We start from the raw sequence: 72,089 nt of genomic DNA, 5'->3' as shown, positions 1-72,089 counted from the left end.
TTTCGCTTCGAACATGTTTTTTTATTTTTAGCAAAGGAATATTGGGTTACACATAGTCCAACCCTTTTTGTTATGTGTGACTTTAAAACGGTTGTTTTTCAAACGGTGAGAGAGTAAACAATAAACAAATAAAAATTAACAGACAGTGTTAAGCGTCAAACAGGATTGTAATTCGAACCTGTAGCGCGTGAACACAAGTGAAAAGATAGCTATTACTCACAAAATGATTTTCGCAAACTCAATAGATTTACATGTGATTAAGGAAAATATAGAAAAGATCTGTCATAATTCATCCATTACCGAACAAATATTGTTTTATTATTATTAGAACGTAATGTCCTACTGGAGCGCAAATACGTTTATAATATTTTCTCCTCATACAATATTTTTTTCTAAATGTATAAAGTTCGTCTCCCAATCTTTTTTGGCATAAACTGTTTTTCCTTTTAGTTCGTAGTCCTTTTTGCTTATGGGTTGTCTGACATGCGTTAAACGTGTTCTAGCTCAGCTGTACTACATGCCCTGGCAATTTTTGGCTATTTGTATTTTGGAACGAATCATATTCTGTACACGTTCTATTTGTTTGAAAGTCAGTGTAGTCCGTTCAATAATACGTTAGAAAAAAAACTGGATTTTGACACATCAAAAGTTTAAAAAACGCGTAAATTTAAACGCGAATTACATCTCACATAACATATTTTAAGGTCTCACTATCGGCATCAGAATTAAAACGTTCGCACTTAACTTCGTTAAATTGAAATTTTTTTTTAGAAATAGTTGTTTTTCTTGGGTTGTGGAATCATATAAAAATTACACAGCGTATCACCTACTACAGCGTATCACCTAAGTTAGTGATAAATATCAAATATTTTAGAATTTCCTTTTATCTTCTTCTGTTGAAAATTAGCAGCAAATTTGACAAACATAATGACAGGCTTGTCAGTTCTTTCAAAAGATTTTTTCTCTTAAGTAGGGAATTTGCTTGTTTTTTATAAAGTAAACAGAAAGACTGATGATGTAATCAGTTTTATTTGGAGCAAATTCAATATCGGTAAGTTTGAGTTTGCTACGTCAGATCACATTTTACAAGTTTTGTGTTATATTATTTTACAACGCTAACCAACCAAAACATATAATATAGATGGCGGCCATCTGCATTCTTGCTAGAAACGATATTAAGAAATAGCATTGTCAAAAATTTATACAAAAAAATAAGAGGAGACTAGAGAAACTTACAGAATTTCAACAAGCGTTTTGTGAAATTGCGTTCTTGAGTTTATCCTATTCCGATGCATTAGTTTCCCTTAAATACGCTCAAATCTATACCCGGCAAACATGGGTATGTAGATGACAACAAGAAGAGAAGCGAAATACGTCTATATTATCGATTGAAAGTTAAAATATTAGCCTCAGTAAAATATAAAACTAGGGTATCCCAACACAACGAAAAAGTGTCAATTGACCGCCAAACGGAGATCCTTTGCATGGATCTTGAGCTCCTAAGTATTATTACTTCATCAATCATCAACTCTAGAAGACCCATCGAGATTAAAGCTTAAGTCGCTGCTAACAAGTTTGGAATCCTTAATAAAGTGAAGTGGTACTTCACACATGAATAGTTTAATCTAAATATGATTAGTACAATAAAATTATAGTGTGTTCTGTGTATGTGTTCAATGTTGAAAACGAGGGAAAAAAACTATCAAAAATCCAAGGATAAAGGGATATTGAAAAGCATCTCATCTCATCTACCAGACACGCGCACACTGACTTGGTATCAGGTGTTATTTTGTTCAAGTGTAAACATTTATTCAATACGAAAAACACCTTAACCTTAACGGCTGATTCCTAATAAATAAGTAATTTAATAGCAATTTTTCCTTCAAAGCTTTTTCTTATTGCTTTGAAATTACGTACGAGTAAAAGGATTAAAAACAAACTATTCTATATAATATGTTTTATTTACGTTATATAACAGCGCTTCAGAGAAATGTGGTATTTTTATAGGATGTGAGCTCGACGATGCATCTTAAAGCTTAGAGTAATGTTATGCTCGCTAGACGTGCAATAACGGTGGAATAAACTGAGAGCTCACGGTTATGATATACCCAACCACTCTGGACGTTTAGCGAGATTATACTTTATATACACAAATTCATAAAATATTTAACGTTATTTCGAATAATATAATAATGCCGATAAAAGCTACACGGGAACTCGTTTGGGTTGATGTTGTAAACAAATTTTGTTAATTCCATAGGAACCTTTTTATTTATATTATATAGCAGAGCGTTGTGCATGTCAGTCTGCGTAGATACTAATCAATCATCACATGTGGTATCGCCAAATAGCATTACATAGTATTATTCTGTTCCGGTTTGAGTGAGGGAGTAAATGTACACGCACAAGGGACAACTTAAAAGGGACACCTTAGTTCCCAAGCTTGGTGGTACACTGGTGATGTAAGGAATGGTCCATATTTTTTACAGTGCCAATATACATTGGTTACTATTGACCTTTTGGTGGCCCATTTGCCCATCTAACCACTTATATAAATACTATTCATATAAGCTAAGGCGCGGTAACGGTGGTTTTATATCCCAGTGCTAAGCCTTCTCTTTTTAAGGAGAAGGTTCGAAGCATATCTCGTCAATAGGAGAATGGGCCTTTAGGCCTAGCACTCTAAAAAACCGAATTAAAAAGGTTAATGCTAATAAAAATAATGTTTTTTTTTTATCTTATTTATTTATTATATTTTTACCTTCTGTCACATATTCGTATGCGTCTATATGTAATTTATTCCGTGTGTGTGTACACTCCCGCGCTTCGGAAAGCACGTAAAGCCGTTGGTTCTGCGCTTGAACTCTTTCCGGTCGTATCGGATTGCCGTTCCATCAGATTATGAGAGTGAGGGAAGAGAGAGTGCACCTGTGCACTATAATATCTCCTACACAGTTGGCAAATCTTTCTTGAGATTGGCCGCCGTGACCGAAATCGGTCTGGAGGACATAATTATTAATTCATTCCATACATTTTATAGGCATTAATAAGATATATTTGTAGAATAGAAAAAATATGAGGCATGCGATATATTACATATAAATATAGCTTATAAGCAATATTTATTGGTCATTTTATTTGAATTGGAATTGCCCAGTGTATTTTACAAATTGGACAATTACATGGCGTTGATTATAATCAAAGATTGTGGTTTCCAATCCGGTCAGGCACTACTGTGTTTTCATGTACTAAATTTGTGTTTATAATTCACCTCGTGCTTGGCGGTAAAGCACAAAAATCGTGAGGAAAATATTTCTTATTTTATTTACGATAACTTTATTAATTTATCGCTTGCATAACATTTTATATACAAAAATTCTCCAACTGAAACTAAAACTAATATCGAAACAAACTACAACAGAAACTCAATTTCAGTACTTCATAAAATAAAATCAAAAAATCATATTTTTCGAAATTAACTTTATTTATAAGTTTGGAATTTTTATTTCGAGTGATGTTACGTAACGTAGCTGTTTCTAATTATTATTGCGAAATATGTCAAACGAATGTGAAGTATATCATTATTATAACGTCGTAGAAACCAAACGCGAAATGACTCATTTCAGCTTGGACTATAAAATATGTTGCATCCAAACCAGGGCCGAGAAACAATAAGATGAAAATGTAGATTCCTACAGCAAGTAATGCGCACTGTTCGCTTTCGTTAATAGCAAACAAACCTCGTCGAAATTTCACTAAATTTAAAACTTTAAGTTAGTTCCCAACGTAATACAGGTATAAAATACTCCATTAATTTAATACGTGCATGCTTATTCACTTGGGTGCTTGTAAATCTCATTCAGTGTCCATTTACTTTAGTGTATGTTCAGTTTTATTTATATGGAATCAAACTTCAATGGAATCCTTTTTTTTGGTTAAATCGCTTTATCAAATTTAAATTAAATATGTGCTTAATAATAATTAATAGCATATATAAATAAATCTAGCAATAGCTAGATTTATTTCTCTGATAATGTCTTTTTTTATAAATGTTTTCTGGTTCTCATTCTATCAATCTCATTGCTTTGCATAAGTAAGTAAGGATGATGATTATGATCCTCTTGACTAATTTCGGTCATGGTTGTTATTTTCAACGGAAACAACCGATTGCGCCATAAAAATTATAATGCTCAACTGTGAGCGCAAGCACAGGAGCACATCTATCACTCATAATGAAAGGGTCGGAAATATGATACGCCCGGAGAAAGTTCTGGTGCAAAATCAACGGTGTTCCGTGCTCTTCGAGGCATTGATGTGTAAGTACTACCATTTTATTTTATTTCGGGCTGCTACTGAGACTTTTATAACATAAAAAATGATAACTGTTTATTGGTCTAATCCGAGATTTATGGATGTTGAGTTTTGAAGGATCTTATGTTCTGCAGTTAGACATAAGCACTAGAACAACGAGGCAGGATGAGAAGGATAAATTTACGTTAGCGCTACCACATTCATAATATTGTCAGTGGTTGCAATAAATGAACTCCACATTTAAAGTTAATAAGGCTATATTTTAAGTGAAGGAAAATGAGGTGTTTTAACAATATAACATAATTAAATATTTACCTTGGCTTGAAAGCGTTCTTCCGGTGAATTTGGATTCAATCGTTGTTCTTGCAACGATCGATTTTTTTAAAATAATTTTATGCATTATTACAATCGAAATTTTGAATCATTTAAATTACACAAAGGAAAGCATAGTTCAATTTAATAAAGTGGATGCCCAAAGGAATGTTCCGCGGCCTCTGGTGTCGAGGACTAATATTAACAAACTTTTCCACGCAATCTACATAAAAAATGAGGCGAGGGTTCGTGGAGACCTGCTGCTAAATGAGAGCCTTTTGAACTGTTAATTTTGTATGCATAAAAACAAAATTTGCCATCAAATTAATTTAACCTTGAACTTATATGACCTGTTAATGAGATTGTCTTTGAACTGACATGGTCTGGATCGGTCACTTACTTATAACTTTCATATATTTTTTTCTTGAGAATTAAGATATTAAGCTAACATTGAAGGTTAACTATTAGAAATGACGGTGAATTACATATTAAAAAAAATTGAGTGCTTAGTATTTAAACCATCATGTTATATGTTACGTTGGAGCAGACGAGTCCTAGAGTGGACACCGCGAATCGGCAAGCGCAGCGTAGGGCGCCCTCCAGCCAGGTGGACCGACGACCTTAAGAAGGTGGCGGGCACAAACTGGATGTGGAAGGCGGAGGACAGGGAGCTTTGGCGCACCTTGGGAGAGGCCTATGTTCAGCAGTGGACAACGATTGGCTGTTGATTGATTGATTGATTGATTTGTTATATACAAATTTAGATATAAATAACAATTAATATATATATATTATAATTATCATTAAAAAAACGCACAGTATAAGTAGAACCATACTACTGGAGCCAGCACTGTGAAAATTTACATTTGCATTGAGGAAGGATTTTTGAAAATTTAACTACTAGTGTAGTAGTATAAAAGTTTAAATGAAACCCTTAGATTTTTCAGAGCTATGTATATTGATATTTAGCAATTCTGAATTATGAAGCAATCCTATAAATAATAAGCACGAATATAGTTACTTCATTGCTTTAAAAAGTAAATGACATTTTATACTGCAAAACTAAATTATATTTTTTTGCAATTAGCATAACAGTTGTTGTTAATTGCTACAAAATAAGTAAATCTGTTATATGAATATAATAATAATAAATTATATACATATATAACGAAACACTTTAAATTACTTATGATAAAAAAAATTGTTCTAATCGAATTTCAAAACGATATAATGTAAAATAAATATTTCTTAACTTTATTTTCGATGCAATATTTGTTATTCTATAATTATAAATTGTTTATACAATACAAAGAAAATAAATAATAAATTTCTACGTTAATTGTATTTCAATTTAAACAACTACGGTTTTTATAGAGATAATATTAAATTGTAGGAGTCACGATTTTCTAAATTAATTTAATTTTAAAATACGATACGAACACGTTTCGCCGAATAAAAGCGCAGCAAAAACTGTTCGTCGCAAACAAACACCCATGCGTCCGATAAAAACTAATTAAGTTGATAAGGCGCATTTAATCCTTTACCATTTACATCAAATATATATATATCGAGGTATATTTTCAAGTTATATTGCGTTTCCTGTACCCTGCACATATTTCATGCGTCATAATCCCAGATTTAGTTTGTGATTGTTATGCTTCTTTGACTGAGCGAAACTAATATTTTTAATGTAAACGATATTCGTAGGGTGTCACTTAAAACTCGGTATATAAAATTCATATCTTATACATATATATCTTCCACGTTACTCTTGGAAGTATTTACACACGAACTTGTAGCTCCTGATTTATTTTGCATAATAGTCGTGTAAAAAGCCGATTCAACTTGCCTTTTGTTTTTTGATTTCATTGGTAGATATTTTTTTATATCTTACATGAAAACGAATCTCTTTGAATTTAATCGGAAAGGGTTTTTTTATTCAAAACTACAACTTTCTACTCGTACATTTGTTCTCGTATACGAGTATAATAATTATAATCAAACGACAATGATAATATCAAAATACTTGTAGTTCCGTTAAAATCACACAGTACAGTTTATGTAAAAAATAGTTTTCGTTTTATAAATTTTAAATATTATTACTAATTTTAACATCTTATAAATTTGAATAAAACACTTTATTAATAAGTATCTCCGAAATAAACAATTATTAGTTCTTAATATTTAAACAAAATATTGTTTTTTTTTTATAAAAATGAGACAAGTTAATCTCAATAAAAAGCTATCATATTTTTGCTGTCTCTATTAATTAAAGCGGCCTTAAATTAATAACATAGAATACAGTAAGTGTACAAAATATGTAATAAATATTTTAAAACTCAGTAATTATAATTAATCTTAATAGAAATCGAGTGAATTAAGTCTCGTTGACAAGCCGCCATTCTGGAGGTTCGCCAGGCGCACGGAACATTGCGGCTTTTTATGTACGCAACAAATTTGCTGTCCAAAGTGTACTCAGTTTTAATTTAGCCATTTTGGCACGTCCCAGCGGAACTGCGGATCATTTGTATCAGGAATACAGATAATATGATTCAAACGACGACGAACAAATTACTCGAAACTCTCTCGGGGGTTCGTCGTTTTCGCAATTCATTTTAAAAGCCTTCGGATGATCAAGAAGTGCGCGTGAATAAATTAATGTTTAATAATTGTAGCTTATTTATTATTTTCTTTCGCTAATCTTTTTGATATCTTTTGATTTGTATATTGTATCTTTGAATAATTAAATAAAGATGACTGGTAAAAATCTATCGAATCATTTATATATTAATGATTCCCTCGCTTTTGTTTTGTACCTTTTTTGATATTTAATTTATTTCGTAATTTTTTTTTTACTTAGGAAAATTGAAGCAAAAAATGGTTAACTATATGGTAAAACTTACATTGTTAAAATATTATGTTTGTCTGTATTGATCAAGCGTGGATATACATAAAATGACTTTATTTCAGTTACATTACATTGATTCTTTTCGGTTCTCGGTAATCGTTATCGACAAAAACTTAAAAAATATATGTTAACCTACATCACATTAAGCATTCCCTCTTCTTTTGAAACAAAATTTAAAAATTATTAGATTTAATAGAAATAAATATGCAAGGTACCCTCTGAATACACAATACTAAGGAGACATTCGGTTTATTTTTAACAACTTTTTACACAATTGATACACGAAAATCCTACCTGATACAGGTTTCGCGTTGCGATCGGGTATGTTCGGTGCAATGGGCTGCGAGGAACGAAGTTTCATTTTGTTTCATGACTTCCTTGCTTGTTTAGTTTCATACCTTTTGATATTTCAGATACAAATATTATTTAATTTGGTGAGAATAAGGCTCGATAACGGTTTTGATTTTGGTTTAATTAGTTTCGGTCGAACATATACTGACAACACATCTACTGACGCACCTTCGGGCTAAGATTAAATCGTATAACGTGAGAGCAAACGGCATTACCCTCACGGCCCTCTCTCCCCGGTCCCACTCTACTCCCTTGTATGTGGAGGGTACATATACTGCATACTTAGTTGCTATATTTTTATTATTATAAGAATTATAAAGATTATTATGCTTGTCATTCAAAAAAATCTGAATTATTTATGGCGTCCATAATGGCCACTTTTTCAGAAGACTGCAATATATTGTTATAAATATCAACATATTTACAAATCCATTAAAGTCGAATTTAATAAAACTGTAATCGAAGCAGAGTCCTCCATTTTTACTTGGCTCAAGGGAGCCCCTCGAAGCAATCTATTACTAAACGTCACCGAAGGCGACGGAACTATCTGAATATGTATGGGCTATGAATGAAAAATCGATTTCAACAGATTATTCAACGGGGAGACTCATTAGACTACAGATTAGACATTGCGCAATTTAGGCTATAAATTTGACAATCGTGTAATTATTCAGTTTAAGAAAATTTACATCTAATTATATTTGTAATAAAGTATATTTTCCTTTTGAAAATAATTTAAAATACTAAGATAAATGGGAGTTTTACTAAAAGATGTTAATAAAATTTGAGATGCATTAAGACAAAAAATACTTCTTGAGTTTTTCGACGTTTGAGTAATTTCATACCGAAATTATCATGTCTGGTTTGTGACTCGACAATTTACTTTACAACGGAATATGAATAAATTCCAATTTGCACGCAACATGTGTTAAATGTATGAATTCGGTCCGTCAAATAATGTTTTTACATTCGAAATATTTAAAAAAGTACCGTCAACATACGAACCATTTTTTAATAAAGTTTATTTTTTTATATCATTTCATCGTAATTCAAATATTTTTAGCGTATACATTGTAATATTTTTTAAAAGTTTAATAGATCTTTTTTTTAAAATCTACTTAAGGTTTTATAATAATATATCGAAATATTATCGTAAAAATGAAATCGCATACAACTCATTACGTATAACAATTTAGTACACATAAAATATAATCTTCTTTTTAGTTTATAAATATCTTAGTTAAGTTTGACTTTAATAAATAAAGATAACGATAAAATTTTATTTAAGAATTTAATAGAATACCGTTTAAGAGAATTGTGCAAACGAAATCGTAACGCAGAAGTTTACACCTATGTAAGTTAAGAGTTGAATGCGTTCGATATTGATATCGTCGGACTTATGCTCAGGATAAAAATTTTAATAGTCATAAACGACCTTACTTATAAAAGTAGCAGCTGTGTAGTTAAAGCGCTGATTCCGCTCTTTCTCTCAATATTGATTTGATATTCGAAAGAAGAAGACACAGCATTGTTTAACTTATCAACCACTGAATAACGCCGATTACTGGTGGTAGAGCTTTGTGCAAGCTCGTCTGGGTAGGTACCACCCACTCATCAGATATTCTACCGCAAAACAGCAGTACTTGTTATTGTTGTGTTCCGGTTTGAAGGGTGAGTGAGCCAGTGTAATTACAGGCATAAGGGACATAAAATCTTAGTTATCAAGGTTGGTAGCGCATTGGCTATATAAGCGATGGTTGACATTTCTTACAATGCCAATGTCTAAGGGCGTTTGGTGACCACTTACCATCAGGTGACCCTTATGCTCGTCCGCCTTCCTATTCTATATATAAAAAAAATACAGTGGGAACAAAAAGATTAACTTAAGTGTCCGTCATCGTTCATCAGTGAGAATTAATTTTACTGGTGGTAGGGCTATGAATGTGCAAGCTCGCCTGGGTAGGTACCACCCACTCATCAGATATTCTACCGCAAAACATCAGTACTTGGTAGTTGGTGTGTTCGGGTTTGAAGGGCTAGTGTAATTACAGGCACAAGGGACATAAGATCTTAGTTCCCAATTCAATGCAGTCATAGGTGGCCCATTTGCTCGTCCGCTTACCTACTTTATAAAAAAAATATAATAAACATAATCATAAATATCATTGTAGGATAATATAATTATTAAATGAATCTCTTGTTCAACCAGTGTGATTGTAATATTATTTTAAATAATTATAAGTATAATCTATATGCGTAAGTAGAAATCAAATTACAGCCTGTAAATATCCACTGGGCTAAGCCCTCCTTTTGAGGAGACGGTTGAAGTTACCGTTTCTTCATGATATTTTCTTTCACCTGAAAATATTTACAATAATATACTTTTTATTATTATGGTTGATTTTTTTTTATATAACAGCTTATACATAATTATGTGATGATAGTAATAAATACACTACTGCTGGGCGAAGGCCTCAAAGTGAGAAGCTCTGAGAGAAGGCTTTTTGGAGGAACTACACAAACAAGAAATAAACATTTTAATTTAGCCGAGTAATAGTGTAAAAATTATCGATTATTTGTAATATATTTACTTTTAATCTTTTTTTCTTGTGTAAATGATTTTATTGTCATCTAGATTTACGTTTACGCAAACGAAATTTCCTGAGTGACCCTCAAGTGGTCATAGATACTTTGATGTCATTGCTTGTCCTGATTTATCCTCTCAACGTGAGCCGGGTTAATCTTCCGATATCGAGGTCATCTTGCCTCCTTCAGCCCTCTTTGTGTAGCATTTACCTAGAGCCTTCGACTATTGATGATAAAAGCAGTGAAAGTGTTTCTTTTTACTTTCTATTTGTTCGCATTATAGATCATTCTTGTTTAAATATATCAAATTGTGTTCATGTATTGTTAGATATATACGCTACTCAGAAAGTAGAACATTTAGTTGAATATGGGATGGGAAAGTAGCTGAATCAATGTGATCGTTCCGTTAAGTAGTTACTAGCTACCGTTACTTATATTATATTTATGAGTATAAAAATTAAATATCTAAGTTTAGTTTTCTCTTTAACAATTACAGATAATCATGTTAAAATTTATATTTATATTATAAATTAAAAATATTTGAGATAAGCAATTTTCAGTCATGTTTTGTTCAAACATCTTTCTTACTCTCCTAAATACATCTATTATGTGTAAACTACACACAATCACAATTCTAATTATCGAACAAGTAGAACTTCAATAATGCTTGATTTATTTTATGTATATTTTTTTTATAGAATAGGAAGGCGGACGAGCATATGGGCCACCTGATGGTAAGTGGTCACCAAACGCCCTTAGACATTGGCATTGTAAGAAATGTCAACCATCGCTTACATAGCCAATACGCCACCAACCTTGGGAACTAAGATTTTATGTCCATTGTGCCTGTAATTACACTGGCTCACTCATCCTTCAAACCGGAACACAACAATAACAAGTACTGCGGTTTTGCGGTAGAATATTTGATGAGTGGGTGGTACCTACCCAGACGAGCTTGCACAAAGCTCTACTACCAGTAATAATATTTGTTGAGAAATACATAATTGGTTAGCAGGACATATTAAAAAACAAATGCGTATTCGGTAAATTCAATGAAACGACATTACGATCAACAGTGACGTACAATAAAACTGATATTCAAATTATTTAAATTTACATTTATGTATTGTTTTATAGTTAGTCAATAGTTTTTAATGAGAAGATCATGGGCTTGGTCTTAATCATTAATCACACTTTCTCATTGTAATTCAATAGACAAAACTGTTAACGGTTCGGAAAACTAAAAAAATTATGTACTTGAAAAAAAAAAAACAAGTGTAAAAAACTCAGTAGTTTTTTGTAACTTTCTTTTATTAAGTGACAACTTTTAGTGTGTGACATGACGAAAAGTTTATGTACCACCGCGCCTAAAGCTAGCAAAATTTCAGTTTTCGTCGAACGTGAGGGTTCACGTTCCTTAGATATTCCTTTCGTCTGATTTTTTATCTAATTCAAAACGCAGTTTATTTTTTTTTCATCTTGCACTTATTTAATAAATTATTCTAAATAATATGATATAGTTATCTTAACTACAATATGATGAAAATAACACAGAGGTTGTTAAAAAAATTGCGTGGTCTTTTCGCCTACATCGCAGCAGCGATTGATTTAAGAAACAAATATATATTTGTCAAGGAAAATGCAGTAAGTGCCGAAAGCTTTTTGTTGTTGTCACTTAATAAAAGAATGTTACAAAAAACTACTGAGTTTTTTACACTTGTTTTTTTTGCTACGTACCTCCTCTAATAGGGTAATAAAATACTCATAAAACTATTTGATTTATATCGTGTTTAAAGTAGTACTTTTATCCTACATTAATCCTCAATAGTCCGGCAGAGATCACTGTAAATGATAAGACCATCTTTGCATACTTTTTTGTTTACCTGTTCTCCTACTTACTAATATTCCTATTTGCCCCTCCAATTTGGTTTTCAGCTAGTGTTAGGAGTAAGAACAACAGTTCAGGGGGTCGTGATCATGAAGGGATCAATCGAACCTTCAACTTTTTAAAAGAACAAAGAGTGCTTTAGCCACTGGGCTATCTCGGCTCTTAACGCTTTAAAAATATTATTATTATAAATATTAAGACTGATAATGAAAATACAATTATTGTATACAAAATTATTATTTCAAATACGAAATGTTTTACATTACATTGGAAACAATATATTATATATTGGATATAGAGGGCAATAAAAAACATAGCTTCATATCATAATTTATTTACGTATTCCATTTAATTTTACAACAAATTAATTAAAACGAATATTCTGTTCAACTGTACATTAAAGATAAAAGATGATTTTCGTGCAAAGAATTGACATTATCTTAAGTGAAACACAGCCATAGATTAACGCCTATATTTTATACATAATATTTTAACTAATACAAAGAACTAGTTTATTTGTATTATAAAAATAAAATAAGGTTCAACAAAATAATAATGAGTTACTTGGAAATAATATAAAAATTTTGTCAGATTTTATTACACTTTTATTTATTTTCATAAGTATTTACATAGTATTTTTATTAGTTTTAGTTAGTAGTTTTGTCTTTTTTCAATAAAACAATATTTACAAATATTTTGATTATGTTTGTGTAATTTCAATACGACACCAAGAAAAGATAAAAATATATATTTGCATAAAACATCATATAAAACAAAGTTAACAAAAAATTTTATACATTCAATATGTTTTAAAAGAAAATTACTTAAAGTATAAATATCTAATTAGGATAATTAATCCAATTGAAAGTGTTATATACAATTATATCAATATATTGAACTGGAAAATAATCTTTGGAGTATCAACTTTAAATTTTCACTGTGTATGATATCCATTTTAAATATTAGGAGTTACTCGCGATCGATCCGTATTTTTTATTATTATTTCACGTAACGTTTCGACAAAATTGCAATATGTAAAATGGATAATATTCACAACTATTTTATTCTGATATAAATTATGAACTTTGTAATATTACAAAGCTAAGCATAAAACGTTCTAATTTAAACTTAGCACAGGTACAAGTATTAATTCAGTGTTGCCAGTGTAACTTGAAAAAGCTGCAATAAAAATGTATAAGGTAATTCAAACTCCACAAAATATATTGTAGTTTGTGACCTGTTTCCACTGGCCTGTACAATATCTCGGTCCAATGTTATGGCAGGTGACAGATTTGAATATCGAAATATATGGTATACGCCGGAATTGTATTTTAATTGTTCTCTGTCATTGAGTTGTTATACTGTGGTGGTACACGAGGTTTTGTACCCACGGGTTTGTTTACAAAGACTTTAAATATTGGGGTCCAGTTTGGAACATTTGAAACTTGGTTATTTATAATATAAAATTAATAAATCTATTTGTGATAAATGTTAATAATTTTATTTAAACGTTACTGATATTTGGACAGATCAAAAGTTTAGGTGGAGTCTAAATTGAAGTTCCTTAGAAGTAGAGTAGAGCTATCTTATTTAACTGAGACAACACACACACACACACATGGGTATTTTAAAATTGGAATAAGATGTTTTTTTATATATATAACATTGAATTTGTGCCAATACGATGGTAACTTTTAAAACGATAAAATATATTGCCACAATGTTCATATTTTAAATATTTACTTCTTGCCAATATAAATTGTTCAACGGTTGTACAGTTTTTCAATATTTTGTTTTAATTCTTCAAATAACTGATGTCAGAAAAAGAGAAACCAATGTTTAACTATCCACATTACACGACATTTATAATTAAGGTCGTTATAACATGGTAACATACATAATAAGTACGTAAAGATGATAATAAATGTATGGAAAGTACGTACATAGTTATCGTCGCTCATTTAAAAAGCGGAGCACAGTCGCCGGTACAGTCCGATCTCTTATAATTAAAAAGTAAAAGGGCTCTATAACTTCAGCAAATTATATATAAAAATATAACTTTGAAAGGCGCATATTAGATGTTTTTTTTATCAAAGAAGCATATTATTATTGTCTATGATTCGATTTGAATATATATTTTAACGATTCTTCAATCTGTCTGTTAAACATATTTCAGCAACATAATAGTTTATACGTTAGTTCAATTATTATTCACTTTTAACGTCATTTTATGTTTTTTCTACCAAAACTTAAACGTGAAATTTTAAATTAACTAAAAAAATAAGAAACCTATTAACCTAACAACGATCAAAATGGCATATTTTTCACAAATGATTAATTATATTTAGTGTATTATAGTAAGCATTGAGATTAAATAAAGATTTTCTTTTTAATATGAATATGTAATTGAAAAGAAAAATTTGTTCAATCTTGACGTTTTCTTATGCCAAGAATTTTATATAATATTGCATTTGCATGTTACAAGACTTTTATGGCTTTGTACAACCAATTTAACTTGACGGCAACTTTAAAAACTTACTTTCGCAGTTACAAGTTGTACTGCGGACCAATCACATTATGACAAATATATTTATTTATTTTAATGAGATTGTAGTATGTTTCTTAAATAAAGCTTATTACTATAATTAAAAATGAAATAAATCAATAAAAAAAAATCAAACAGTTTTAAGTTACATATATTTAGATTTCATTAATTTATCTAATAAGTATTTTTTATATTACACATACATTTGACGATATTTTAATAAACAACACTTTGGAATGTACAAAAAATAATAACTTCATACAGTGTATTTGACCTATTAATATCTATAGACTGAATTAAATTCATTTTATTTGTATTATATACGATCTACAATCGTTTATAATATTATAATTCCACTTAGTCCAAGAGCTAGCGAACATTAACTACTATCGCAATAAATTCATCATCATTATCCTCCGTTAGAATATCAATCCACTTCAGATACATTTTATTTATTATGAATATTTTATTGCTCTTTCTAAAACACTGTATAGCTCTTAGACTATGTGTATGCGATGAGGCCGAGCATTTATCTACACTTATTCTAGTATCACTGTTAAAGTACTTCAAACCAAGCCTCATAAGCTCATAAACTTCGATATTTCTTTGAAAGTCCAGATCAAAACGATCATAGCTTTAAATTCATTGCATGTACCTGAAACAAAAGCTTAAATTAAATTATATTGAAATTAAAACAAAGTCAATGGGTACTATTTACTTTCGATAATTGATTACAAATAAATTATTGTATTTTTGTAATAAGTAATGTCACAATTTTAATTGGCGAGATTCCTTTAACGGTTAATTAAGCGAATCGTCGCATGAGTGTTAAAAGTTAATCCATCTATCTCTAATCCACATCTAGTTTTAGTAATCAAAGATATTGAATAAGCGAATAAAGATATGTCTTATATCTTATTTTAAAAATGGCTTATGCGACATTGTAACAAATAAGTCGTCGGCAAAAAGTATTTACATCCTCACTAAGATATTTTGAAGAGAGCAATGAAAAACTATCTGTAAGTGGAATAGTATTCACTCACGCGCCGATTCCTCTCAGACTACATTATTTTCGGTAGTTTAATGATTAAATTGTCAAAGTGTTTACACCTAGTCCGAGATGGCCCAGTGGTAAGAACGCGTGAATCTTAACCGATGATTGTGGGTTCAAACCCGGGCAAGTACCACTGAATAATTTTCATGTGCTTAATTTGTGATTATAATTCATCTCGTGCTTTACGGTGAAGGAAAACATCGTGAGGAAACCTGCATGTGTCTAATTTCACTGAAATTCTGCCACATGTGTATTCCGCCAATCCGCATTGGAGCAGCGTGGTGGAATAAGCTCCTTACCTTCTCCTCATAAAGAGAAGAGGAGGCCTTTAGCCCAGCAGTGGGACATTCTCAGGTTGTTACGGTTACACCTAGTTACATTTTCTATACTTAATATAATAATTATAGTTTTACAAAAAATGCGTTATTCTTTGCGTGTATAAAACATGCAACGTAAAAATAAGTGCTACAACATTCATTCAAGATCCATTGCGTACATGAAAATACCCTCAATATTTTACATGTTTATTTATTTCTATGCATTTAATCATAGCAACAAAAGCCTTCTAATTTCTCTCATACGTTAGAAATATTAATCATCCAGTTTGACGGGGCGAAGTTATAATAAGCTCATTGAGAAGTCTAAAATTGTATTTTGTTTTCTACTACAAATAAGTGGTTAGAGAGAACCCACTGCATAAATAACAAATTTATTCAGTGTTACCAGTATTAGCCATTAATTTCCCCTGGGCAGCTTAAAACGGTAACCCGCGTTATTCTATTCTAGAACACTTTAACTTTTTGTTATATTTGATAACAAACATTATTTGTTTTTATGATAAAATATTCTAATTTATTAGTAGATATCTTTAGATATTCCAATTTCACTTTTAGGCTATTACACATGAAACAGAATTGTTTGTTACCGATTTGTGCTGGTATGAAAAGTGAGTAATCAAGCTTAAAACTTACTACCTATTTTTATAGTCTTGTCATTAGTATTATATTCATGGTTATACTGTTATTTACAGTAGAAAATAAAAACGTAGTTTTTAGTATAAGAACAGCTTCATATCTCAGTCGTGTAATACTGAAAACTTACGCTAATTTGATTCGTGTATCTTTTAAATGTTATAGGCAAGTGCATAATTTGCTGTCATTTTATGCGCTATAATCCAATATATCTTCTATTCATGAATAATTGTAGTCATTTTTTTAATCCTTTCTGCTTTCCTAAACCATATGATTCGATTGTACTGAAAATTGGGTTAGTTGTATGGATTTTAAATATTGCATAACAATTCGATTATGGGCTCGTATCCGGGTAAGCACTAGTAATGTAAATTATATGATTATTATGTGTTTATAAATTATCTCGTGCTCGGTGGTGAAGGAAAACATTCTAAGGAAGACTGTGTGTGTTGGATGATTCTCTATTATTTGTGTATCCATTGTCTATTATTGAGTGGTGAAATACGTTCTATGCCTTCTCCTTGACAGGACAAGAGGCTTTTGTACCGCATAAAATGAAAAGCCTTTAATTTTTAATTTTATTTTATATAATATCTTAACACAATCATACAAATATTATTTTTTATAATTTAAGCCGTAATCAAACAACTGATGTTTGTTGAAACATGTTTCAAGACTAAGTACATATTTGTCTTCTATCCATTTCTTACGATTGTATAATCCGTTAGACGAACATTGCAATAGACGTTTATATTTCTATCAAACTTGAAGCTAAACGTTATGAATTATTAATGAAATCTTCGAGAATTTGGTACCTAAGGCGAAAATTATTTCTCAAACTGAAGTCGTTGTTAACAAATTAAATAACTATAATTTTCGCTGTGTGACTTCACTCTGCTTTTAAGAACATAAATCTAATTTGAAGGTCAATATAGAGTTTTTTTATTTGTTGTATTTGTGTGCAATAAAGTTTATAATTAAGTGCATATCATGAGCATTTAAAGAGATTAATAAAATATAAAAGCTCGAATAGTATATGTATAAAATTATAAAGTTTTAGTTAATATAAACAAAAATACTCATTCGAGTACTTAAAATTTAGTTCAGTTGCTCATAGTTAACTTAGATACTTCAAACTCCTCTATCTTAAGCAAATAGCATTACATGCGTTCAAAACTTTAATGTATGTTTATACAATTTGCCTGTTCGCCTATCCTTCTAATTGATATGGTAATGTATACATATAGTAATTTACATATACCTTGTATAAGTGTATTTTGTATACATGATCCGACTGTTTCAATGATATAATACAAAATTTTATTCCACAGATTATATTAGTGCAAATATAAAAAATATGGTTTTATTTTCTCAAATTAACATCAATTTTTAACGCAAATTAAAAACATTTTTGATTCTTTTTAATTTCTTTCTTAGTATAATCTAATATATCAATTTTGAATACAAGGTTTTTGTATATAGTTAAAAACTTTGTTGAAAGCTGACTATCTCTTCAGGAACCATCGTCACGACGTATGTTTGTAAATATTTTCTTAAAAGATTAATCGATCAAGTCAATAATAAAATAAATAAGTACCCAGATGACCACGCACTAAAATCAAAATTATTTCTATACAATTTACTCTTTTAAAAAATATTATTTAACTAACAAATTACCACCCAATTATATACCACCATATTCCACCAATTGTTTTTAAAATTGTATTTTAAAAACAAGAATTTACCTATTAATAAACACAGCAAAAACAGACGTCACATTGTTAACACCTGCAAGCCATAATTAAATTATTAAACATGAATACGTACCTCTGTTAGAAACATACTTCGACAACTGTGTACGTGAATATATGGTTATAGTTGTGACTGTATCTCGCACTACAGGAGGTTCTACGGGGAGCGTTGCTTCGCATCGCACGCGTAAAGCGCCGCTCGCTGTACTGGGTACGGAGACTCGTAGCACTCGCCACGATGCGCGTAAACCTCCTGGCTGGGAAGCGCTTAGCTCTCTACGCTGCCATGGCTCGGTCTGTTGGAGTATTATTACAAATAAAACAATGCTGCAAAATAAACCCAATTTATTGGGTAATTAAAAGTGTAATTATTCGTTTATTTCCTTAACAAAACATACATACATTTTTAACTTTTTATTTATGTCAATTGCACAAAAATAGTTACGAATACTTAAGGAAAAATACACCATTTGTAAATGATTTATAATATTTAATAAAAAAATGGGTATTTATAATATATGTACTTTTTCTATTTGATATATAATATTATAGAACAGAATATAAATTTAATAAATTAACGAAAGCGTATAAATTGGTAATCGGTAATATCCCTATGAATTATTAATTACTCTACAATGCAGGACCATTGTTAAAATCATATTTATTTTATTAATACATTTGAATTATATCTTTTAAAAACAATCAATCTCAAATCCAACAAAATTAAGGAATATATATTTTTTTATCTACATACATGACTCTTATGAAATTTCAACCATTTCTCAAACTAGCATAATAAGCCATACAATAAATACAGTAGATATTTTAAAATAAAATTTATTGCATAGTGTTGGAGTATTTCGCAAAATATATTAACCATTTTAAAAGGCCGTTAGTGAAGATTTAAAGTGCCTCGACTGCTAAGTCTCAACAATGAGCTCAGTTAATAGCATACAAAACAAACGCTTCAAGTTACTATAAAGGTTCCTTGGTGAAGGTGGCCTACTCGTAAATAATACGCCCCTTAGCTGTTAATGTATAATATAGTTTTAAATTAAATAATAAATTTTTAATTGTCAGTAGCACAAAAATAGTTACGAAAACTTAAGGAAAAGAAAATTTGTAAATGATTTATAAAATATAAATAAGAAAATGGGTGTTTATAATATATGTACTTTTTCTTTTATGTGTAATATTATAGAACAGAAAATAAATTTAATAATTAACGAAAGCGTATAAATTGGTAATCGGTAAATATTCAAGTTACTATAAGGGTTCTTTGGTTAAGGTAGCCTACTCGTAAACCCCCCTAGCCCCTTAGCTGTTAATGTATAATAAGTTTCAAATATAGTTTAAAATTAAATATTAAATTCAATTATATTATGTTTGACGATGATAGGATGGTAAAAGGATGACTTTAATATAAGCCTTATCACTATTACTTTATTAAATGATTTACTCCAATCGCCTTATTTGCAAGTAAAGCAAATATTTATTTAATAAAATGACCTACCAATAAAAAATCTGTTTTAATATCGAGAATATATATATTATTATACGCGGCTACAATGTAGTTACAATTTGGTATCATGATAATGTAATATAATATCCAGTCGTGACTTATCGCACTGTAGGTACAGTACTCGTATCTACTTGTGACAGGTGTCGGTTACTGTTTATCCTAGGACAGTGGCCGACAATCATCTTCCTACATATTGTCATATTCTTGTATTTAGTATACAACGAAGTATTTCTGAGACGATAAAATGTTTAGTATTTTACTATCTATGAAACATAATATTATGCTGGTATTTTTTTTTGGCAATATTTCCATACAAAAACAAATAATTAATAATAAATGAAAGTGAATTTGAATTATTGTCTGTAATTCGTAGATTTTAGAATACTTTTAAAAAAATATCCTTAAACAGCATCGTTCAAAATTACTCTTTTTCCTTATAAATATTGTGATAAATGTAATATATACAACGCATAGTTATTTATTACTTATGAATAAATGATTTGAAGCATGAGACATTAAAAGAAAACGAGTTTTATATCTCGACTTGGACTTTTGAGAAGCACTTATAATATAGCCATGCAAAATATAGCCATAAGATTTATTTTTGGTCTGCGAAAGTTTTTTTCATGTTCTTTTACTGCAAAAACCATCAAACTATAGAATGCACTACCTACAGATATTCGGCAGTCGAATTCATTGAGCATTTTTAAATACCGCTTGAAAAGCTATTATTTGTCCATGTCCAAGTAAGGTATGTATGTATGTATGTATGTATATTTATTTATATATATATATATACACATATATATATACATATATATATATGTGTGTGTGTGTGTGTGTATAGATGTATTATTATATGTGGTTAGTAGGATGTAGATATGTGTAGTTTATTCAATATTTAGTATCTCCTTTTTACATGTAAATGCACTTACCTGTTATCTTACAAAATTTCTTTCATCAAAGGTTATCTGTGAGACATCGCTATAAGCGATATACCGCCTTTACGCACCATTTTTATTTTTCTTTTTCTTTGATTGTTTCCTATTTCTCTCATCTTATGTATATGTTGTGCAACAAGTGTTAAATAAATAAATAAATAAATATGATTATTGCATTTTACTACATTAAATATCGCTCGATGCATTTTTTATTTGTAAAATTTCAAATTTATTAAAATAATTGAATGCAACAGCATATACATATTCCAGTGTAGGCAATTGCTCCTCTAATTAGACGAAGACACACATATGGCAGAACTTCATCAGACACAATTAGGAAGGAAAATGCTTGTGCTTGTCAATGAAGGAAAACATTCCTGATAAGTTGATAAACAGAAATTATGCATAAGAAAACATTTATACTTGCCGGGTTTGATCCCACAACATTCGGTTTAATTTACGTCTTTTAGGCTATATATCACTGGCAATAGAATTAATCATCTAACATGCATATATTTCACTGGTGGTAGGGCTTTGTGCTCGTCTGGGTACCACCCACTCTTCAGATATTCTACCATAAAACAGTGAGTACTTGGTATTGTTGTGTTGCGGTTTGAAGGGTGATTATAGTGTAATTATAGGCACAAAGAACATAATATCTTACATTATCAAACCGGAACACAACAATGCTAATTATTGCTGTTTGGCGCTGGAATAAATATTTAGTGGGTGGACCTACTCAGATGGGCTTGCACAAAGCCCTACTACGAATTTATTGTTTTTATCGTAAAACGTATAAATATATTTTATCCCAATAAGAAAAAAACTAAAAAACTCCGTCATCTAAATATACTATAAAACAAACCTTGTTAGGAAAATACTACTTAAGCGTTCATCTAACTCAAATACTAAACGAAAACTTTATAACATTTTAATATCTCTTTTTCCCTTCTTTTTATCTTTTTACTTTGTAAACTAGACCTATAAAAGTTTTTATAGTAAAAATTTCATATTTCAACAAGTAAACACAACTTTAAATGCTTAGGTAAATAAGGTAACAAAAAAATTATCGCTTGATTTACAATATGTTACTTAAAATGATGCAATTTCTACTTAAAAAAGTGGATTCAACTTGAAATACGAATATTAAAAACGTACATTTGTATAATACAAAGAGATAATTTAAAAATTCATATAAAATTTTTAATACTGAAAAACACGCAATTAAATCTGAATAAAAATGTAAAATTACATCAAGGAATCGTTGAATTTGCAATTGGTTTAATTTATATAATTGATTCAATTGCCGACTAAGCTCAATCACAATAATTGATAGTACCTAATCCAGTCAGATTGGATTCCTGATTCCATTAGGCGAGCAAGAGAGCAAACAGTTAAATCGAGTTAGCCTATCTCTTGAGTGCACTGCCTACTGCGTCGAAAGCACTATGGGTTATCCGGCTTTTGCCTGTGGATTTCATTAAGAAAATGTGTTTATTCGATAAAAAGTATTGTAATATAGCTTATTTACTCGGGACAATCTATGTTACTTTAATTATGATAAGTATTTTCAAGTTGTAGCTACGTAGCGCTTTTAATAAATATTTCCTATACCTGTGAACTTTATATAAAAAGGTAAATAATATATATTAGGTGAAGTACACTAATGAAAAGATTCATTTAGTTAAAATAATTACAGTAACGGTTTTTAGTTAATACATAAATAAAATTTATTGAATCAATTAATTAATGTTAACATATGACAATATGTTTGCATGACTCTATAAAAAAAATCACGAGATGGATTTTATTAAAATAACAAATTTCAACCTATCCCTAAATTAATACAAGATTTTTACCCACAATATTATACATGATTTCATTTTAAATTAAGTATTACAGTAAAAATCTGAACACAACAAAATAAATAAAAGTGGTAAGCATCAATTTTTTTTAAAGTTGACTTAAAATATAATACGTTCTTCAACTGTTTCTGTTTGAGCTTAACACGTTACTATAATTACACAAAATTTTATATTACAAAAATTAGTTTTTTCAGCCTTTTTCCGTCCACTGCTGGACCATGTTTTAAAAAAATAATTCGACTTTTAAAAATTATATTATTAGTGACTCAATTTTTAGAGAACTCCGAAGAGAGCGAGAGAGAGAGACCTTCAAAGTGTTTTCGTATATATATTTCTATATAAAATGTTAAATATACATTACATGTACAATAAATGTTTCTTTAGGCTCTGTATTGGCCGTATTTCATCTCTGAGCCGAGATGGCCCAGTGGTAAGAACGCGTGAATCTTAACCGATGATCGTGGGTTCAAACCCGGCAAGCACCACTGAATTTTCATGTGCTTAATTTGTGATTATAATTCATCTCGTGCTTTACGGTGAAGGAAAACATCGTGAGGAAACCTGCATGTGTCTAATTTCACTGAAATTCTGCCACATGTGTATTCCACCAACCCGCATTGGTGGACCTTCTGCTGGCAAACCTTCTCCTCAAAAAGAGGAGAGGAGGCCTTTAGCCCAGCAGTGGGACATTCACAGGCTGTTACGGTAGGCTCTGTATATTAAGAACAAATAATGATATTGACACCAAACTTTATAATCATGGTTTATAATATTCGATTCAGTATTGTTTTTTTTTGTAATAAAATGTCAACAAATCTACAGTAGAAGTAGATGAGCGTTGACATTGTAATATAAATTAAAAATTCATGGAACTGCCATAGTACACAAAATCGCACCCAGACAGACCAATTTATTATTTAGCGTCTACACCGCAAAACATGTTTCAGACGTGTCCATAAAATGAAATAGTTAAAAATACAACAGAAAACATCTTGTCACACATTTCAATAAAATGTTAGTGACATACTTATGAATACCCGACGTCTGTACCATTCTCTAATGAGGGCTGACGAAAAGGTTACTTACCTAACTGAAACTCTAATTCAAATATGAGGTTATTTAAAAATAAAAATTCTAGCTACGTAGTTTTTGTAACGAGCACATTTTGTTATTAGCATATTCATAGCTTGTTTTGAAACGTAGCAAATACACACACGCCTTGGCTCTAATTTAAAGAGAGTTCTGAAACATTTTCTGTTGCGATGTGTAATTTTGAAATAATTTGTCAAAAAAAAAATCATTCTATGTTAGTTGGTTTTGTTCAGGTAGGGTTAATTTTCAACATAAAACATATTATATTGATATCTGAAGTAACTAGTGTGTAAAATGATTTCAAGCACACACATATATATTTATATTTAATATTTTTAATCAATTAGCACTTTTAGCAAAAATCCCCAGTGGTCACGGAAATTTTAACCAATATATTCATTTATATTCTTATAAATAAGAATGCGGGTTCAAATCGGGTAAGCAACAATGAATTTGCACGAGATTCACTGGTATAAATTAACTCATTTTCGACAGTAAATCGTGAGGAAACCTGCGAACGTATTACAATTTTTTTTATATAAATCTGTATCCGTTTCTCCTCTTACACTACTTAATGGTACTTACCGTTAAATATGTTTTTATTATAAGCTTTTATTTTATTAGTATGCGTGGTTCATTATTCCAAAACATCATAAAAAAATCCATTTTTTTTTTATAGAATAGGAAGGCGGACGAGCATATGGGCCACCTGATGGTAAGTGGTCACCAACGCTCTTAGACATTGGCATTGTAAGAAATGTCAACCATCGCTTACATATCCAATGCGCCACCAACCTTGGGAACTAAGATTTTATGTCCCTTGTGCCTGTAATTACACTGGCTCACTCACCCTTCAAACCGGAACACAAAAATATCAAGTATTGCTGTTTTGCGGTAGAATATCTGATGAGTGGGTGGTACCTACCTAGACGAGCTTGCACAAAGCCCTACCACCAGTAAAATTCGGGACAATACCATCTGGCATATTAAAGTTTATTGGTTTAAGCATATAGATTCAAAAAAACTATTATTAAATAAGCATAGGAAATCCAATGTACCAATTCAATATATTTATTGATACATACAATTATCTGTTGTGGTCACGGATGCTATCTAATCCAATGATATGCTAATCGAATATACGCTGAAAACGATATTAGAAATGACCTCGTAAGCTAAACGGAATAGTCTTTAATTATATTATAGGGATTAATAATTGACAATCTCTATTATTCTAATATAAATAAGATAAAAGTATCGGTAAATTATTGAATGAACATTTGAAAGTTTGAAATCAGTGAATTGAATTTCGTTTATAATAAATAAAATGGATTACATAATCCACGAAAGCGTAAAGTGTTCCTTAAGTCTAAAATATGCGTCATGTCTAAATTTAAGCAATCGTACAACTCCAGTTGCTAAAATTGCTGCAAAGTACATTTAATGACCATATAAATATACTACGGAAGTATGTTGTAGTTTTTTTACACCTACCTAAGTATGAGATTTAACTTCGTTGCAAGAGATTGTTAACATAAAAAAGTTAGTAAGTGATTTAGGTACCTATAAAATCCATTTTCTTATTTATCGGTTCAAACAAGATATCGTCAACGTTTAGCTTGCCAGCTATAAAAACACACCCACTTAGCAACTGAATAAAAAGTATTCTATCTTTTTTAAATTAGGCACTTTTAAATTGGAGTAAAATTATTACGAATTAGTATTTCTTAGGCATTGAAAGAGTATATACGTACCTTTGCGAGTTCATTGTCTATATACCAATTAATGTCAGACGGCGGAAGCGAGTAGTCGGACGTGCAGTTCAGTAGTATTTGCTCCCCAGGCTTCACTAATTTGGGTGCTCCAATTATTATGGGGTCCTTGTCCGGCATCGCTGTAAGGAAATAGATTTAAGTAAATCGTATAAAAATAAAGTTTCGATTTTATTCACTTCAATATTTTAACAAGTTATATTTTCGTTGTGTTTTGTATCAAAATACAAATAATTATGTATAATTTTAAATACATAGCCTTAAAAGCTTAACAATATGAAGTACGTTACGTACATCGTGATAAGTAAGATGTAGGTACGATCTTTACGGGTAATTATTTGCTCAAATCATATCACAGCCTTTCAGTTTAATAAGAAGAGAAGATTAGCATTATTAATAGTTATTCCTAAAAAAAACGTATCTTTTTAAAAAATCACATTTGTACCATGAATCTAAAAATATCTACTATGAAATAAGTTTTCTTTTACAAGTTTTTACCATTTCTTATTTCTTATTAACAAAAGATTTAAACCTTAAAAAAATTACACAAAAATACATGTCGAGAGATGACAGATTCCTAACTTAGAATCAATGTCGTCTAGTGATAAAAGATCTGTAAGATAGATAAAGTTTCGTTATCCAAATTAGGCAGTGAGGGGGACGTTAGCTAAATAGCAGAGAACTTGGCGATTAAGATAATCCTATAAAGGAACTCTAGTAACATAAAGCGCTTTGGCGTGGAATTGTAGAAATGTGTGCGTAATTAAAGTTTTCAGTACAACTCGGTCTTGTTAGAGTCTAGCTTCGAATTACTAGTCCGCATTTGAATTTAAGTCCTATTCAATACCAACTGACAATATATTTACGGATGTTAACTGGAAACAGCGCTAATTAGTTAATTCTTTAAGACAATATATCGCTTCCACACAAATGTACGTAACATTTACAATGTAATTAATAAAAAAGAATTAATATATATATATATGTTGACCACAGCCAAAGATTGATATTCAGCTTCACCCAGCTACCTGATGGTAAGTTGGTCACCAACGCCCATAGACATTGACATTGTAAGAAATGTTTACCATAGCTTACATCACCAATGCGCCATCAACCTTGGGAACCAAGATATTATGTCCCTTGTGCCTGTAATTAATAAAAGACACTGGCTCACTCGCCCTTCAAACCGGAACACAACAATACTAAGTACTGCTGTTTTGCGGTAAAATATCTAATGGTGGGTGGTACCAAACCAGACGAGCTTGCACAGAGCCCTACCACCATCACCAGTAAAATGCATGTCCTTGGTTTTACGAACCCCAAAATACATTCTAAAAACATTGGATTGATTGATCCTTTGTTTTATATGAACTTCTTTTTTTAAATGTAAATAAATTATTATTTTTTCCATTGGTTCAGACTTATACTGCGCACTAGAAAAATATACTAAATAAACTATTATGTAAGTATATTTTTTATCATTTAAAATGTCTAATAAACCTTAAAATTAAATAAGATTTTGGTATAAGCTTAAACATATTCATATATCTGTAATCTATATACTAATTAACCTTCCAAGTTAAACCCTGCTTTTCAAGTTATAGGTAGGTAGGCGGCATGTAATAGGCTGTGCAAAAAGGTATTAAATAAATAAATAATAAGTCACATACGCTGTATATATTATGCATATAAGCCTTTCAAGTAAATTAAAAATAAAATTTAATATAACACTAATAAGACATTAAAAATATGAAGCCTTAGTAGCAGATTTTCGGCACCATATTTTCAAATGAAGCGTTGTACATTGTACAGTAATGAGGTTGTCCCATTACACGTCACATTTCGAGCGTGCTCTTAACACAGTGCAAGTCAACGAGGTACGAGTACATATCCCTAATGTGAAAAATTGAACAGCTTTTTAAGGTGTGTTACACTACGTTCTTTTTTATGTTAGAAGAGGCAAACGAGCAGTAGGCTCACCTGATGGAAAGTGACTACCACCCCCTTGGACATCTGCAAAACCTGTTCGCACATAAAAGGTTCTTGCGAATATTTAGTGGATCTAATAGCTGCGAATACACAGCACTGAGATTGTAAAAAAAATAAATCAGTGAACACTGAGCAGCTTCTTAACCACTATATTACCGTAGCTACTTTATCATCAAGTGATTTGTGTTCGCACAAAAACTACCATTGGGTGGATCGCTACAGCATGCAACGGTGCACGCTTCAAGATCCTGAACTTATCCACTACCACTGTAGGAGAAGCAAATATAAAACAAGATGACTAAATAATGCACATCCCTGGAAATAAAGTTTTCTCCAAATTACTTTGCTATTAGCAAATTGCGATTTTTTTATGTAACAATTATTTATTTACAAATTTTTAAAACCATCCATTATAAAATATTTCAAAACCTTTTATATCTTTTTGTATTGCATGACTTCAATAGATTAATTAATTTATAATGATTTTTAATCAACTTAAGTAATATATAAATGTACGTTTGTATGTTTGGATCTTTGTTACTGAATCACTCAAAAATGGGTGGACAGATTTTAAAGAAAGCTTATACCCTAATTTAACAAATAGCTTGTCTACCTGTCACGTTCCCACCTAACACGCGAGCGAAACTGCGGCCCGAAACTAGTTTTTACTAGTTTGTATAATTACATAAAACGAATGTAAAATTCGAGCCGATGTGCTTAGACAAACATGTTTGTTAATCCCAACTTTAGGGCCGAATCGCCGGCAAAATCCACATACTGAATAAATTTGTCCGAAAATACTATAATTTACATATATATACATAGTAACTATAAAATAACATAACTTGAGTTTATTTTGCTTAATTCAAATTAAACAATCATTATGAAAACAAAATAATAATAATATCACAAACAAACATTATATATTGTTAGGACAGACTGCTTAAATAATGTTGACCAATATATGATGGATTAAATAAAATATATTATCAAGTCGGCGCCAAAAACATTGTTATACATTATGTATGAGAAACCTTCATAAACGCTTTAGTTTAGTTTGTTAATAAAATGAAAAATTAAACAGATTGTTTTGTTCAGTGATTTCTTTGTCTTGGGACAAATAGATGCAATACGCTGCTATATGCCACTCAATTTCAATGCATTAACTTCGTAAGTGTAGTAGTAACAAGCCAATGTATAAGGGTGGGAGTTAACCAGCTACGAACGTGACCTGATATTACTTCCATGTTTGATTTCTTGCTAAAAAGTAAAAAAAAAATTAAGCTCACCGACAACAGTCATATGCTTCGTTTGCCTCGCTATTTGAAACTTAGGTCCTTCTGTCGATACTTCACAGCTGTATGCTGCGCGTGTGGCGATTGGGGGCGGCATTACGCGTACCATACAGGAGTCTCTTTGGCAATCACCGCCTTGCACCATGATACCCGTTATGTTGAACAGACGGATAGGTGGCTGCAGAGAATAACTATAATTACTATTATATCTACATAATAAAATTTTAGAAAGTATTATATAATTTAATATTTAATACATTGCACATTACACTACATAACATTACACATAGCTGTTATTAACAGCAGTAAGCAATAGTGAAGCTATAATCATATACTAATAAATGAGGATACATATTTTTATAATGTCTAGCTGAAAAAACTACTAAGCCAATATACGTGAAACTTATATAAGAGCATTCAACCCCTTTTCGGAAAACGTTTTTATATTTAGTATGTAATATTATTATATAAGAAGGTGCGCTTCGCAGTATCACCCGCTTTATGTTTAGACTAGTCATGTCAATGACTAGCATAAACTTTATATTATTTCGTTTCATATGTTTTAAATTTAAAAACGTTTAGGTGGTGTTATCCATTGATATTAGAATGTTTCATGATTTAGATAATTATAAATTACAAGAAAATTTGTAGTTATTATATTCGTGTTCCATTAAGTAATAGAATTTTTTCGTTCTTTCGAGTTAAATGAATACGAAAATAAATTGAAATGTACCTCATAAATTAATTTGAAGTTTTTAATTAATATTCTTAAAATAACTTATCTATTATATTAATGACCATTATAAAATTATTTTAAGTAATAGTCCGTTTGAATTTAATTACTTATAAATAAACTAAATAAACTGTAACTCATTAACATGTCAATTGGGCACACTACACGTGTACTCACACACGTGACTTCATTTTATCAAGGCAAGATCATTCACAAATAATATAATTTTTCTCACAATTTAGCTCACGTTCGAAAATAAATTTAGATTCGCAATACCAAGAAGACGCGTGGCATTACCGACTATTCACCTAAATTCCATAATATATAAAACCTATACATTACATATTATTCTGTCATGCCAAATTTTACGCTCTAGCAAACGGAAAGCGAGAGTGATTTATATAACCGCTAATAATTTTGTTAAAATAATAGCAATTGTTCGACCTAATTAGAAACAGTCCAAAAGTTTAATTAAAACTTTACCTACATGTATAATGAAATTGCTAATGAACGATATAGAATCGAATTTTACTTTAACAAAGTGTAATCAAAACATTATCAAAACATATTTTATTAAAATCACGCAAAGCAATTTAAGTTTAATTCAAAAGTCACATATTTTATACGTGAGCTACAAGCTTAAATTAAATAACCACAGACTATGAATCAATGTTACCTTTTGTGAGGGATTGTATCTGAATATTTCGTGTATGTCTCTGTACCACTTCACAGAGTGTAGCTTCTGGTCGTCCATTTCAAAATGACAGCTCAGCTCTGCCGCTCGCCGAGGGTCGGCATAAAGCGGGACCTTTAGCTGAGTGATTTTGTGCGCCGATGTTATAGCTGGAACAAAATTACAATTTTTAAGGCTTGTTTTTCATTTTTTATACCTAGGCTTTTTATGAAAAATTTTCATTATTACTAATGATATTTAATTTCCTACAAAAACAACTTCGAATTTCGCGTCAAATTATTTACTTATAACCCTAAAAATAACACTTAATACATTAAAAAAGTACATAGAATATCGTAACAACTAATTATAGGTACACTCCGCTTGTAATTAAACATTAAAAAGAGAAGAAAAAAAAGTATAGCTATAGCAAATTCATGAAACGCTATTTATTCAACCAAATTACAACAGTAGAAGAATATACGAGACAAGAAAAAAATATATGTATTTCAAAAATATGTACATATTTCTGAAAAAGTGCCTTATAAATATTGTTATTTTGGTACTCAAATTGAGATAAGCCAGTACAAGTTTATTTACCGGATACTCGGATATTGACTCCGTGGTTCTGTCATTTTATATATTTATATTTTAAAAGAAAGGAATTTATGTTTTAATTACCTTTTTCCGTTAGCTTATGAATAAGACAAAGAAATGTTCTTTCAAAATATCATAACGTTCTCCATAGAGGTTTTTAAAATGTTAATTAAATTATTTTGACAACTTATCTTGTTTCACTTTTTTAGGAAAACCGGCTCAGCTAATTAGTACGACATTAAACTAGATATTAATTATTTTAATGACTTTTACAGCTCTTAACAAGGTCGAAAAGATGTAACATAACATTTGAAGCAACGCTTATTAGAAATTATAATGCTTAAATTAATTTAATGAGTAAATATTTTTTTATTTTATTGCTCCTAAAAATATTGTACGGTTATTATATTTTTATTTAAAAAAAAAAAACATATAAATAGTATTGTTTTAATGAAAATATATATCGAGTACCTTATTTTTTATAATTTTAAATACAAAAACATCAAAAACATGATGAAATTAAAACGAACTAATGTAATTACTTAACATAACATAGAGCTCCTAGTACAATATCCTGCGCTAACAAAACGTTATTATTTCATGTAAATTTAATATTACCATACTAAGTAGTAAATACTTTCGAACTTGTATTTCAATGAGACGCAAAGCTGCACTGTTTTTACAAAAATATCACGTATGTTGAAGTGGTTTCCAACATTAACATGAACACAGTCTGAATATATTTCAGAAACTTAAGCCTAATGGTTTGGTGAGGGCACACTTCAGTCCTCTTCGTTTTGTAACAATTTGCGTCTTAAGATTTCGTTATCAAGTATAAAATAAAGAGAAACTTTTTTTTATATTTATGCTATAAGGTATAGTTTTTATATTAAGCTTTATTTTTATTACCTTAAAACGTCAAAGTAAATGACCCACTGTTGTGCTTAGGCCTTTTTAAGAATTTACTTGGAGCTTACCCTACAACATTACTTTAATGGGTGTGGATGAATACATATGTGGCAGAATTTCATCCGACACATGCAAGGTTCTACGCGATGTTTTCATCACCGCACGAGATTAATTTATAAACGTAAATTAATCACGTAAAAAATTCTTGGATCCTAAGCCCTGTTGAAACTTAGCTGTCATTTTGAAATCTTATTAATCAATAAATCATGTAATATTATGTCATACATATGTAATGCAATATTATATCTCTTAATATTATTTAATATACTTAGATGACAAAAATATTAATTAATTAATTTTTATAACAGTCTCAAAATTCTGATATAACGTGTATAAAAGATATTCATGAAAAGTAAGATGTTTTTAATATAATATACATTCGTACTAAGTCAAGCTAACAAACATCAGTATACTTCGAAATAAATATTAATTATATACTGTTAATAGCTCGTCTGGTAGGTACCACCAAATCATCAGATATTCTACCGCAAAACAGCAGTGCTAAGTATTATTGTGTTCCGGTTTGAAGGGTGAGTGAGCAACTGTAATGGCATAAGGAACATAATATCTTAGTTACCAAGGTTGGTGGCAATTGTTGATGTAAGTGACGGTTAACATTTCTTTCAATGCCTATGGGTGGTGGTAACCACTTACTATCAGGTGGCCTATTTGCTTAACCACCTACCTTTTCTATAAAAAAATGTTATTTTTTTATTATTAATTGTCATATTATATTATGTGAATACATAAATAATCAACATAAAAAAATTTTGCTCATTAACACGCAAGCATGGTACGGCTCAGAACATTGAAATATAAAATATGCACGGTACATGATCTAAACAATCTTGACTAAATCCTACTAGCAAATTCAATATTAATTATTCGCTTAATCGAACCAAAATAATTAAATAAATTAACATACATTACTGTAAACGTAATAAAATGAATAACACAAAATATGTAGCTAATTTATGTGCGTCACTTGTTATGGCAATACTTGATATTTACATAGATAGGAACTGCTCTAATCAACCTGCACTAAATTCTACTAGGAATACTTATGTGTAATGGTAATATATTTGCGTGTACTAATTTTACTGCCCAAACCGCAGCAAAGAATAGATATTATAATTTTTCATATTTTCTTAATTTGTACAAACAACGCAAATAATATTAAAATAACTCATACCAATGACTGTCCGTTTGGTTGACCACTTATTTTGGTCAGGAGAATTGCAGAGTTTCTATATTTAATGAATTGGCAAACATTTTTACACATATAAGTCAATCGTTCAGTCGCCTGTGGGTGGCGTGCTTGTGATATTCACAAATAAACAAAATACTTTGGTCAAACAAATATTTTTCGTTGCCGTTTCACGTGCCTCACTGCACGTGAAACTCCTCTCCGGCCCTCGACATTAACAATGACTGAGCTTATTACGTAGCTAAAACGAAACATGTCGACAAAACTACCAATACAGCTGAAGCTTTACACAATAAATAATAACACACAACTGAACAAACATGCATCTAATGAGTATTTGTCTCTAATTACTAATTAACAAGGATCACTTCTGTCAATACTAAATACATCCTAATGCTGGAACAGAAAGCAAATTCATATTGCCTGTGCACTGGAATTAGACAAAATATGTACACTGCAAACATAATAAGGAAAGGAAACAAATGTTTACAGAGGTCGTGCGGGCTCGGTCTGAACAAACATGCAACTTATTTGACTGAAGCTCTGTTTATCACTAATTCCTCATCATTTAATAAAGTCGTTCAAGCTTATAATTTTACTACTTTTTTTTACTTTTTAATCGTGTATATTTTAAATTAATTTTAAAAAGTTACACTAAAACGATTGAGTTGATATTTTATATACATTTTGTTATTTCCATGATTTTACATAACTATATCCAGTAACAGCCTATAAATGTCCCACTGCTGGGCTAAGGCCTCCTCTCCCTTTTTGAGGACAAGTTTTTTTAGGAGCCTATTCCAACCACACTGCTCCAATGCGGGTTGGAGGAATACACATGTGGCTGAATTTCAGTAAAATTAGACACATGCAGGTTTCCTCACGATGTTTTTCTTTACCGTCAAGCACGAGATAAATTATAATCACAAATAAGGCACATAACAATTCAGTGGTGCTTGCCCGGGCTTGGACCCACGATCATCGGTTAACATTCACGCGCTCTTACCACTGGACCATCTCGGCTTTTTTACATAATTATATAGATATATTAATTTATTTTAATACATTAATTAAATGATAAGATGGATTACATAATTTAAATGTGCATGACAGTACAGACAGAACAGTACGATATGCATAATAATATTATTATAATACGTACATGAATTAAAGAAACTTTTTTAAGTTATTTATTTGTATAATTAATCGTAAAAATGATAATATTTTATTAACGTTTTCTCTTGTATACAATAATAAATTTTAATTATATAAAAGAGTAAAGAACAACTAATAATTCGCAATTTATACGAAGTATATTTCACTATGATAAAATAATGAATTTCAATTTATTTCAAATGAAAAGAGTTATTTTTCACTATTAAAAGCATAAAAGGAACAACTACTCTGAAACTACTTAAAATAAACAACGATATTTGTTTGAAACAATAATAATTGGAGAGCTATAAAACAGTGCCCATTTTACACTGAGCTTTATCTAAATTGAAAATCTTCACTGAAGTGGCACTCCCGCCAGCTCTGACGCATATATTTATTGCCACTGTTATGAATGGGTATAATAAAGTAATAAATAATAAAAATGTTTAAATTTTAATACAAACTTAACGTTTTAATAAATTTGACAATGAAAATATTGGCTTTTCTATTTTTAAGTCCGGACTTAACTCTTACTTTTTTTTGTATCCTATAAATACTTGCTTTTATTTTTATCTAAAATGACTTAAAGTGCTACGTATTCGAGGTTATACATTTGTATATAACCTCGTATATTATGCGTTAAAAAATGCAAAAATAAGTATACACTATTTCGAAGAAGGACTAAGGATAAACAAAATTTTATCGTGAGTTCATTATAAAAATCATAGATTAGATATTCAAGTTCTTGACAAAAAACATCGCTTAATTCAATGTGTTTTGAACTGGAATAAACGTCTAATTAATTTCTTATCAGAGTTTATACTACAAGTTATATTATTAATTTTTGTTTTATTTATTGACACAATGTTTAGAAACAAGATTTACCTAGTTTTTATTTATCATTGGGAATTAGTTTGAGTACTTTCTTCATTAATAATAGAGGAAATCGAATAGAAACGTTCCTATTGGTTAGACGCGTGACTACAGCGTCAATTGTGATGCTCTCCTCATCGATATCCGAACTGACCGGTCGATATTTTACGCGCTCTCATGAAAAAATTATAATCTGTGTTCTCTGTGAGTTCATCACATATATAAGTGTAGACGATAGTTCCTGGTTCCTGAACTGATAACCTATGGAAAACGTATAAATATAAGGACCGAAGACACGTACTGGGCCCAGTCTAGGTAAGCTAGTTGGTGCTGTTTAAGGTAGGTTCTTAGGCTCAATTTCCTATTGCACGTGCCACAATGTCAAACTTGTTTTTTTTTTACTCCTCTTGTGATTGGAATCAACTGTAAATAATTTCAATATTTTTGAAACAATGCAGGTACTCATATAAAAAATAGCACAAAAAAAGTTTCTTAAATAGAATAAAATAACTTAGTGACGGCGGATACTAAGTTTCCGTTCCCTAAAAGAAGTCATTACGATAACGAAAGAAGCTGTCAAATGTCCCGAGATTAGACCATTGATATAAATCAATCTACGCCCAGTAGTCACGGCAAATTGACTGTTCGCTTTATTGGAGGCATTTGACGTACGGTCAAGGATTTTGTACGATAGTATGTAATTTGGCGTGTTCGGTTGAGCGTACATTTGAGTTAAGATTCCTATTGATTGGCGTTTTTTTACTATTTAGGTGTTATATTATATTTTTAAATACCTACTCGTTTTTTTCTGAACGTATGTATTAATAAGAAGTATTTAGTTCTGAATACCAACTGGATGCGGAAGGCGGAGGACAGGGAGCTTCGGCGCACCTTGGGAGAGGCCTATGTTCAGCGGTGGACAATGATTGGTTGTTGATGATGATGATGATGATGATTTAGTTCTTTCATAATTGTATGAAATTTCCGGACACAAATTCAATCAAGTACTCGCATCATGATGTCACGAATACATCTAAACACACGTCAACGTGTAGGAATGTGCGTGAGTTCCAATTTGAAATATAGGTGGCAATATAGTAACGGATCTGTGACATAATAATAACGACACGAGAAATGGTGGGCCATAATGTAGGAAAGTGACTCGGAGTATTATAAATCTAAATAATTCGTCTGGGCTTCCTCATTTCGCTCATCTCTTAATGCGACATTATGTCATTATTCTTGATCGTAATTCATACAGTAATGTACCATTCACACTATTCCCCTTTATGTATTTTTTCATTATTTTTACCATACATTGTATTACAATTTCGTTCTTTATAATATAAAATATAATTATATTATCATCTTTTAAAATTTACTTATTATAGATGGCAAAAGGTTTTATAAAAACATTTAGTTATTATTAATTTGACATATGAAAAAATATCTAGGTGCCGTTAAAATGTATATTAAGCTACTTTGGAAGCATTTGTAAAAAAGTTGGATGATAAATATTTAAAAAGAAAAGTTGTGAGTAATGTTGAAAGGTTTGCGTTATAATTTTTGAGCAAAAAATAATTATAGCCAATTCTATTAAGTACTACCTGGAAAGTGTGTTAAAGAGAAACCTTGATCTTAAGATTTATACCCAATTCAAAACTGAACAAGTATCCACTAATGGATCTACTTTTGGATTTACGTTGAATGCGGTCCTTTTATTATTATATATATTATTTTTCCAAGTATAAATACATGTGACATAGTTTTGTGATATTGATTTTACTATTTTTTGACGATAACTAATGAATTATTACGATTTAAAGTTGAAAGTAATTAATCGACAACATATCCGATAATAATTAAAATTACGATGAATAATCTATTTTTAATGCAAATATTTTTATAATTTCAAATTATTAATCAACATTTAATTTATTTTATTAATACCTATCAATAATGTCCTTAGAATAATGTCCTCCAGACCGATTTCAGCCACGGCGGCTAATCTCAAGAGAGATTAGCCAACTGCGCAGGAGATATTATAGTGCACAAGTGTGTGCGCAAACACAGGTGCTCTCTCTATTTCCTAACACTTATAATCCGATGGAACGGCAATCCGACACGATCGTAAAGAGTTCAGGCGTAGGACCAACGGCTTTACCTGCTTTCCGAGGAACGGGAGTGTACACACTTCCGACTTCCAGATTTGGGGCTACTACTGAGAATTTTCTGTCAGAAAAACTCAATAACTTTTTATTGGCCCGACCTGGGAATTGAATCCAGGACCTCCGGGTCTGCGGCCTTACATCAAGCCACTAAGCCAACGAGGCAGTCTGTCCTTGGAATATATTGTGATAGACAAACATTTTGTTACAAAAGAAAATTTATCTTTATAATATATTCTTCCAGATACCCTAGGACGCTTATGCAAATATATTGATAGATAAATAATTAAATATTGTGTACATTACTTATGAATATTAAGTATAGAATAAAAAAAGAAAAAAAAAATACACTTAGACAATAGAGATAGCGTAACTAATACCACCGTTTCTTAGGAATCATGTACATTTCCTTTGCTCTTCTGGCTAGATTCCCTATTGGGAGTACTCTTACACACAAGCTAAGAAAACGATAATTCAAAAGTGCTCGTAAAAATTGACTAGTAGTATTAGGAGTATATTTTGATTTGATTTGAAAAAAATAGATATAAATTCAACTCAGCTGAGTTGTCTGTCCATCTATTTGCGCTACTCACATAAAACAGCACCGCTTAAAGCAAACAAGAAACGAAATCGTAGTTTTCTAACCTTATTCCACCGTTACCACCTACAATATAGTATCGCAATGTTAGGAAAAAATGATTTAAAAAGTTAACTAGTTTATTATTATTTTTTTAATAATTCAACATGACGATTAAGTATTTCTTTAGTTTCATTAGCGAATACTAAATTTAGATGAAAGACTTATATTCTTAGAGGAGCTATTACCGTTAATAATTCTGTGATAATGATGAAACCTCGCAAACTTTGTTCTTAGAATTAGCTTATGAAATTCTTACGGAGATTTTTTATTTCAACAAAATCTATTAGAGAAAACTTTACTTTATTTACTTACTAAAATCTTAAGCCTTTCTTAGTCTTTCTTAAGAAATCTACTGAGTAATTAGTATTTAGTAGGTTAGCTATTCAAAATAAATAAAAGTAATGAATGTAGTATTCAATATACTACATTCTATGAATAAAACATTATTCAGTAAGCATTCAACACGACAAGTTTTTATAAAACATACATCATTATAATGTCATGGTTTTATCGTATAACAAATAAACCAGCAAATTTTAACTACAGCTCAACTTTAAGATTATTGTAGCGCTTAAAACTAAAAAGTTTGAAACTCGTTTTTCGCTAGCTGAATTTAAATTTTTTAATTTAAAGTTTATGCAGTCCCAAACTGACAGACTAAATTAAGGTGCAAAGTTGGGGATCGTGTCAAAAACTTTAGCGGTCATTGTATAAACGAAAGGGTCAAATCTAAAAAAAAAGGTTGTATTTTACATTTTTTATACTAAAACAGCATATAAATAAATAGGATTATACATAATTTTCGGGCACTTACTTTAAACATCAATATATCCACTGAAAACTGGTGCTAAACGATATATGGCTGATATAGTTGTAAATAATTTAAAAAATTATATAATTTTTCAGGGTTTTACAAACTCGTGGTAATTTGAACTTAGATTCTGTATTTTCGAGTATTGGCTTAAAAGCTTTAAAATATTTAAAATTTAAGACTGTATGAAGTATCTTCGTGAGAGTGAACGCTATTTGTAGAAGCTCATTAATATAAGTACGAAATAATATGCTTTGTAAATACAATAATACTCACTCTATTCAAATATATTGTTAAAGTATGCGGAATGAAAAATAGTCTGCGTTCACTGCTACTCTTTATGAGAATTAAACTTGATTGATGCGGCTTTGTAATAAATATGAAAAAGTGTGTGGCAATTTGGATTTGTTTTAAATGTAAAGTTTTATACTTTCTACGTGTATTGATAAAGTACTCTAATACATAATTTACAAAATATGTCAATCATAAATAATAATTTAAAGATAAGACCATTGTGGTCAAAATTTTCGCTGAAAAGAATATTAATTATATAGTATAATGAAAAAGTGTGTGGCAATTTGGATTTGTTTTAAATGTAAAGTTTTATACTTTCTACGTGTATTGATAAAGTACTCTAATACATAATTTATAAAATATGTCAATCATAAATAATAATTTAAAGATAAGACTATTGTGGTCAAAATTTTCGCTGAAAAGAATATTAATTATATAATATAATTTTACATAAACACAAAAAAATCAGACAAAAAAAGGTATTATACTACATTTTTATTTTAAAATATATTGGTTTTTTTAGAATAATGTTTCTCTAGCGATCACTCCTTAACTGACTCGGTTACACCGTTGCTTAAGCATATACTCGATCCATAGGAGAAATCAGTGAATGTTGTTAGTTTATTCTGTGATATCTCTAAAGTGCTCATTTTGGTAGCAGAAAAGCTTTTATAGAAGTTTAAGCATTATAATGTTCAAGAAAATGCTCTTGATCCCATTACTTCATAATAGGTATGAAGAACTTAACAAGTTTCTATAAATAGGGTAAACTTCTGGATCTGTTCTAGAAATGATATTTCCACAGGAATTTTAGGTCCTTTACTATTTTTGATATACATAAATGATCTTACTACGTATTATTTGCTGATGGTATGCCATTACATTTTAAAGTTGACAAGAAACAGTCTCATTATGAGAATAAAAATAATGTATGTATTCTGTAGCACTGATACTGAATAGGATTACAGCAGATATAATTTGATTTATACATATAAATAGTTAAATAATGTTGTTTTATTTGGAATAGGTAGATTGATCGTGTCAAATGGACCAGCCGATGGTACATATGTTGTTATTTTAAGAAATATTCACAACAATACTAAGTACTGCTTTTTCGAGGTAGGATATCTAATGAGTGGGTGATACTACACCGACGAGCTTTCACCAAACCCAACTATTACTTAAGCCCAATTATTACTTAATGTAAATAGCATAAACATAAACTGAGTTAAATAATAGATATCTCAGAATAAACGATACAAATATATTTTTAGAAATTACTTTTGATTAAATGTTCTTATAGATTTCTTATTTGTATATTCGTAAGTAGACCGGGCTTAGCATCATACAAGATAAGTATAGTTAGACAAATAAGTGACATTGATACTGCTTGATCAGTATATTTTGATTATTTTCATAGTATTGCCTTATGATATATTACTCTGGACTTCTTTCAAAAATATTATATTACAAGATATAGTATTTTTAAACGAAATAGATATAAGTAAAATATTATCACACAACATATTTACAACAATATGATTTACGTAACAAAATAAATTATTTTAGTAGAAACAATGACAAACATTGTACAAACAGAAGAAGTAAGGATAAACAGTGGGATAGAGTTTACGAGTTTGAAAAGTCAATACATCCTTCCTGGGGAGGATATTTGATTCTATATTCTATACCGAAGATTATTTTAAAAGAGAAGAATGCATTTCGACTAAAGCTATTCAAGTATGCAGTTGATATTTGGTGATTTTCATACACAATACATACATGTAATTGTGTATGATTATTTAATATACATATGTAAAATACATACCGTTTGATGAAAAATATTAACAAGTGAGTCTTTAAGAGGTTCTCTAAAGTGAAACTACATTTGAATTCATCTCGTAAAATGACATATCGTTAGTGTATTTTAATAAATTATAAGAGTTTTTTTCATATTGCAAGAAGGTCAAGAATTTGTCTTATTATATAAATAGCCTTAACGATCTTCGACCGAATGTATCAGTTCTTTGAATATATTTCATATTTAAAAAGAAACTGCGTCGTCACCCATCATAGAAGAAGAATAATATTTTTGACGCGAAGTTTGGGTGCTTCGAACATATAATTACCTGAATTGTCATTTTTAGTTGGTTTGGTTAGCATTTAAAGTAATTAATGATTGTTTTGTTTATTATTTGTGTATTTTTATTATAAAGTCAAATACTTATTTATGTATTATTTTCAAAAAAGTCATTTTCACTTTCACTCTGGTTTGTAATATTAATTTTTTATTTTATTTTAAATAACTATATTTAGTTATTTAGATAAAATTATTATTTTAAATTTAAAAGAGAACCTTTCAGAGAAAACATATTTCGTCCAACACCGTGCTAATAAAACACAACACCGTGCAAAGTTTGGAAGGGAGTACATTGTTATTAGTTGCAAGCTGTGCTTATTTTGTTTGTATCGATTTTAGTCGAAAGTCGTGTCGTACCTGAAATCCTTTTCTGGCCAAAAGTAGCAGCAGGTATTCAACATTTCAAATACACATTTATGTTATTCAAATAAAATTAATTTATTTTCATATAATAGTTAATTAATTAAAATATATAAATAAAATTATTAATTGGTAAGGTTAAAAATATCTGTGGAATTTTATTACAGAAATGAATACATATCATGATATATTTATCCATAGGCAAGGCGATATAAAGATAAATAATCCCGAACTTAAACGAAGTGCTAATAGATCGTAAACGAACCGCTCCGTATTTTTTTCTACGAGTAAATGCGTTCTTTTAAATCACGTTTACAGCCCAAAACTATTCGTCCAAAGTACACAAATGAAATGTTTCATTTTATTTACGTTGCAAATATCTTTTACGCGTTTTTAGGAAGAAACGGTTTTTATAATACTTTATTTTCCCATTTTTTTTGTAAATTTTCTTGTTTCGGTGCTTACTTATTAGATAATAATAGTTGTATTTATATTATATATTTTAATGAATTCTCATAATACGAATTGCTATATCGCAATATTATTAATTACATTTTGTAGGTATATCTTGATAACTCTTAATAAACAAGAGTGTATTACATTTTTTGGACGAGCTTATGGGCCACGTGATGGTAAGTGGTCACCAACGTCCATAGGCATTGGCATTGTAAAAAACGTTAATCATCGCTTAAATCGCAAATGTGCCAACAACCCCGGGAACTAAGATATTATGTCCCTTTTGCCTGTAATTACACTCGCTCACTCACCCTTCAAACCAAAATACAACAATACCAAGTACTGCTGTTTTGCGGTAGAATATCTGATGAGTGGGTGGTGAAAGAAAGCCCTACCACCAGTAATATGTAGTACATCTTTTATGATAATAATGTTGTGGATGCATTATGTCTAAAGAAACATGTCTTATTACTCATCTAGCTGCTTAGTTATTGTGTAAAATTTTACGTTATCATTTCATTTCGGTCACGGTGGCCGTTTCCATGGGAGTGTACAAGTGTGTGCATGAACACAAGTGCACTCTTAATTCTCTCAATCCCGTAATCCGATGGATTGAAGATGCATGATTTCCAAAACACTTAAGACTTTTTGACTTTTTGGACATAATAACACTGTACTGATATTCTGGTAAGTTTGACAGAAAAACGCAATAACTTTACATCAATCTAATTCGAGATTAGAACTCAGGATCTCGGGATCTTATAATCTAAATAATAGCTCAGAGAGCCAGATTCATATTAAATAAACCTACTGCAATATCTATAAACGAATTTTCATAGACAAAAGGCAAGCGTTCACTATCATAATTTCTTAACTATCAGATAAACGTTAGACAGCTAGAAACTTGATAGTTCACCGTTATCGTACCCAGAACAACTTTAATTCCATTTATATTCTATTAATTGAAAATCTATTTATAAAACTTAAATACTATGTGAACCTGATATACTTCTGGTACTAATGAAATATCAATATGTCTCTTTTGCGTTTTTTTATTTATTTTTCTTGAAAATAGGTAATAAAATTATAAATCATTTTTCCTTTATACTTTTGTTTTTATTTAATACTAATACGACTGTGATAGATAGTATTGATAAAAAGAATGGAATAAACTTAAATAGCAATTGCATTTATCATTATTTTATATTGATGCTATTTCAATTACGATAAATGCAGTGTTTATTCCCTTAACAAACAAATAAATGTCAAAATCATAATAAAATTCAACAACTTCGTAATTGGTATTTTGATTGAAAATAAAATATACGTATTTCAGCGTTAAAAATATTTTGAAGGGTTTAAATAGGGACTAAAGCGTCAAGCTAGTAAATAATAACTCTTTTTATGTGTTATTTATTACCTTAAGCTTCAATGATTGACATGCAAATAATGCAACATAAATAGTTTTGATCTGTTTAAGTGATAAAAGTATTGTTAAAAATAATGATAATGAAGAAACGAGGGTATCAGAATCTATATATTGTAATAAATAGTCTTCATATTTTTATGAAATTATTTACAGAAATACGCCTAGATAATTTATTCGTCAAACGGAAATTCCAGTCCATTTACTCTACTTTAGCACTTTGGTTCGGCGAAGGGAAAGAAATGCTTTCAATAAAAGTAATTTTGGAACGAATTTACTCGATTTGGCCAAGATAAAAGGTTGAATAATAATTATCGTTGGGAGTTTTCAGTGTAATTTGTTTAGTTGCTGGATAAACGACGCATGCAACATTGTTATTCGAAATATAAAGCGATCTATTAATACAGATTGTATTATGCTGTGTTTGTATACTTAATATTGTAGAAACAAAATGTATTGTGAAATTAATAAACAAAACTAACTGTTTGTTTTCCTGTTGACGTTTAAGAATATAAAAACGAAATAGTATTGTTTGTAATAGCATTTTCGAATATCCAGATACCTTGGGTGGGAATAAGGCTATGTGGGAGTCTTGTACATAAGATCTATGATGCCCATCGTAGTCATGAGTGGGAGAGATATTTTTTTAAGTATTTTCATAAATAATGCAAAGCTATGTATGAAAAAAAGACGTAACCAGTCAAACATAAAAATATCACTCGGCTAACGTAGTGTGTGCGTAAAATGAATTTGAGCGGGACTACGAATGCATTATAATTGGTATAATTATTTTTTAAATCCTCGCCCACAGCTTTGCCCCCGTTTTAGTCGGGAGGATGAAAATTTGGTAAAAATTTCCTTCCTTGGGGTTCAAACTTGCTACAGTGACTTAACCGTGAAAGCGTAACAGACACAGTTACTTTCGCATTTATAATATTGGTATATATTGACAGTCTGGGTGTGTACCATTTGCTTAAAATGTTGATTCTACCTAGAAACATTAACAAGAAACTCAGTAGGTACTTATAAAATTCATTCATCATTAGAAATATTTATAATAGAACGGTTTTATCTTTATTTAACATAAATGTTATTATTGTGGATAGAAATATTTATGAAAGTAAAGAGCCTTATGATTTTTTATGAATGATTTATGAACCCAATTATTTAACCTAGAAAATTACCTCAATTTATGAACATTAAAAACTATGGTTATATTTTTCTTATTTATTTTAATATAATTGGAAGGAAACTTACTCAATAATATGCTAAAATTGTTTTTCAAGTAAGCTCTTACAAACAAGATTAAATTGAATATAAAACCACTAACGTTCGTTAATATAATCTACTAAGAAAAACTAAAACTGTTTTTCTCAAATAAAATTATAAAGTCAATTAAATGTTTATAGTATTAAAAAACAACAAATAGTGTTTAATGACAGTTATTTAGAATAAAATGTAAACATCGATCTTTCAACTTTTTAATGGGAATAATTAAGATGATTTAAATATTTCATATCAGAAACATTAGAGCGTGATTGTTATATTTTATAATTTCACTGTGATACCAATATAAGCACTAGTCTATATTATTGTGTTTTATATATGAATCGTATTTAATAATAAAAACATTGATGATGAATATGTCCTTCTGGCCTATTTCGGCCGCGGCAGCCAAACACGAGGGGGTGCTGGATACTCGTATATTAAGCTGCACAAGTATGTGCGCAAACACAAAAGAATCGATCGAAAAGAGTTCAGCCGCAGGATAAACGTGAATTTGGCTTAACGTGCTTTCCGAGGCATGAGTATATACATACTTCTAACTTCCAAAATTCTTATATCTAGCTACTATACCAAGGCAGGTAATAAAATAAATATAATACTTATGTTACGAAGAAATTTTTATTAATCTGCATTTCAATCAAGCTATAATTAATTTGTTTCGTGGAAAAAAAGAAAAAACACGCTCTTTATTTAAATTAAAATGTTGATTATATTTTAGGTTCATTACTGACGATTGTAAATGAAAAAAAGATAACAGACTTCCTTAGGAGAGAAAATGAATACATAATTTGATGTTAATTACAAATGGGCCAGTATTTTAATATTTCAAGAGATCACGACGTTGTTAATGTTATCAGTAATTTTAAATAATTTTATATTAGAATGTTATGTAAAATATTCATTTAATAAGCACACAAAGCACTAATTTCATAGGTTCAAAATTCGAAATTTTATCGTATGACCAATTTAATAAAAAAACAAACAAAATTATTAAAACCTATAAACAACTATAGAATATATTGTGTAAGGTATAGGAACAAAATAGAATCAAGAACAAACAATAGTATAAATGATTTTGATAAGATATATAATATTATAAGTATATATATTTAAAAATCAGAGTTATCATTATTCATAAAAAACGAACAAACACACAAACTTCAAAATAATAGAGAAATAATTATTTCAACTTTTATTCCTTGAAATGAAATATTCCACTTAAATTTTACTGGTAATAAAGTTGCGTGAATATATTTCAAATTCATCTACAAGTAACATAAACTCTAGCTCACGATACAGAACGCTGAATCATAATGCCGTTAAATTTAAAATAAACCGATTACACCTAAAATTTATTAAGTAAGTGCCTAACACATTAGCCTAATTCAAATATTCAACCCTGCAAATACTTGTGTAATATAAGGAAGGGTGTGTCCTCCCAGTGGGCTTGTCTTTTATCGATCACAATTTATTACCTATGTAAAGAATTAAATTCCCATTGAAAAGCAGATTAATAAAGATTTCTTAAAAATAACATTGAATGGGAAACGGAAATTTTATAGTACACCTACATATACATACACGTAACACCTACGTAACTATTTACGTATTGTATAATAAAGTTTAATATATCGTAGTCATATTTGTTATCCATATAATTATTATATCTTAAAATGATATGTATTAAATTTTTAGTAAGTGGACCAGCTTGCTTTATATTCCGGCGTCTGATATTTTACTTATTAACTAAACATAAAAATCGTAAATTAAAATAGAAAAGATACTTTACAAAAAATCAAACCCACCTTACATACACCGCCTTTTATTTATTACGTATTACCAGTTAGTACGTAATAAATACAAGGCATCCAGTTAATATGAATTATACACCAAAACCTTTCCCGTAAATCACTCTATCCTTTGGTGAAAATTGCATGAAAATCCATTCGGTAGTTTTTGAGTATATCGCGGTCATACAGACAGACAGACAGACTCGTTGGGAGTACTTTGATTTATAATATTTAGTGATATCCTTTTTTGCAAAATGTACAATATATCGGTCTTATATGAAAAATAGTCTGCTTCTTCTTACAAGCAATGAATATTTCATAGTCTATAATAAGAAAAAATCTTTATCTTAAAACGAAAATCATATAATTGTATCGTACTTTATTATTCTAAGCACAATATGATTGATGATTTCATTTTTATTTATTTTATCATTAAAAAAAAACTCCTTTGAATTTCTCATAAAGTTTATGCCGTCGAGGAACGACAAGTAGAATAACGAAAGATAAAATAATAAAAGTGCATACCTGTGTAATAACCAAGAATTAATCTCACAGTTGGCAACACAGGGGTAACTTTAGCTATATAGGGCAGTTTCATATGCGTCCCACAGAGAAGTAGAACGATGGATGAGTGCATATTGTTCATACGCGTTAGCGCGTGATACATTCCCCGAGTCGAGGCTTACCTTGTATTAAAAAACCTACATGAAAAATTATCTGCGATACTCTTGCGGTGATAAAAACTGTAAAAGTTATAATATACATATATACATATACCTATAATAATATTTATAAAATATTATTTTACAAAATATTCTCGTCTTGCTAATTTTAAAAATATAATATGAAGGATTATGTTATTAATATTATTTTTTAGTTTTATCTTATTTTTGACCTATTTAATTATTATTATGTTAGTAATTTATGTTTTCTTATTAGTATTTATTATTTTGTACTATTTGTTTTCCAAATAAACAATAATTAACAAATAATTCCTCAAACCTTCTCTTAATTAGAATAGGATCCTCTACTCTGCAGTGGGACACTTACGAGCTGTTATATTGCTTTACGCATATTGAATTGAATTAATATTGAATTTATCCCTGTAATTTTATATTTTTGTAGATATTTGTTTGTTAAGTTTTTATCTTTGTTGAGTGAAACAATAATCATCATATATTACAGTAAGTCTTTTCTTTTTTACATACATTAAAAGCCATTAAAGTTTCCGCACGTACATAATATATAAAAAGAAAATTGAAATGTTTCTTAAATAAAACCATAAAGGTAATAAAGAAAAAGAAATATCCACTCAAAGCCTACAGGATACCGGACTATAAATTTTAAGTTGCGTAATAATTACAAAAGGAAAGAAAACCTAAAAAACCTCATATTCTTTTAAAACCAACTAGACTTATAATACAATTATATAAAGTACAGTAATTTACCTAAGTGATGAAATATAAAAATATATGCAATATTTTATTATATTCTGTTCTGAAACTAAATTAGCAACAAAAGGCAATTAAAACGAAATTACAATTAGTCAAGGCAAATCTATTTTTCATGTAATCTTTAAACTTGCTTAAGGAATGCGAAGTGAAAAATACGGCAAACTCGCAATTGTAAGAAGAGATGTTGGCTTCCAGCCAGCGTTGGTGACAATTCCACCTTTTTGCTACTGATAACATTCCCCCGCGCAAAATATTTTATACTACACTAGTATTACGTATAACAAGCTAACATTTTCAATTACGTAAAGAGCATCAGTTTTTTTTTTTTAGTTGACTTAACATGGTAGAGTTAATATATAGGATTGTTCTCTTGGGATATGCCTATCTTAGTAGACTCCTAATAGCTCCTAGTTTTCACCTTTACTAACCAAAATTAATAGGTTACACTGGATTTTACTTTAAACTTTAGCTTCATCTGTTAACTAACGTTGAACGTTTAAATTCAGATGAATGATCTCGAATAGCAAATTGCAACAATTTGTGCAACTTCATTTAGGATTAATGTCTGCATGTACTGGCTTTTGTCGATTTTACAGCAATTGTCGAAAAAGTCCATCGCTAATAATTAACACAATATAATCTTCTTCATTTCATACATATGGTCGCTTATATAATATAATATATTACACATTTTAAATGTTCCATATTTGAAAATTTAATGACATATTCAATTATATTGAAATTATTAGATAAGATAAAATGTATATTATGAAATTAATTAATTAATTTTACTTTTACTCAAAATTAATTTTATATACGTAAAATAGTACAACAAATTTAGTCACAGAATAGTATGCTAATAAATCTATCTAACTCTAAGTAGTTTCCATTTTTTATTATGTATTAAAAATGATTGCATATAAAATTTTCGATACTATCCTGACGTCACAAACTCTTTCAAAGTCTTGAAGTATAGCATTTGCTAACACAAGAATTTACTCAATTTAAGAATAGTTTTATACATTATACATATACATTTATTAAAAAGCACAGAGTTTGAAGCTTAATATAATCTTGAAAGTAATAAGATTTTGCAGCTTATATCGCGGTCACTACCAATGCTTCGAATGCGCTGTTTTCTATTTTTAATACAAGGCGTCGCGAAATTATTAAATTAATTAGGAGAAAATAGGGAAGTTTAATCGAAGGATGAATTTAGATTAATGTATAATAATTCAGCCAATATTACCTCTCTAAAACTAGAAACTCTTACCCAAAGATTGCAGGTTATCATGTGCTTAATTAATGTTTTTAGTTCATATCGTCGACAATATAGCAAAACATCGTGAGATAATCTGCATGTGTAGAATTAAAATCTTTGACCAGTATGATATTAACATGCTATCCTTTTATAATATTAGAATAATACTGTACCAGGTACATGATAATTCATAACAAAATGAGGAATTACAGTTATTGTTATGGACACAAAATACATTCAAAAATAAATAACATACGTAATGTTCGTAAACATTTTCGTTCGAAATTTACACTTAGACTATGTATTAGAAATATATATACCATTTTTGAAGTGAATTTTTGCATATTTTTTATTTAAACAATTTTATATATTATATATATTCTTTATGTAATATTAAAATCAGATTGAATTATTTTTTTTAAATTATCGCACATTTTTAAATTTTTACATAATATTTTCTATTTGATAATATATGATATAACGTGATACAAAATAAACGAACACAATCAAACATTCCAAAGTAAATGTTATTTTAACTAGTTGCGGCACGCTTAGTGTATTTCATTAGCTGTTATTGTAGTGTTGTTTAATTAAAGTTCGAATAAGTATAGAATAAATTTCCGCGTGACCTACTTTATATGAGTATTTATTGTATATCCAATGTAGGAAATTGACAATTCTTATGCCTAATGTTAAAATGTTGCGAATGGAAAACATTTTAATTGCTTTAAACTTATTTGACATATGTCTGTTTGATATTAAAAGATATCGACACTGTAAAAGTTGGCGCATATATATTTTTAATTGAATATTTTTTTCCATGGAGTGGTTTTCATTTTTTAGCATGGAGAATATTTTAGCGCAAGTCGTATCCGAGAATAATTTATACGTTTTAAAGAGGCATCGCAATTTATACTGAGAATTCACTATTGTATTATTTAGGTTAAGACACATACTCAAGTCGAGACTGACATTAGTTTTATAATTGAAGCGATATCTCGGTAAAGCTATGTTGTACCCGTATATTTTCAAACCGGAACACAACAATATCAAGTATTGCTGTTTTGCGGTAGAATATCTGTACCCGTACCAAGTAAATATATATATATATATATATATATATATATATATATATATATATATATAATAAATATATATATAATAAATATATATATAATAAATATATATATATATATATATATATATATATATATATATATATATATATTTACTTGGTACGGGTACAGATATTCTACCGCAAAACAGCAATACTTGATATTGTTGTGTTCCGGTTTGAAAATATATATATATTCCGGTTCCGGTTTGAAGGGTGAGTGAGCCAGTGTAATTACAGGCACAAGGGACATAAAATCTTAGTTCCCAAGGTTGGTGGCGCATTGGATATGTAAGCGATGGTTGACATTTCTTACAATGCCAATGTCTAAGAGCGTTGGTGACCACTTACCATCAGGTGGCCCATATGCTCGTCCGCCTTCCTTTTCTATAAAAAAAAAAAAATTGACGATCTCAGAAATATTAACCATTCTTTACCTTGAAAATTACTAAGGTATTATATCCCTTGTGTCTGTAGTAACACTGGACCACTCATCCTTCAAATTGGAACGCAACAATATAAAGTATTACTGCTCAGCGGTAGAATACATAGTTATATTTTAATATAGTTCGCTAGCGTTGTATAATAAGGATATATAGTGTAGCGTAATAAATGGTTTTGTAATTATGATTACGTGGAGTGTCATCATAAGTTACAAAATAAAGTCCCTTGACATACAACCTATTTTAAAAAAGGTCAAAGGTTTGATGAACCTTCGATTGTATATACTTTACAAGCTTTTTAATTCATCTGGTAGTGTATCAAATATTGTAACATAATTGTAAGCTAATTCCACACAAACGACTGATCTAAAATTTTGTACACTTTTTTGCGCTAGTGATATTAATGAAGTCAAATTTGACTCATAGGCTCTTTAGAAAATAACGTGCTTAGCAACGAAAATAACAGAACAATTAATAAAAAATAGATTGGATAAAACGTACTAGTTGTTATCGCCCCCCGTTTTACTATTTACTGTGTATATACTTTGACTTCGAAAATAAGTTAGTTTAATGATTCTATATTTAGTAAAGGAATTTCAATCAAATACAATCAAATAAGCGTCACTTAATTTGTTTCTGAACATATAATAAAAAATCGTTATAAAGTTTTTTTTTACAGATTTAAACAACGAACCACAAAATAGGAGTTTCATATTAGGTGAACAGAAGTATAGATTTCTTAGGTACCATATTAACATATGTGTAGAGCCTTGATACGGTTATTATGTCCCATTACGACTTGGAAGGGTTAATTGGTACTGTGAAACTCAGAAATTAATGTTATGTAGGTGTCATGTTTGCTGAAAGTTATATGAGTAAGTGTGATTTTAACTTTACGACTTATGTAACTTAGTTATGTATTAAAAGCTCAGAAACTAATAATAAATGTAATCTAACTCGTTTTATAAGATAAATAGCGAGAGTAATGAAATTAATATTTGAGTTCAATGTTTGAGTTATAAATTATGACGCCCAATATTGGCTTCCTTGTAAGTCGCTCGCCTCATTGTGTAGTGTATAATTTACAGAGAGATTTTTGGCAATAAATTACTTCTCGGAGGAATGTAATTTTGTTATGTTTTTATATGTAAGATGTGATTTCTTTTCGTTTCAGTTACAATTTTAAAAATTACAGTTAATATTTTTAAGTATTCATTTAATAAATTTGAAATATTATTTGTGAAATTGAATTGATATCTTTTTCATATCCCTTAATATTTATAGAGATCTTCCTGCGTTCTGTAATGGCCTCCTCTGTCATAAACAATGGCCAATTGTGCAACATATACTACAATACTTGAATGTCTCAAGGTCTAGTGCCTAATTATAAGGTCGCAGATCCCGATGCGCTAGGTTCAGACCAAGGTCGGGCCATTAAAAAATTGTTGGGTTTTTGTCGAAGAATCTCAGTAGCAGCCCGAAATCTAGAAGTTAGAACACAGATGCACACTAGTCCCTCACTCTCATAATCCGATGGGACAACAATCCGACACGAATTTCAAAGTTTAGTCTGCAACAGTGAAATTTCTTGACGGAAAAACTCATAAAGTTTTTATGGGTCCAACTTGAATCTAAAGTACAAAGCCTCCAATTTAATACATACGTTATTAAAGTTATTCATATTCTCGATAGTAAAAATAGCAAAATATTATACAAAATAAGTAATTATGCCAGTCAATAACAATCATTTAAAGAAAGAAAAATATAACACAATTGAGATGAATTTAAGAAAGAGCGAATTGATTGAATATATAAATGGAGGTTAAAACCATTCCAAGTGGGCTGCCGACATATTTTAATATTTACTTCGATAACTTTTAGTCAAATTCTTTTACAATGTTAAATATTGTTATTTTGGGTCAAAAGTATTGGTGCTAAAATCTTAGATGGAATATTTATTTATTTTCATAATGTGCATTTTGACGTAAATTTGGTATTTAGGGCTTTGTTAGTTTGTGGTAAACATATAATGTAACATGAATGCCAACCTTTGGCATAAAATTGACAGTTTGGCAATCGATTTGTACTTGAATTTTGCAACTAATAATTTACATTAAAGCTTAATACATGATTACAATTCTAAATTACAAAATACATAAGCTAAACTAATTTTATATTATTTTTCACATTCTTTCACTAAGTATCGCGTATATGGTTCGTCTTAGAAATAAACGGCCGTCGTTACAGTCGGTCGGTGCACACGAAAATTCTTTCATGTCTATTCAGTCGCTGGATTCTAGAGCAGTTTGAACTGTGCAGTGAAAATAATCGCTGTAGTAAAGTACAATTGTCGACTGGCCCGTTGCCAAGCCGTCGCAGCTCAAACATGGTTTCGTATGTTACGGCGCGATAGAATTAACAATTTAGCTTTTCATCGACGATTCTCATGTCACAGACAGCTAGCTATACAAATAAAATATTATATGAACAGGTATTTTTTGTTTTTCAACGATTTCCGCTTACATAATTTTTTTCAAATATTACACATATCGTTGTGAGTTGTCGAATAAAACTATTGTCGAAGGTGTTTGAAAGTTAAATGTTTTCAGTTGTATAAACATGTTTTTTAATATAAACATTATGAATAAATAAATTATGAAAATGTTCGCATATCTATAAAGTGCATTAATTCCTATTTCAAAAATAATATAAATAATCTTGGTTTATTCCAAAAGATTGATGCAATAAAGTTGCATTGAAAATATAGGTAGACTAAAAATATAACATCACATCACATCACATAACATCATCACATAACATCGTAGATGGTAAAGTTGGTGGTGCATTGGCAATGTTAGGAATTGTTAATATTTCTTACAGCGCCATAATCATGGGCGGTGGTAAACATATATTATTATTGTTATTTCAAATTAAATTATAACAAAAAATTGTTATTTCTTTGATTATATGAGTTAAAAAGATATATAACAATGAAAACAATACTCAATGTCCTCAGACAACAACATTAATAACTAACTACTTACGGGAGCGGATTAGTTACATATCTTATATTAATTTTTTTTGTTGTTTTTATTAGTTTCTTTCCCATTCCTTTTCGCATCTTTCATTCAATTGATTAAAACTTTGCAAAGTTGTTAACACTTTCGCAAAGTTTTTTGAATTACCATAAAGTCAGATACTATATACTTAATAAATAGCAATGTTTTTTTTATTATGTATAGGTTTGGTCTTTATATGTACAAATGTTACGTATAAGTAAGTAGTTCGAACGCATTGTAACTATTTTTTAAATTAAGTGCATTTTACTTAAGTTTCTCTTTAAGTGAACGAAAATAACATTCTTTGAGAAATAAAGTATCTTTAAGCCGAAATTTACAATAATGAGCGCGCGTGTAGTATCGAGACTTTGCTTACAAAAAAATGAGCAACGTAAAAGGTATTTCAACGTAGCAAATAATAATAATAAAATACTGAACAAAAACTGGCCGCTATCATTCAAATGGCCTCATTCCCATGATGCACTCTCCGACCGCTCTTAAGAGAAATTGCATTCTAAGTTTCTTGTTGACAGTGTAATATGAAATATGTTGTCGAAACTGCATTTGTAAGATGCTCGAAAGTGCTTACCATACGTTTCTAAGTTTGCTTCTATGCACTTAAAGCCATATTAAACTGATAAACGCTGCTAATTAAAAAAAAATAGTTATAATACTATACTTAGTTCAGAATTCAGGTATAGACGTAAATTTTAAAAAGTAAAAGTAACTTTTAAAAGTCCCACAGCTGGGCTAAGGCGTTCTTTGCTTTAGATACTTCTGCTAGTTTGGTTTTATTCCAAAACTCTCCTGTAATGTGGGTTGGTCAATTATTGTGGCAGAATTCCATCCGACAGACATGTAGGTCAAACCCGAAATTAATCACAAACAAAAATTAAGAGTATGGAAATTCAGTAATGCTTGTCAGGGATAACCCCGCAAACCCGCAGTAGTAGATTTACTTCTTTATTGATTCTTTATTGATTATTGAATAAATAACTTTGACTTTGACTTTGAATCATCAGTTAAGACTTAATAGGCTGTCTCGTTTGTCTAGTGGCTAGATGCCGGCCGCAGACGGAAGGTCCTGGGTTCAATTCCCAGGTCGGGCCAAATTGGATTTTTCTGTCAGAAAATTCTCAGTAGCAGCTCGGAGTTTGGAAGTTGGAAATTTGTATACTCTCGTGCCTCGGAAAGCACGTAAAGCCATTACGTGCTTTCCGAAGCTTGAACACTTTCCGATCGTGTCGGATTGCCGTTCCATCGAATTATAAGAGCGAGCTCTCTTGAGATTGGCCGCTGTAGCCGAAATCGGTCTGGAGGACATTATTATTATTATTTATAAGATTTAAGTCTTGAAATTTAATGTTTTATTATATTTTTTTAATTAAATTTTAATTATATGTACAGATAATCCTAAAGTATAGAAAAATATATATAGAGGTTTCATAATATTAGGCAACTTTCCTTTGAGGTACGCTCGATTCACTCTTGACCCTTTTTCCCGCTAGCATTGTTTGAAAATACGTAGCCTACAAAAAGAATAAATGAAAACACGCTTGGCCCACTGCCAGCCATAGCGAAGACAGTGAAATTCATTCAATTCCACCAATTGACGTATTTCCATGAAAATTAATTTAAAGATGTTAACGAACTCTGTGAATGTTGTTCCGAGTTCCGGACTTTGACGGGATTAAAACGGCTCGCCTCTATAATTACATTTACAGTAACCCTCTTACATAAATATTTAATGTCACTTGGATGTTTACAGTTTGTAGTAAAAGTGAATTTTAAATATTACGCGTGAAATTAGTTGAATGTTCTCATCACTTGCTTATAGATCAAAATGTAACTTATCCTTAATAATATAATACGAAAGTAAATATTAGAGTAAGCAAAGTGAAATCTAAGTGAAATTTAAAGTCCTTACGTAACATGAAAGCATTAAATGTAATTATTAATTCCCTTTTACTATATTCAAGAAGCGATTCATTTTGATTGTTGTCTTATTGAGTTGTCTACGAAGCTTTATGCTAAAAACTTAACTTTTTAAAATTACCTCAATAAGTTTTATACTTATACATATTTAGAAATCCTGGTAGCAAGATTTCAATGCAAAATTCACCTCATTTTTATATATAATAATAATAATAATGTCATCCACACCACAGTAGATATTATTGGGCACAAGTGCAGTCTATTCCCTAACTCTCATAATCCGATGGGACGGCAATCCAACAAGATCGAAAAGAGTTTAGGCGCAGGAACAACGGCTTTACATACTTTTCCAAGCAAGGGAGTGTATACACTTCCAACTTCCAAACTCCGGGCTGCTACAGAGAATATTCGGACAGAAAAACCCAATAACTTTTTTACTGACCCGACCTGGGAATTGCACCCAGGTCTGCGGCCTTACATCAAGCTTTTAGACCAACGAGGCAATCAAATATATATACAATAATAACACATTATATAAGATATAATAGTGATAATAAAAATAAATATATTATTACAACTATAAATTAATTCTCGTCATACTAACTAATGAAAAGGAATAACTACTGAGTTTATTAAGAGTAAATTCTCATTAAGAATGGGTACTAGATTTCCTTTGAATTCATTTTGTAAAATATTTATTCAAGAGTATATTTTATTGAAGTTAAAATTTTCAAATGAGAGATTATCGAAACAAATTCACGATTCTCTAAATAAATAATAACAACGCAATAATTATGGACGTCTTGTATAATTCTTAAACATTAAAAGAAGGTCACAACAAAATCAAATTAAGCCTTTTGTATAAAACAGTATGAACAAGCAACAAAAACCTATGTAAAAGTGGTAGTACAAGTTAAATTCCAGTGACTATTACAGACGAGAGCATATAAGACCAGTTGAGCAAAGGCAGCGTGATTAGCATTTTTATTACAATTGTAAAGAAGCGTATACATATTCTGAATATTCATGTAAATTCTTGATTCTATTTCGCAATGAAATTCTCGAACACTCTCATAGTGACTTATTGCATTACTTTTCTTATACTTTAAACTTTAGTAACTTTATTATTTAATTAATCAATTCTTTCGAAAAATATATAGCATTGAAATATTGATACATAAAAACGATATCTGTAATTATTTTTTAGAATAATAGATTTTTTTATATAATTATATAATAGGTAGGCGAATGAGCATATAAGCCACCTGATGGTAAGTGGTCACCAAACGCCCTTAGACATTGGCATTGTAAGAAATGTCAACCATCGATTACAGCCAACGCGCCACCAACCTTGGGAACTAAAGATAAAAAAATAAATAAATAAATAAAACAATAAAAAAAAAAAAAAAAAAAAAAAAAAAAAAAAAAAAAAAAAAAAAAAAAAAAAAAACCACGCTGCTCCAATGCGGGTTGGTAGAATTCACATGTGGCAGAATTTCAGTGAAATTAGACACATGCAGGTTTCCTCACGATGTTTTCCTTCACCGTAAAGCACGAGATGAATTATAATCACAAATTAAGCACACGAAAATTCAATGGTGCTAAATATATATTTAAATTTCATTGTTATTCCATTATAAATGCTACAACTACAATGTAACAAGCGTACTGGACATCAAGAGACCTTCTTGACTCGAAAGATAAGATAATAATTTAACAAGCGCTTCTTTTCTTCAACGCAATAACAGTAAACAAAACTATTAAAGGGTTATTCTACGTAACAATGTAATATTCTTGTACTAATACCAAACATTTCACACAAATCTATAGCACATAAAATTGGAATTACCCGAGTAAAGCGAAACGAATTCAACTCATTTAATAAAATCAACAAGGAAGTTTCTAGCGAACAGTTGCGCAATTAGTTCTCCACCCGTCTGGTAATCGAAATGCAAGTTAGTCTTTTCTACGTCTCGTTCTTACACAAAATGAAATACGTTCAATTATTACTAATAAATTCACACAAAATTATTGGAGTGTTGCTTTCAGGGCTTTAAGTATTTTACTTATTAAGGTTTTATGAAAGTTTCTCTTTAGACAAAACCCTACCACTAGTTAAGTCTCGGGCTAAGCTTATTTTATAATATTTAAATGCTATGACGAAAAAATATTATTTTGCAAAGCAACATTGTCTTGCATTGCTGTACGACAATGCTAATATTTTGTCAGCTATAAGTTATAAATTTGCTGCCACGCGGTTTCACCCTCATTAAACCTTATGTCTCTAAACGTAACGTATGTTTATAAACTATTTCAATAAATTGGCCATCTTTACGCTAAAGCATTTTTTTAGACCTGACTGGTAGTTTCTGAGATCGGCGCGTCCAAACAAATTCTTTAGTTTTCTAATATTAGTATGGATCTATTATTCTGGAAGAATTAATTTGTAGACTTATAATTTAAAATATGAATTTATAAAATAATGTTCAGCATTAATTGATGTAATATTTTTGTATCAGACTTTTATTACACCAGCGTATTACAGTTGGTACCATTATGACACCAGATATTCATCCGTAGGTACCACCTAAATATTTTTCAGATTGAACGTTGAGTAAGCTAGTGTAATAAGATGGGACGGTAATATCTTGGATCTTAACGTGGCGAGCTAATGACACATTTCTCTCAGAGAGAGTATATATTATGGAAGCAGGTGACCACTTATCATCAAGTGTACTATTTGCTACTCGGCCTTTAAGCAAATATAAAAAAATGATTTACTCAACTCGTTCATAATGAAATAAGATAATTAATATTTTTTTAAGCAAAATTAATTATAATTTTTACTTAATATTAAATCGTAGTGCTTAATTAGTGTATGAACATAAAACTGTCATGTATCAAATTTTAATATGTTTTATACATGACCGATTTAGCAAAACAAAAAAAACTATCAATGTCCATATTCTTCATTAAAGAAGTTTTTAAAACCTTTTTTTGATATTTTGATAAATAAAGCTACATGTACTGTAACAACTCTGGAGACCTCGAGAATAAGGTTTTTAAAACCTATATTTAAAGATTTTATTTAAATAGACACCGACAGATAAGTTAAAACATGGGTAAAGCCATTTTCGCTATGTAAAAACTCTTTTTAAATTTATATATTATAAAATAATTTTAATTATACGTGATATGTAAGGTATTTTAATATTAATTTATAGCTCATGTACATGCAGAAAAGTATTGTCAACTATAAAATATATAAGTCAATATATAAAACAATTTTATTATTTATTTATTCAAGTTCTTCAAAGTTCAAGTTTTTCTGCTAAATTTCATCAAAATTGGTCGGATAAAAAGGAATACATTTACCAGCACTCAATCTAGCAATCTTTCCTGTTTGCGAGGTCACTGACGCGTAGCTACTGCTACGAATCATTACGCCGCATTATGCTGAAACTAACAGAATTATATCTTATCTTGAATTAGTTTAATAAGCCTTTTAGCATGATTAGGGTACAGTTCACTAGTAACAGCCTGTTAATATCCCACTGCTTGGCTAAGGCCTCCTCTCCCTTTTGAGGAGAAGGTTTGGAGCTTATTCCACCACGCAGCTCCAATGCGGGTTGGTAGAATACACATGTGGCATAATTTCAATGAAATTAGACACAAGCAGGTTTCATCACGATGTTTTCCTTCACCGTCAAGCACGAGATGAATTATAAACACAAATTAAGCACATGAAAATTCAGTGGTGCTTGCCCGGGTTTGAACCCACGATCATCGGTTAAGATTCACGCGTTCTTACCACTAGGCCATCTCGGCTTCAGTACAGTTCACTAGTGCTAAACTTATTGAAATATGACTAAGTAACGTTTGTATCGTACTTTTAACCCATCGTCTCGTTCAATTCATAGAGCTAAAAAAATTTTTAAACAAGTGGGCAATATGTTTTTTTTTTTATTCTATCTAGAACAGATGAATTAGTGACCGCAAAATAATTCTGGTCACTAGAACTGTTGACAACTCGTGAATTTAAATCGATCATTTTGGGTTCAAACCCAGACAAACACTACTGAATTTTCTTATGATTTATTTGTGTTTATAATTCATACGAGATAAAGACAAGCTTGACGGTCAAACATCATGAGGAATGTGTCGAACGAAAATCTGCCTCATTTTTATCCACCAATCCTCATTGGAAAAGCGAGGTGGAATGAGGTCCAAACCTTAAAAACATAAATTTAAATTTAAAGTATATATTTTTTTTCGATTTTTGAGGTATATCTAGTATTATTATAAATGTTTATGATTATTTACAATGGTTAGATAGGTTAGTAAATTTTAATTAAAACCAAATATACTCTCCGATGTATTTTTTTTTAAGAAAAATATTATGTTTATCACTTTAGTGTTAATCGTTTGGAGAATTTATACATATATTTGGAAATTTAAATGTGCCAGTAGATTAATTGGGAGATTGAGCAATGTGGGCAATGTGGGCGTAATACCTAAGGGATATAATAGAAATCCTATGTTTAATAATCTAATTCTATCTTACGTATTAATCTAATTTATTTAGTTTTATTAAGTTACGCTTTTTTCATACTAAAATAAAACTATTTGCCGTATATTACAAATTTTGATGGTCTGTCATTTAAATTCAACAAATTCAGACTCTAATCTATATGTAGATCAAGCTACCTAGCGATACCTAACAATTTAGATAATGCAAATTAATAATACCAAAACTTCTTAAGCGTATGAATCCTAATAGTTTTGTTGCACAGTTTGTGTTTTAAATTAAATTAAAAAGAAAATGCTACGAACTTAACAACTTTTTTATTGTTTTAACATAGTAATAAAAATCACTTACAATCCTGTAGATTATTGCGTTCAATAAATATTTTTTTTGTCAAACACATATTTTCAGTTAGATATGTAAGTTTTTTACAAGGATTTTTACCCTTATAATATTACTTCTCGGTAAAAACCCCTTAGAAATATTTCATAGCATTAATTGCACTGGTTTTGCTAGGATATGCTGTCGCATATTCTAAACGTGACGTTATAATATGAAACATTGCAAAAATGCTGTCTGCAGACAAATTAATAAAAGCACCGCCTAGAATTCAGTATACTTGGCACAGTGAAGCTCATTTTTGCAATGTTTCATATTATAACGTCACGTTTAGAAACATTGCTCTTAAGTTCAACTTTGATATTCTACACGTATCGCGCCTAGAGAAATTTTGTTTTGAAAACAAATACAATCAACTCTTATTTAGTTATAAGTTAAATAATGTTTTATGTTTAAAATGCACACAAATAAACTGACAAGTAATGTTATCAAGAGGGATTTGGAAATATTAAGATGGAATAGGAATTTGAACTTGTAATAGTTACAGTTCCATTAGTAATCAATAACAGCCTGTAAATGTCCCACTGCTGGGCTAAGGCCTCCTCTCCCTTTTGAGGAGAAGGTTTGGAGCTTATTCCACCACGCTGCTCCAATGCGGGTTGGTGGAATACACATATAGATATCGCAGAATTTCGATGAAATTAGACACATGCAGGTTTCCTCACGATGTTTTCATTCAGCGAAAAGCACGAGATGAATTATAAACAGAAATTAAGCACATGAAAATTCAGAGGTGCTTGCCCGGGTTTGAACCCACGTTCATCGGTTAAGATTCACGCGTTCTTACCACTGGGCCATCTCGACTTTTACAGTTCCGTACAGTTTTATTACAGTTCCATGTTTAAATTAAAATTACTTATAAAAATACTTAAAGGATGAACATAATATTTTTTTATTACATTACACACAGATACACCTCACGATAAAATTATAAATAAATCCCCGTCTGATTTATTAAGGGGCACATTGGAAGTTTTTAAACGAATGCGTTCTATTTTTCAGAATCCTGGCACGAGTGCTCGGTACCGTGAATCTTATTTTATGAACGAGTCTATTAAAACTTACATCTGTTTTGGCTCGAATAACATACTACTACTCTTGACAAAATTCATAGACAAATAAAGCATTCAGTTTCAGCGACGACGGTTTTTAATCTTAGAAATGTGCTTCTATTTTTAGAAAAATATTGCAGCTTTGTTTTTCCTGTGGCTCACATTAGCGAGTGCAGTGGACAAACACTTTCGTTTTAATTAAAAATTCCACAATTCATAAATATATGACATTGGATTAAAAACAGCTATACCTCGTGTCATCCCTTTAGCTTCATTAAGAATATATATAACTGTCTTTTCATTCTATTTTTGAAATGTACTTTCTCTATTTTTATTATTTATTCTCTATTTTTACATCACCCAGTGGCAACGACTACCAGTAAAATCATCTTATTGTAAGCATTGAGGATAAAGATTGATTGAGTGAAGTATTCGAAAGTGCTTATTTTTCTGCAAAATACCAAGATACTTCAAGTTTTTGTATATTGCACATTAAGAATAAAAAATTATTTTTTTGAATTTATTAATAATAGTATACTAAGAAAAAACAAATTCTTGTATTTTGTGACCAACTATCATTAATTCAAATATTGTTTTTTGTTTTTTATAGAATAGGAAGTTCCGCCTTCCATATAGAGCATATGGGCCACCTGATGGTAAGTGGTCACCAACGCCCTTAGACATTGGCATTGTAAGAAATGTCAACCATCGCTTACATAGCCAATGCGCCACCAACCTTGGGAACTAAGATTTTATGTCCTTTGTGCCTGTAATTACACTGGCTCACTCACCGTGCAAATCGGAACACAACAATATCAAGAACTGCTGTTTTGCGGTAGAATATCTGATGAGTGGGTGGTACCTACCCAGACGAGCTTGCACAAAGCCCTACAACCAGTGAAATTTTAAATTAAACTAATAAAATACATAATGTAGGAGCATATGTAATATTGGTAAGAGCTGAGTTTCTTTCTCCAGTTCTACTGAGGGCTGGGTGTTTCTTTTTCAAACCGGTGGTTGTTTCTAGTTTTACTATCAATAAGCTAGTGTAATACTTCAATGTTGAATAAATGATTTTGATTTTTTTGATTTTAATAACAAATGTCTCATGGGTGTCATTGTTGGAAAAGAGTAATTAAGATTCTAATCGGTTCTTCTTAGTAGAAGATTACAACACATCATCTAGTTACATGATAATTAAAAATAGCACAGAATGTACATGAATAAAGCATATTTAGATGTTATGATGTCGTAAGATGTCCGCCTTGCGTTATAACATTACATAATAAATTTGTACATTAAAAATAAGTATTTTAAATTCATAGATTCAAATCTGCGCTCAAAATTAAATTTAATTCAAAATTAACAATAAATTTACAACAAATACCAAATTAATTCTGTTAAAAAACACAACTTAATCGATAAATTAAAGCTATTTTTTTAACAGCAGTTGGGTTGTTTAGTTATATTGGTCACATGTGTATACTGTTTTAGATAACCTTATTGGATCGTGGTACAGATATACAAATTATAGCTTACCATGAGGAAGGGATTTTCACGTTTCGTTCGACCCTAATTAATTATTACCGTGTCTATTTATAGACGATCCTTTAAATTTAACTAACAGATGAAGTGTAAACTTAATTAATCCTGAAATGGGGCATACTGTAAAATATGAAGCTGGATGTATTTTTTTTAATTAGAATACTTTTGAAGCTTTTTTATAAAATCGTTTCAAATCGTTTTAAGGTAAGCTGTGCACGAGCACTATAATAGTAAAACATTTTTCTAGTATATTGGTATATTACTATAATAGAAATCTCAATCCTATTGATTGACAATACACTTGAACAACATAATTGAAGATTTTTAACTGATATTCCAAATTATTTAACTCGTAAGACATTGTATAGCAATATATTAATTTCATTCTTCTTTTATGTTGCTATTTAAAATTTTTAGAGTTACATAATAATAATGTCCTCCAGACCGATTTCGGCCATGGCAGCCAATCTCAAGAGAGATTAGCCAACTACGCAGGAGATATTATAGTGCACAAGTGTATACACAAACAGAGGTGCACTCTCTTCCTTAACTCTTATAATCCAAAGGGACGGCTATCCGACACGAAAGAGTTCAGGCGCAGGACCAACGGCTTTACGTGCTTTCCGAGGCACGGGAACGGGGGTGTACACACTTCAAACTTCCAGACTTCGGGTTGCTACTGAGAATTTTCTGACAGAAAAACCAACTAACTTTTTACTGGCCCGACCTGGGAATTGAACCCAGGACCTCCGAGTCTGCGGCCTTAGATCAAGCCACTAGACCAACGAGGCAGTCAGAGTTACATAATACATAAAATACAAAAAGTGCAGAATCCGAAACGCGTATTTTTTGTTAATTAAAAAGTTCAATAACTTTAAAAAAATATTTTTTTTTAATTAAATACACATAGCTTATAATATCATAACATTGTAGAGTCAAAATATTGATATAGAGAATTATTTCAGGTGTACCTGTGTGCTGGCACACACTCATCAGTTGTATATCCGTCAAAGTTCAAATTGACAACTGTGTAATGTCTGACTCGTCATTTATTGTGGTTTCGGGCGTACTGTTTCTTGCTAGTTTTTCGTATTTTTATTAGATGATGTATCACATGATTCATTGACGAAACGTATAAAATAATGCAGCGATGTTTCATTTCTTGTCTACTAAATGTATTATGAATATTTTAGGTAAGAGGGTAAAAATAATGTCTGTTAACCAAATAAACTGCTGGACCAGGTATTTTAAAGCTAAAATCCAACGATTTATTATCTTTTGAGGCAAATATATATTTAAAACCTATAAAAAATATTTGCGAGATTAAAGAGCTAATTGCAAAATCATAATGAAAATAGTAGACAAAATCAGTATTTTTAACTATTTATAATTTTAATACACGGTTGCTTAGTTATTATTATTATTATTATTTGCTTACTACCTTTTTTACTCTTTAAAAAGGACATATTTTCTTTTAAATGAAATACATGTCATCTCAGTACAATCTGAAGCACAGGACTATACAATTTTTGACAATGTCCTTTATTCGAAAATTTTATGTCTGGATTGTATGTCTAAAATTAGTGTGATTTACTTCATTGACGACAGAGGACAAACAAACCACGATATCAAACAGTGAACTTATCATATTACGATGGCTATATACGATATTTATATTCATATAATATATATGACTGTATACATATTATATGAATATAAATATTCTGTCAGTTTAGTTTCAAATTAATCATTTAGCGATGTCTGCAAAGTTTTTGTGAGCTAAAATAAAATTAATATCTACGAAATTTTCATTAAACAATTTCAATAATGATATGCCTGATCGTTTGTCTAAATATTTTTAATATTTTTTTTGCTTTAAATGATCGTCAAAAGCTTTTAACTTTAAAGTTAAAGTCAAAGCGCATGAAAATAAAACTTAAGCCTCAATATATCTTATCATCACAATATTATATGTATATTTCATAAAAAAAATTTTCACAGAGAACGACAACTTAAAATACCAACTGTAACAAACCTATCTCAACTACCTGCAATTAGTGATTAAGGGATATATATTTTATATTAATAGTATATATTTAATTTATGTTATTTTATTTTCCCGTATTTCATTGATTTTGTTATAATTTATAAATAAGTATGACGTAATATTTTTCTGTTAAGTGTCTTTTTTAATATTTTTAAGTTGGCAACACGGTCTTTTAAGAGGCACAGGGACCTAGATATGGAGGGATATATTATAAATGGCTGCAGAGCTGGATATTTGTTTTTTTTTTATCATTTATAAACAGTATCGACTATGCGCCGATCGCATCTACCAAAATACTATCTAACGAACATAAAAATATAATGTTTATCATACAAACCGATAATTTAAATGCACATGAACATTATGTCCGCATATCGTAGTCTTTGTCATTTGGTATCATTATAAAACACAATATATATATATTAAAATACACCTAGGGCCATAAAAATGGCAGTAATCTAAATTATGTGTATGCAATGGTGACTTATGGGGGCACATTCTCACCCTTACTATTATCCATTAAAATAATTGAAATATGTCTCTCCCTTTCTTAAGGTCCGGGGTGTAAAAACGTTATTTACATATTCACAATATAAAAATGCAAGATACAATCGAATTTCCTTTCATTTATTGATTTTTGCCAATATTATTTATTATTTTGGCAATAATATTAAAATTCTTATTGGTAATGTTGACTATAACAAAGATTTAATTCAAAAAAGTTCCGGATATGTCCATTCGGTTTTTTTAACGGTTACTTGAAAACCCCCCTTTTGCAACTAGAAGGGATTCTCCGAGAATTAATATAATGTACATTATTATCGAGCCAAGATTTATTAAATTCCAGCCATTTTTGTAGGATCTGCGTAATGCATGTACATAAAAAAAGAATATAACCACATTTTTAAAAATTGGTTTCACTTAGATAATTCCTTACCAAACAATAATCTTGATAAAACTTTTATGTACACTTTTATAGCTGTAAAGACGTTTATCAACTACGGCTAGTTTTTAATTAATGGACTTAGACGTTAGAACAAACTTGATCTTAACTTAAAAACCTTAAATTTCTTCCAGACAGAGAATCACTTTGATGAAAATTATCTTATTAATAATTCACACTTCTTTTTTTACGCATTCTCCGTAAACAGACCTAAAGTAGAACGTAAAAAAATAATATTTCTAAAGGTTTTTAATTTTTTACTCTCCTATCTCAAGTATAAAAGCACTTACCGCATAACGCTATTAGCGTTAAAAATTTCATTGTCATGTTTTTGGACACTGATCGCTTTACATAATATGTATTGTTCAAAATTCACCAGCACTTCTGTCAAAGTTAAAAACTTAGCAGTTACAAACAAACTCACAGTAAAGTCTTTTTCTTATTTTCATTTTTATAAATACTGGCACAGCATCAAAAAATAAAAAGTGTAAACAATTTAAACACAGATAGAACGAGCTCGATAGTTCAATATTGGAATAAATAAATCCTGATGACAGTCACGCGTTGTTTACAAGTCACCGGACGCGTCCGTATTCCATTATTGAATGGCATGGAGCGAGGCGTTCTACCCGCAGTGGGTCCGTTCGCCGAATGTCCTTGGTTTTCCCGCTAGGTTAGCGTCATGCGCAGTACGAACTCTCCGAAAGGGTCCTTAAGTGGATTAAGTTTTTAAACTTTGACAATTGATAAAATGAGATCGAGTTTGCAAAGAGGTTGAATCGTTAAGTGAAAAGTTTCAAATAAAGCCATTTTTTTCTCCGATAGAAAAATAGCCAAACACCAATTCCTCTCGTCCGTCTTTATAGATATTGCAATACATGGTTTGACGTAGTGTGAATAGAGAACATTAATTAGTTTGCGGAGTAGCGGCTGCATCCGGTGGCTGATAAAGCTACCCAACAAATAGGCATCATGTCGGAAGGATGGTTGTGACGCTTTCAGTAAATACATTATAAACTAGTGATAAAGTTAAGCCACTGAAAGCCAATTTGCAAACTCCATGCTTGCTTTTATGTTATAACCTTACGACATTTGAACAATATGTAAACTCGGTCAAATAACAGAAACTTTGACATCAAACAAAACTTTATAATTAACATGCGAAGTTTATTTCAATTATTTTTTGTAATGTACGTATTTTTAAATAACGTAAAAATATTACGTATAAAGCCGACTACCATGAATACTTTTGTATATTTATACGTTATTAAGATATTTTATTTTATTACTATTCTAATTCATAGTAAAAATTTGAAAGATCCAACAATATATAATATAATTTATGTGCGTTATATGTTTATATATATTATAAATTGGCTTTTGTACTCTTTGTGATTATTAACTTAACTCGTTAATGTATGTGAAACAAATATTTCGACTGAATGTTCAGTTCCACTGAACCGATTCAACTGTATTTATGCACGCACTTTTGTTACTGGTTATAATATATATTTTGAAATATTATATAATTCTCAAAATGATAAACATTCAAATTGAATAAGCATGCCTTTAATATTTAGAACCGAATCGTCACACGTGAATTTTAAGTGTTTGTGTGTTCAAACCTGGTAAAAGCACCACTGAATATTCATGTGCTTAATTTGTGTTTATAATTTAACTCGTGCTCGGCAGTGAAGGAAAATATCGTGAGGAAACCTACATGTGTCAGATGGAAATCTGCTTCTACTGATGAATGACGAACTAGTTCAAATTCTACGCTCAGAGAATCGAAATTGCAATTGTATGGGAAAATGCTGCTAGCATCATTGGCCACCCATGCATGTTCATGATTGTAGCTATTCCTTATTTCGATTTTTATAATTATATTCAGTCAAAAACAAAAAATAATAAAATTTATTAAATTATAATTATATTAAATCAAATCCTTAATTAATAAAACGTATTTAATTAAAAGTAATCCCAATATTAATTATTTATAACTAAACAATTATTATTTATAACTATCTATAATGTGAATTAACTATAGCAAAGCGTCAGAAAGCTATCTTTCTCCCGCAGTGACATTTTATCGGCTGGAGAGGAGTCCTAACCCCATCATTGGGACATTACAGGCTGTTACTTTTATACTTAGTTCACTCTTATATATTTATTATATCTCAAGCGGTAAATAAAAAAATAAATTATATAAACTTAAACATCATACAAAAATTATCTCCAACAATAGTCTGCAAAATTGTATGCAAAACAAAGATAAACTGTACGTAGTGATAATATTACTCACCCCGAACGATACAACGGTCCCACGATTGAGGGTGTTGAACTTTGACAGGGCGACAAACACCGACAAACGGGTAAAAGTAATTTATTCTGCATGCGTCATACTTTCAACCCCTAGCAAACTTTGTCTATACTCACGCATGTATTACCAAAAAGCCAAACGTGCGAGATAACTGAGCAGGAGCTTAGTTTTTTTTATGATCGTGCGATACATTGAAAGAGAAACGAAGCTATGGTTGAAGAAATTATAATCAACATCAAAAAATATTTTAAAAATTGTTATACGCAAAAAATAAATATCAATTACATTACGTAAACGCGTGAGAGCGTACCCTTCGTAATACTACACTACACACACACACACACACACACACACACGCTCACGCATACACGCACACACACACACAACATTAAACACAAAAACGCTAATTTTTGGCGTATAATTAATGTTTTACTAGTTTCCGCGCTTGAGGATGGGGTGAGATAGTAGGTACACTATGTCCTTTCTGTACGCCTGATAACGCGTACGCTAAATTTCACGAAGATCGTGTAGCTAAGACGTGACCAAACAAATAAATAAACAAACTCACTCTCGCATTTATAAGACTAGTTAGGAAAGTGTTAATAGTTTAACAAAGTGATATAAAAGCATTAAGTGTAGAAACATTCATTAAACTTATACTTGGTTATGGCTCATAACATTTTAAAGGGGATAAAAGCCCTTGTCCAAGTTTATTTTTGGATAAAACAAGCCCATAATCGTTTGCATTAATTAAATATACAACAGTGAATTTATTCGATTCACAGTACTTGGCTGTGGTTCCCGAAGAATGAAAATATTTTATTAATTATTATATTTTGTACGATATTTTACAAAATGTGTTTTATTCTTTTTCTTTTGTTGACTATAATATAAAAGGCTGTTTTTGAACCAGTTATATCTTTCGTAAAGCTGATAAAATATCTTGAAGTCGAATTTAGTTTTTTTGAGGTTCTTAATTCATCAAACGGAAACAAGATAAATATAAATAACAAAATTATGTAAAACCATATCAATACATATAATATCAATGTATATTTAATTTAATAAATTACTTTTATAGAGATACATACATAGTCCATTGTTACAGTCGTTTTTTTTTCAATATATGATCATTATAATTTTTTATTGATGTCAAAAATCTACCAACAGCTTGAAAAATCTCAGATCTGAAAAAAACCGACGAAAGGAGAATTTAGGAGAATTAATGTTCTATTCATTACACAAAATTAGTCTATAGAAATAACTTTAAACAGATAATTAATTTTCAATGTTGAAAACTTATCAAGCATCTAATATGTTGACAGACTGTATATGTTTGTATGTATGTAATACGTTGCTGCTGTCCAAAACAGGATTCCTTTGAAGTTTAATTAATTTTAAGAAAAGCAATATAATTAAAAAAAAAATACATTTCGAAGATTATAATTTTCAATATGTTACTATTTTTTGTATAGTTGTGTTCTGGTTTGAGAGGTGAGTGAGCCACAACAGGCACAAGGGACATAATATATTAGTTCCCGAGGTTGGTAGCGCATTGGCAATGTAATGAATGGTTCTGAAACAATAAATTTTTATTATTATTATTATTATTATTATTATTAATATTTCATACAGTTCCAATGTTTATGGGTGTTCGTAATTGGTCACACTTACCACCTTGCCTTAAGAGACGTAAAAGTAAAAAAAAGTATATTAACAGCCTATTAATGTCCTACTACGGGTCTAAGGGCTAGAAGTAGAATTAATGGTATCGTTATAATCATCATCACCATTTCATTTTACTCAACGTTTTTAGTGTGTACCACTTACAAGAATTTTGCTAGCCTCTCAATATTACCTGCGACTAGAATTTTTTCGACCCGTTTAGAAACCGTTTAGGACTTTCACCAAAGGAAATCTATCGATTCCCAGGAAATTAAATGGCATGAGATTGACTTAGGTAAGACATAGTCTTAAAATACATTAATTATCTATATGTAAGTTTACAGTAACAGTAACAGCCTGTTAATGTCCCACTGCTGGGCTAAGGCCTCCTCTCCCTTTTGAGGAGAAGGTTTGGAGCTTATTCCACCACGCTGCTCCAATGCGGGTTGGTAGAATACACATGTGGCAGAATTTCAATGAAATTAGACACATGCAGGTTTCCTCACGATGTTTTCCTTCACCGTTAAGCACGAGATGAATTGTAAACACAATTATCTATATATACATTACCATATACTATAACACCTTAAACTATTGCTTCTACTGATGAATGAAGAGCTAGTACAAATTCTACGCTCAGAGAATCGAAATTGCAATTGTATGGGAAAATGCTGCTAGCATTATTGGCCACCCAAGCATGGTCATGATTGTAGCTATTCTTTATTTCGATTTTTATAACTATAGTCAGTCAAATCCTTAATTAATGAAATGTATTAAATTAAAAGTAATCCGAATATATTTTTTTATCACTAAATAATAATTATTTACAACGATTTATAATGTGAATTAACTATAGCAAAGTGTCAAGAAAGCTATCTTTCTCCCGCAGTGACATTTTATCGGCTATCAAATCTTCCTACAGACACAATCCAATTATACGACACTCTTCGACCGGACGAAAAGTCGTTGACGCCGCCGCATTCTGATACTATAATTTTGATAGTTATTATGCGATAAAATCTTATTTATTACGAATGATGTATTTGTCACTCGTAGAGGGGAAATAACCGAGTTAAATTATATCCTATTTTGTTAGAATATAATGGAATACAATTGGATAAACTGGTATCATATTGAATATGTTTTTTTTTTACTTCAAAAGGCATTTCATGTCGTACGTATTTTAAACGCATAGCGGGGCTGTCTTGTGCACTGCATACAAGCGCGGATTTGTCAGTGGCTTGCCGTGTTTTGAACGGGTAAATTATAGTTTTTCTACAGCGTCGCAAATAAGCTATACAACGATTAAATGGTGCATTTAATAGCAACTTTTCACGGGGTGGTTACAAAAATATTACTAAAAAGTACTTCGTTTTGGTTTTGTTTATTTCATATTTCATAAACAAAACCTGTTACAGTTTTATAAAACACACAAGCTAGACGGCCTCATTGGTCTAGTGGCTAGATGTAAGGCAGCAGACCCGAAGGTCCTGGGTTCAATTACCAGTTCGAGCCAATAAAATGTTATTGAGTTTTTTCTGTCAGAAAATTTTCAGTAGCACCCCAGAGTCTTGAAATTGGAAGTGTGTACATTC

The 72,089-nt window shown here is 30.2% G+C and overlaps 1 protein-coding gene across 1 annotated transcript; it reads right to left on the bottom strand.

Moving 5' to 3' along the window:
- Positions 1 to 15,116: 15,116 nt before the first annotated feature.
- On the bottom strand, positions 15,117 to 67,098 carry LOC126770631 (uncharacterized). Its single transcript, XM_050490127.1, has 6 exons — positions 66,800 to 67,098; positions 30,563 to 30,729; positions 29,148 to 29,331; positions 25,852 to 25,991; positions 18,754 to 18,973; positions 15,117 to 15,556 (listed from the first exon to the last, which is right to left on the bottom strand). The coding sequence occupies exons 1-6, from the start codon at positions 66,834 to 66,836 to the stop codon at positions 15,480 to 15,482; spliced, it is 825 nt and encodes a 274-aa protein (XP_050346084.1). The 5' UTR covers positions 66,837 to 67,098; the 3' UTR covers positions 15,117 to 15,479.
- Between the last annotated feature and the right edge of the window lie 4,991 nt (positions 67,099 to 72,089).

Source organism: Nymphalis io, chromosome 9, assembly GCF_905147045.1.
Source record: "Nymphalis io chromosome 9, ilAglIoxx1.1, whole genome shotgun sequence".
Classification (NCBI taxonomy): Eukaryota; Metazoa; Arthropoda; class Insecta; order Lepidoptera; family Nymphalidae; genus Nymphalis; species Nymphalis io.
Note: the sequence above shows the minus strand (reverse complement) of the source record. Positions and strands in the feature narration are given on the sequence as shown.

Bases quoted from the DNA above. Each gene is read 5' to 3' on its own strand.
- LOC126770631 (XM_050490127.1), bottom strand. From the start codon at position 66,836: ATGACAATGAAATTTTTAACGCTAATAGCGTTATGCG. The intron at 30,730-66,799 runs GTAAGTGCTTTT...ATTTTGTTCCAG, and splicing joins AACGCTAATAGCGTTATGCG to CTATAACATCGGCGCACAAA. The intron at 29,332-30,562 runs GTAACATTGATT...TATTCTCTGCAG, and splicing joins GATACAATCCCTCACAAAAG to CCACCTATCCGTCTGTTCAA.